The sequence below is a fragment of the Lipophrys pholis genome (genome assembly GCF_963383615.2).
Source record: "Lipophrys pholis genome assembly, chromosome: 1".
Classification (NCBI taxonomy): Eukaryota; Metazoa; Chordata; class Actinopteri; order Blenniiformes; family Blenniidae; genus Lipophrys; species Lipophrys pholis.
The window spans coordinates 12,125,319-12,197,407 of NC_137635.1; the positions used below are offsets into that span (position 1 = coordinate 12,125,319).

Below are 72,089 nucleotides of genomic sequence, written 5' to 3' on the forward strand. Positions count from 1 at the left end.
ACGTCTGTTTAGAATATGGCAATAATAACTCCACTCTTATCAATGTGATTTCAGCCGAACTGCACACCATCTTTACTTTTTCACAGCCAAGGACTCTCCCAACCCGACACAAACAGACAGTGCAGGTAGATACGATGCAAGTACTTCAACATTTTTTTTCAGGACAGCATAAAGACAACAACTTATGTTACATTATGTGAACGTAATAGAGAAATATTGCATAACTGGGCTGCCGCCGAAGGCCTTTTCGATCCCTCCTGCATAATGCGACGCGACAGGAACACTGTTAGGGGTAAAACAAATTAATCAAAGTTGGAAAATTCATGAGGCTAATGTTGAAAGTTTGAGTAAAAAGTCTCAATGTTATGAAAATAAAGTACTCTATTCATAGAATACTCTTCCTTCCGAAGAAGAAAAGTAAGAAAATTGCAATATTGGCAAAAAAAAAAAAGGAATTTCACTTTTACAACACCTCAAGTGTAATATTATCAACTCCATAATATATAGTATATGTATAAAAGTATACCTTTATTTAACTAATTTGAGATAAAATTCCTTTATGTAAAATTCAACAAAAAATATACAACAAAATAAATAAGGTCATTAATTTACAATAATTACTTTGAATGTAAAATAAGTATTTTTTTCATTATAACACAAAGATAAAAATCCTAAAATATGACATTACATAGATTAGATGAGGTATATATTTTCAAACTATTCCTGACTAAATTTTACCTGCAGGTTTGAGGGTTATTCATGAAGATTAAACTTCTGTGCCAAAATATTCAAAAACCAATTGAACGGTATGACTTATTTCCAATCATATTCTCTTTTGACCAGGGATGACAAATGTACGACCCGCGGGCCAGAACCGGAGAGTCCAATCTGCCAGAAAGATTAAATTTATGAGAAATTATGACATTAACAGAAATGTATTTACTTGACCACCAGGGGCACACTTCAGTCTGCATTGTGTTGCGAGTCAGTTCAGGTGATCAGGATTACTACACAGATGTAGAAATGTGTCGACATTAAAGATAATTTTGAGAATTTTAAGTGATTCTGACCACAATATGAACTGGCCGACTATATTTTTGAGTTCCAGCTGCGTGTGGCCAAACGTTTCACGCCTTCAAAGATGTAGAAATTCTAATTTCAGGTTTGTCATGTGTTGTAAAAGGATAGTTCAATAAATATGAACTTTAATAATATATTAATACTTTGACAAACTAAAACAAAGACATAAGAGTTCAAGCTATTTTCAGATTGTTATTATTTATCGATCCGGCCCACTAAAATGAGTTTGACACCCCTGGTCTTATAACAATAACTCTATTTTCATAACAGTGCAACTTTATTCCCAAATTCTGAGGTTTTCGTTCAATCGAGTTTAACTCTAAGAGTGTGCTGCAGTGCAACGGCGCGTCGTCTCTATCCAAGACAGAGACACATTCAATCATCCCAGCCAAAGAAGCGTCCAGTCATCTGGTAGAACTTCATGTTGAACGGCCGGTAGAAGTCCCGTAGCCTCTGCACCACTTCAGGGTCGATGTTTGGATGGGTTCGTCCTTTGGTTTTCCCCAAGCAGTGGGGCTTGCTGCTTCCTTCCGCTTTCTTGAGGCACGGGAATCCCTTGGTCTGGTTGAAGTAGAAATGTTTGTCCGTGATGATCCTCTTGAGCCCCAGGAAGTCCTGCACGCGGCCCAGCTCTCCGGCCGGGTCGCTGATCAGACGCTCGCCGCTCACAAACAGGATCTGGTCCATGGGGAAGTACTGCAGCCAGTTGTCCAGGTGCTTGGCGTAGATGCCGATCTGGATGGCGCTCCACGAGGTGTCGATGAGCCCCGTAGTCCTGTTTTTGAAGGTGAGGCTCTCAAAGGAGGGAATGTCGGGCTTCTTGGACAGCGTCTGTGTGTAGTCCGAGATGGCTCTGGTGACCGGGTCCCTCACCACCACGATCAGCTTGGTGTCCCGAGACATGGCCGAGATCCTGGCCGGAGCCTCCCGGGTCACGAAGTAGCTGGGGGTTTTCTCCATCGTGATCTGGCCCTCCAGGGTCTTCGGCATCAGCTCCCTGAGTGAAGGAAAAGAAGGGAGACGGGGGGAAAAAAAGGAAGTAAGATATTTATTTGACCTCCGCTCATGACGGGAACACACTGAGCAACTGTCACGGTTACACAACCGCTCTTTGTACAATAAACATGACGAATGGATGAACTCTGGCTGTGTCATCAAATATGTTGAATCCAATCAGTCAAGAATAACCCCAGAAACTATTTGTTTACAAAAGTTTATTTGATTTCTGTCACGTGGAAACAAATGTTGATTGGCAGTTTTGGTCCAGTGCCACGTCTCGGGCAAAGAAATCAAGGAGGGCTTTTCCCTGCGGGGCATTTGAAAGGAGGAGGGGTGGGGGGCATTAGTCACTCTGATACGGTGAAAGTCCGTCTTAATGTGTGCAACGGTGGAGCCCGTCTTAAAATATTGATAGTTGAGGGTTTCTCAGCAGGCTGACCTTCTAGGCTTTCTGTTCTTGTAACTGATGATGGAAAAATGTAGAAAAATATTATTTCTTTTCAGCATATTGTGAGAAATAACCATTTTTTGTGAAAGGTACAAATTTGACTTGTGGTTTTAAATATACAAGTTGGTGAATTACTTAAAGAGCAATCTGAACACACATTGTACCTACAGTTGTACACTGAAGTGACCAATGTTCAACCCCGAGATGATAACATTTGTTTGTGGATTGAAAAGAGCAATGTTTGCTTCTTTTTTTTCCCCAAACATCCTCGACTCCCACTGTCTCCGCTTCCCTTCTGCCCGGCCGCCTCTAGGACAGTGACCTTAAGCAAAGCAAGTAAAAGCAACCCATGAATGATTAACACGGCCTCCCTCTACCATTTAGAGTCTCTACAGAATACAGCTTTAAAATTCACTAAAGTACAGAATGCAAGTGTCAATTATTCATCTGCTTGGCTGGAGCTGCTTGAGGACTGGCAGGGACTAAGTGGCCTTGGCTGCTCCCAGGACGGACCCAATCTGCCACCTGTGATGGAACTTCTGAGACCCTGAAGGAGGGAGGGGGGGGGTCACCTGAAAAAACCACAAGACAGCTTTTCGATCTGTTATCTAACGGCGAGGACGAGCACAGAGTTCGAAGTGTCTTCCAGGGTCTTTGTCTGCCTCGCTCCGGACTGGTAAACAATCATGCTCCGTTTAACCGACACAGAATGAAATGAGGCTGAAGGCACTGAGATGTTTGCTCAGGATCCGGCTTCACACAAACAAGAGTGCATTTCTTCAAGATGCGAGCCGTCGTGGCAGTTTCTGCTTCCCACCGACCGCCAAGAATGACGTCTTCCTGATTAGGCGCCCTCATTGGCAGCGAGACACTGAATGAGTCAGACACTATGTTTAATCTCAGTTACACTAACACACACAAAATAATGATTTTAAGTTTGAGAATGATCACGGTTTGATGCTACAATTGGCACAAACAGTAGTCTCCTGTGCCGAAGTCCAATATTTTCTTGATCCTTCTAAGCGCTCAGCCTTCGTCTACAGAGTTTGTGGCCTCGAAAACGTCTCTCTTTTTCTCATTTTCTGCTCCCGACGGACAAAATTACTCCAGTCATCAAAGCGCTGTGTCACTTTAATGTAAGCGTGTTGTTCTTGGTCGTTGCTGAATCAATTGATGCTGTTGTGTTGCTATTGTTAATGTTATTTTTCTGACTCCTACAAGAATAGATACATTAGGTTGAGACTATTTTTAGGGTTGGTTGAAGTTTCCCAACCAGCTTTAGAGGCATGAATATTACAGTGAAAGCACATCTCTGTCTGTCACTTTTGCTTACGGTTTGTTTCAGGCTTCAAAACGACTCCTAGGTCGAGATCAGCGCATGAAGTGAAACCGAGCTAAAAGCTCGAAGTCGATACCTCCAGGCCAATGTCAAAACACATCCCGTCTACGTGGTTTCCTGAGTGGCTCTTCGCTTTGAGGAGCAGAATCGCGAGGTCAGCACGAGCGGTGACCGGCAGGAAGCGGTCGATAAACAGCGTCAACACAGGTGCAGTGATGTCTCCACATTTGCTCGCGACGCTGACCGTCACCTGACCCCCAGAGTCCTCTCGGTATCTGCGACCTCTCTCGCAGCTGTGTAAAGAGGAGCACGGACAAGCTTCCTTTCCTCTCACATTAGCTCTGCCCCGTCGCACCGGGAGTCCAGAGCGAGGCGGGATAATAGCGCCTTCAAACAAAATCAATGACATCTGGCTCATGTCGATGGCTACTAAGCTGACGAGTCAGTGGTGAAAAAAAAAAAAACAGAGACTAAATATTGATAAACGGGGAATCCCAGACGCTGGTGTGCAGGTAGTCTTCCTGCCGACACCGGGAACACGCTGATTTGGGAACCGCCAGACCTCCCAAAAAGTCTGTACAGTAGCAGTGCAACTTTGGGACGCAAAAGAGAACATTATTGTGTTATGAAAAAGAAATGAGGCTGTACTAAAGGAAGCATCCATATTTGATGGCATGTGTGTCAAGGTCTTCCCGTGGTCGATGCACTCTCCGCCATGGTGTGGCGGTGCAAAGACACTGTGGGGGTTCAGGGTCAGCGAGGTGTGTGGTGTGGCGTGATGAAGACAGAAGTCTTGACGCACTCGTGTATTCAGGTTGATGTACATTTTACTGGGAAGATGGTTGCAGGTGTGTATGTGGACGGCAGTCAGATGAAATGCCACATTAATTTTTTTACTCAAATAATTCAAATGTGCACATGGTGAATTGGGAAAGTTGGTTTAAACACTATTGGACCTTCATGCAGTGGTGGGTGTCCCTGAAGTGTGTAGACGCTCGATTTTTGCCTTCTTTTAAAGCCCAGAAAAGCCTTATTTTTGAGTCTTTGCTCATTGTCACACAATTTCCTAATAATTCATCGGTGAGCTATATTTGCCTCGACATGACCCGCCCTACTCTGCCTCTGATTGGCTCGTCAACCATCATGATGCGGTACCAGCCAATTAGAGGCACAGTATCACCCAACGGGGAAAAAAAAATAGGCGATCTAGCTCGTAAATACTGCTGAGTGGTGCATCATGGGGGATTTAGAAGTGGGGGTATGCAAAGCTGCCTAAAAAAAAAAGTGGGTCTATGCCATATACCTGCGTATACCCTAAACTAGTGATTCCCAACCAGGAGGGCACCAAAGGTTCATAGAGGGGGTTGTGAAGCCCTCTTGATTTTAAGTGGTGTAACATTTTCTTATGTCTTAAAAATTGGTCAGTCTGCATTTAATTCATAATCACAAAACTATTTAGTCTCAGTGTTTTCATTAAAAGTATATCATGCATCTGTTTATAGTGTGTTATGCGGTTCCTTCAACAGGGTGTGGTGGGGGGATCTCCAAGGTTTACAAGGGTAAAAAATTGTTAGGAAACCACTGGTCTAGACTACACCACTGCATTGACTGATATAATTTGATGTTAAATATGATTATTATTCCAATAGTTTTCCACTGATTTATCTTGAATTTGGACAAAATTTGACCCCTAATGAAAAACCTCAAAGTTTAAATGTTAGTAAAGTCCGCAGTATACTTTCTCTTGAAGCCGAGCGCAATAAACATTCATATTTTACCGTAAGTGACCTATTCTGGGGCATTTCCTCCATTCTACTGCAGAAGCATTCGGCGGTCGCTAATGAAACTTTACTGGCAGTGGTGGGTGATGTAACAGACGACAAACTGCCAGAGCGCTCGAGATTTACCGCAGTTCCAGATTCCTCTTTGATGTCTTCATCGTGCTGGTAAAACACGAGTCCCTGAGCACACTGATGCATGAAACACAGGCATCGGGATCCACTCATGAAACGAGACACAGGCCCAGAACGAAATAAGAAACACAAACGTATGAACCCCGGCCTCCTTTTCCAATGCGATGCGCTGCTCTGGCAAACGTTTCAGTACTTAAGACAAACAAGAATGAAAAATTAAGGACGACTAAAACGTTTTTGGAATAAAACAAACAAACTGTTTGTGCACATGACAGAACAGAACACATGTTGTAACTGTACGTCATTCCTCTCATATGGAACTAACTAGGAAGAAAAGGATGCCAGGAGTTTTTCAGGCTGCTCTATTAAAAAAAAAAAAAGAAAAAAAAAAGAAAAGCCAAATCCAATGTACACAGAAAGAGGCAGTACATCACTCAATGAGCCTTTTGTAGGGTTGTCTATAAACTAACCACTCTGAAATACCGATACATCACTGCTTTCCTTTCCCGACTGGACAAGTTTTACTTGCGAGCCAATTCAACCATACAAGCTGTGACTCATGTCTGAACATTATATAAAACTCTCGAAGAAAGCCTGAATGTGGCCCGAGGTCCTATTTACTGTAAATCAGGTGTGCACATAACATGGCAGCATGACATATGAATGGGAGTGAACAAAGCTAACAAGTGATCAGCTTCAAATGGGCCGTTTCCTGATGTTATCCTTGACCTTTTAGAAAAGGAGTCTGGATCAGAGCCAGGGTCTCTCAATTGACGTAAGTTGTTAAGGCGTAGAGGCAAGTGGGCATGAGTGCTGTCCACTTCTCCCCCGGAGCCTTTGATTCATTTTTCCTCCTGCAGCAGGGAGCCCTGGCAGGCATAAATCCACTCCCACAGCGTTCCCCTGCCACTACCAGCAGATAATAATCTTGTAATTGGCTCAATAATTTCTGCTGTTTGCAGGCGGAGCGAGGGCCAGCGCCGCTCTCGGTGCGCTCGGACCTTGCCAGATATTTTCCAGGTCAGTGGACGCCAGCGGAGGTCATGGGGAAAAGAAGAAGGAGGAGGAGGAGGAGGAGGAAGGGAGGGGGGGGGTGATTTAATGTAATGGCTGCTGCGTGGTGAAGGGAAAGCCCAAAGCTTTACTGCTCTGTCAACCTGGTGCAACAACACAGGCCTTTACCTGCCCTGCGGGTTGTTCTGCTGTGCATGCAAGCCTGCAAACGAGGAAACGCGTGAGGTGGGATGGCGGCGTCTTAAAATACGGTGCAAGCGTGATATTGCGCTTTAACCAGCAAAAGAACTAAATTACATTTTTGAGATAATCTCTAATTCACCTGACGTTGGCTAAATAGTGAAAACTACCTACGATTCAAATATTACGAGTGTCAGGTTCACAGTGAGGCGTGATCAGGACAAATAAGACTGTTTACTCAACGTTTCAATTAAAAAATGCATAGTTTTCCTTTAAAAAAAAAAAAAAACATTTTGCGTTTTCGTGGCAATGTTTCGAAAAAGATGTTCGCTTACATGGAAATGGCAAAAATGCTGAAAATATTATAGTTAACATGTTGGACCACTCGTGGGTGTTGTTGTTTGTTTTTGTAATGCAACTACACATGCATGCAGAGAATAACTGAATTCTTCATTGAAAAATTAAAGGCTGATGTTTGGCACTGTGTGCCTCCTTTGTTACTGAAGAACATTGCCGTCTGTTAAATAAAAGGGACAGAGAGAAAACAGCTGACTGGGCTCAATGTAAAAGATATAACAGGAACATGAGTTTGTTAAAATAAGAAAAGACATTGAATTACTAAGAACCTGCATAAAGCGCATTTAACATAACCGTTGTTTCAAGAGAAAATGCAAGTTTTTGTGTTTTAGCGACAGTTTTGCTATGTAGTTTTCATGTTGAGCCACTAGTGGGTGCTGCTGTTGGTTTTTGTGAGGAAACTACACACCCGTGCTAGCAGAGAGCGATACCCTATAAACATTAACAATGGGAGAACACGGACATTCGTATGGACAGATGGCCAAGTTGGATTGTTATTATGGTGACTGTCAACTATTTTAATTTTTTTTTCGAAGTTGCCTTTTCGGTGGCTCCAAGCACCACTGTCATATAAACGGACACCCAAAAAAAGGCTACGAGAGTTTTGCGTTTTCTCCCTGAGACATTGTTGAAAAGAGGGACTTGCTGACCAGACAGCGTCAGGCCTGAAGGATGAGCATACCTGATCTTTCGTCTTCCCTTCAGCGGATTTATAGTTCTCACACACTGTGTCACCTCTGACTGTACACCTGCACTTTACAGCCTCGAATCCTTCTCCCTCCTGGAGAGTAAATACTCCTCCATCACGTCTGCTCGGGATTACAACAGTGAAATGGGGGGGGCTTCCATAATACAACCATGCTTTTTGTTTGTTTCATATTAAATGAATTGTAGATAAAAAAAATTTAAAAAAAGAATCCCTTTTTTGCAAGGTTTTGTGACTTTAAACTGGCTGTATTTGTGAATGTGTGTGTGTGTGTCGAACCGTGCTTGTGTGTTTGATTGGTGATCTGTCCAGGATGTCTGCCTTTCCCCCGGTGTTGGCTGGGAAAGGCTCCAGCTCCCAGCAGCCCCAGCCTGGACCACGTGGGTTTAGAAGATGGATGTATTGCAAATAAAATACAAGGAATTATTGCTAAATTACTATAACAGGTTTCTTTAAGGAAAGAATAAATCACTTTAAAAGACCGAGGTGAATCTGTAGGGGAGTGCATCTCAATGTAAAACGAAGGGATTATTTGAAACGGGACTAGACGAAAACTTTGTCCACAGATCGGTCTTCTAGCCACACTCTTTCCAATTTAAGGCCGCATGGGATGAGGCCAATGTCTGCAAACATCGTGCACAGGGTAGAGAAAGTCCTCGACGGGTCACCAGTGTAGTCCAGGACTAACTCAGAGAGTTGAAACTGAGGTCTTCCAGTTCAATTCTACACCAGTCCTGGCATAGAATTGAACCATTGTATTCTAGCTGGCAGACACTAACCACAACTGTACCGTGTCCTGTGTATAAAACCCTGATGATTTCAAACTTGCACCTAAAAGTCAACATTACCTCTGCAGCTTTAGTCTAGACGAGAAGCTGAAGCCACATGTAGTTGGTGAGTGAGGAGCAGTTTGATCTGGACTTTTAAGATGAGCCTCCTCACAAACTGCACGGTGGAATAATGGCCAGTACTAGAAGATTGAGTGTTTGAGTCTGACATTTCACTGTGGAGTAATTGGCAACCATAAATATGCTCTAGGTATAGAGGATGAACTGGAACAAAGGCCCCATAAACAAGACATTTTCAAGTAAAAACACATTTCCGTGGTGTTTGTCCGACTCCGTGGAAACAGGGGTAAATGCCACTTTTTGAAAACACTGATTTTGTTTCCAAGGAAACGGGGGGGAAGCTACTTTTTGAAAATGCTTCAACTTTGTTATCGTGCAAAAAGAAGGAAAATGCAACTTTTTGAAAACACAACCTTTGGAAATGCTTCACCTCCATTGTCGTCGAAACGGGGAAAACACAACTTTTTAAAAATGCTCCACCTCTGTTGCTGTGTAAATGGGCCAAAACACAACTTTTTAAAGACTCTCTTTGTCTCCATGGAAACAGTGTCAAATCCAACTTTTTGGAAATGCAACATTTTGAAAACGCTTCTACTCGATTGCCGCGGAAATCGGGTGAAACACAACAGACCAGCTATGGCTCACTGACGTTATGTTTGACACCTCTGCTTTAGAGCAAATAACTTCACAAGTACTTTTTGTTGATATAATGGCCTCAGTTACAATTAAAGTATTTTGAGTTCTATAGAAAATGTCCCGGTGGGTTCAGCTGGAAATCCAGAATAGAAATCTAAGTGGTGCATGGGAACTTTAGGGGGTAGGAAGCAGTTCAGAGATAAATGCAATTTCCCGATAAGAGGGTCATCTATTCTTGGAAAACAAAATGGGAGGACGTGCATTCTCCAGGGAAATGACGGGGCTTTGATAAAGAGCAACTGGCAGGGGAAAGGAACCCTGCATGACACCAAAGACATAAGATAACAGCTCTTAATGTATATGAAGAAACGTTTGAATAACAGGAAGTTCACCATGGCACTGACGATTGTTTGAACAGAATATGAATGAGTTTCATGTGGAAACTCAGTTTGGGCAGGAAATTAAGTTAAAGACGGAAAAGACTGTTCAGTATAACACTTGAGAATCACATTTCAAATTAATGCTTACCATTAAAAACATATTAAATGACGAATATTGGCCCAAAACTGGAGAATAAAACTTCCTATTTGTCTGAGATTAACGGAAAAACTTGTGGAGTAATGTGGTCTTGTTACATTTGCCTGAAGATCACAAAGAAAACACTTAAAACTCGTGTTTTTTAAACACGACTTGTGAAAAATGCATGCCGACCTGTTTCTAATGCAACTGATGTCAGTTCTGTCTGGGCACTTTTGGAAAATCTTTTTTAAATTTATTTCGTGTTGGTTTTTTTTACAGACGTGCTTGAACATTATGCAGCTCATAAATAATGTCTGGAAAGAAGAAGAAAAAAACCCTGAACTTTACATTTTGTTGCTGATTATAAATAGGAGGATAAGAATAATATTATATATTGAACTCCAGTAAAAACATTCTTTCTGTAAAAATCTTGTAAATAAATCTTCCTGCTGGACTCTTGCCTGACCACTGAGCTTTAAAGGTTTCCTCCTCCGTCAATTTTATTTTTTTTTTTCCATTTCCATACAACCGCTATGCGATTTAGTAAAACATTTATGGAGTTAGCTTTGCAGTATGTTCTTATAAATTTGTCAGCAGTATTTTTAACAGAGCCTTTTCTTTCCTTAGTGCTGAGTGTTTATTGCATAAGGGGGGAAAAAAAAAAATCGGCTTGCAACTTGAATTATTTACCCTCCCTAACTGTGTTGGATGGTTGGCTGAAGGAGGCAGGAAGGCTGCGCGGTGCGTCCCAACTATCCGAAAGGCTTTTAGACGAGGGGATGCTCTCTGGCGGCTCTATCAGCATCGGATAGGAAGGTGAGCGTGACAGAGGACAGAGAGGAAGAGGAATAAAGAGGGAGGCAAAGCCATCCGTCCATTTGTCCTCTATACTGGCTTTATCTTATATTGATTCAAGATTAGTCTATCAAGCCATTATTATTGTTGTTGTTGTTATTATTACTATCAAGCACAATAACATTCAGTGCAATAATATTTCAGTGGAAGCTCCAGCTTCAGTATTGTGATGCATCTGGGCACTTTTTTAATGTTTGAATGTGTGTTTTTTATACCTTTTACTGTGTTTTTGCACTTTTTATTGTTAACTTTTAACACCTAAGTGTGTGACTTCTGCGAAGAGGATTTCATTCATGTTCGTGTCCATGAGGTATACGTCTCAATGACAATAAAGATATATTTTCTGCCACATAATTCTTTTTCAGCAAATCTCAAGTCAACTTATGTCTCGACCCTTGACAGCAGTGCCAGTATTTCAAGTTTCAACCTTCATCTGTGAGGAGTAGCAGCAGTTCTGAAAAGACGTGTTTTCCCCCGTTTTCACAGAGGAGTCGAAGTGTTTTCAAAAAAAAGCACCATCGCGGTGTGAACAGACACCCAAAGCGCAGCAAAAGTTTTCAGTTTTTACCTGAAAATGTCATGTAAACAGGAGCTCAAGTTGATTTTTTATTTTTTTTTATTTACTTTTTAAAGGCAGATCTTAACTGAGGTCACCTCGAAAAAAATAAACTTTGTCTACATATCGACGGAATTAGTATTCTGTGGTTGAATGTTTCTCTAAACTAGCAAAGTCACCAAAGACTGTGTCGAATGCAAAATATCGGTCATGCTGTGATAGTGCATCTAGAAGAATCAGGCCGCTGTGACTATTACCAAGACTGAGGTGGTTCATTTAGTAAAGGGTCAATCTGTGTATTCAAGTCCATTTAAAAAGTTCTCCTGTTAATCTAAACAAATCTAAAGGATGAACATGTAGGCTGGAACAGTCTAAAGCCTAACTTGTTACCAGGTTACAAATGTAAGGCAAAATATATAAGATGCCAAATTCATGTCAGAATAATTTCCTCCTTTGTAATAATTGCCTCACATGGATAAAATGTGTAAAAACATTGATCACTAGAGATGCATTTTCAATTGTCATTTTTACTAAAAGAATTGAGAAACTCACACAAGACTGTAAGCAAGTAGAAGGCGCGATGCCATAATTGTACATTCAGCAATCCACATCCACACATTAGTAAAAGCCCGAACTGCTAAATATAACTCCTGCGTTGTATAATGTGTCATCGCGTCGGGTGTCCGTAGCCTCGCACGATTCTCAGGCAGTGCTAACATTACTTTTTCATATTTCCCTGACCCACTTGTTCAGAGCAACACGGAGTTCGAGACGGAGCATGTGGAGATGACGCTTGAGCCTGATCGGCTTTGGCGAAAGCTCAGCGCTATTTTTTTTTTTATTCTGCCAAGTCAGTTTTTTATGGACTCAGTGGCTTGTAAGAGATAAGACACCTAAACTTGGGTTTAATACCAAAGCTCATTTTCAAGGTATTGTGTTTTGGAATGTTCCTCATTAGGAAATTTGAAGCGGTCTCTTTAAAGCTCGTCTTATCTCCTCCTCTCTGGTTCCTACTGTTGAAATAATCTGTTGAAAGTAAAACCAAATGGAAGTCACTTCAATGAATATTTAAATCATATATTTACGCCTGATCCGAAAACAAAAAAACAAAAACAAAAAGAAAAACCCCAAACCCTCTGTGTCAAAAGCATGAGAGCAAAATTAAATGTGGATTTCTTCCGAGCCAAATGGAAGGCTTTAAGGGGCCTACTCTGTGATAATTACCCATGACAAAAGGCGAGGGCTTTTGTCTTTGGGACCATTGCCATGGTGATTTTCAAGCTGCTGAAACATTCAATAAAAACATTTCAGGCTGTTGAATATGCCACATAGGCTGTCGCTAAAAAGATATCAGTTATGGGACATTTCTGCTGGCTGGGGTCCTTCATACACGCTGCTGCTGTTGCTCGGTCTCGGAAGAAGAAGGAACTCAAGTATTAACACACAGAAAAAGTCATGAGAGCTTGTGATATAAAAATAATACAAAAGAAAAAAAGCTGAACTGTGATAACAAAAAGCCTACAGCTGCAAATATGATGGGATGGCAAAAAAAAAGACAATCCTCACCCGCTCCTCCTCCTATTAGTAGGACTTGATACCCTGGCACAAGCACTTTGAAAATTTAGCTCAGAGCAGTGACTTTTATTCATTTATTTATTTATTTATTTACAGGTATAAAGCTCTCCAGGACATGCCTATTGTGTATTCCAGTGCACTATGGTTTTCATTTTGAATACATTTTTGCACAGGATTTTTGATGGAAATCGATTTTACAGCAGACAAAATACAAATCTGAAACTAGTTGAGAAAAGGAAAATGCTCAGAAGACAGTCACTTTAGCATTGTTGTGTATTCAGGCTCAACATATACCATTAACCTTGAAAGGAGATCTTGGACTCTGATTGAGCAGGATCACAGCGTCTCTGGGTAAATGATGTCAAATGGTTTGGCTTGCAACACCGTCAGCAAAAGCACTCGTTCTGTACAGTTTAATATCCATCGTCATCCATAGAAAATTTTAAATTTTCCAATTTCACTCTCTTCGAGCACTGCTGTCTGATGGCTCTGTAGCTCCGACTAGTGGTGAGCAACTGCATAACAGTGAGATAGGTTGACAAATCATTAAATATTCAATGGTTTAGCCCCCATTTTGACAAAAACTTTTCCAAAAAGTTTTGCATTTACATGGCAGTCTTTTGAATAATGATGTAGTTAATATGTTGGCCTACTAGCGGGTGCTGTTGTTTGATTTTGTAATGAAACCGTACAGTTGCGCAAAGACAACAGTACATTATAAATATTAACAATCGAAGTACACGGATATTACAGACGACCGAGTTGTATTGTTATTACGGTGACTGTTGACGATAAAACTACCAAGTCCCAGGAGTATATGGACTGGGAGTCATGACACTCTGGAGGAAACATTGCTGTTATTGTCCATCTATTGTAAAATAACCATTCACTATGGTCGTGGTGCCCATGTGCAGTAGCAGCACTTCCGAAAAGTTGCGATTGTTCCCGTTTACACGGAGACAGAGTCGGAGCATTTAAAAAAGAAAAAAATTTCAGTAGCTTCAAGCAGCATTGTTGTGTAAACTGACACCCAGAATACAAGGAAAGTTTAGCATTTTTTCTTGAAAAACATCATGTAAATTTGGCCTTGGCTGCCGTTTATTTTCTGGAGTCAACGGCCGAGGAGGTTGGACATTTAATCGTTAACCAACTAATAGTGCGCATCTCTAATGAAGACATTCACTCTTTCACTCTTTGATTTCCCAGCCCTGCCGTGGTCCTTGGGCCATCTTTTATCATTTAATAACTATTTCTAAATGCAGCCTTGTGATATCAGAGTTGATGGTTTCATTATAGTTATCAGCGTGAGGAAACGTGATCAGACTTGACAAGATCTTCTTCATCTGGCACCAAGACCTGGAAATGAGACTCTCTGAATGGGCTTGTTGTTCAACCAAGGGAAAGCAGCCTTTGTAATAATGGCCCCATAGATTTAGGTACTTCATGTAAAAAGGCATCTAAATAAAAAGGATTCTTCCAGATTTGATTGACATGTTTAGGAGCCAATCAAGCGGTATGTGTAGGACACAGCTTGACGATTGCCCCGAAGCTGCACAGGCATCACAAGGCTACATCCTTATCAAAGGTTGCTCCATAAACACAATGTGCATCTCCGGAGATGGTTGTGATACTAAAAATTGCAGCTTATTTCAAAGCCTTCCTAAGTGTTCTGAGTGGCTTTTAATCCTGAACGGCTTTAGTCTGCATCTGTTTTCTATTATCGAGTAAGAGACATGGTAGCAGGAGGTTCTACTCTTGAGTCATATTCCACGAGAACATTTGACCGTCATCCAACAGGCGGCTCAAACAAGAAGCATTTTAGCACATAAAAGAGATGAGAATTTTGTGTCGGGTACCTTTTTGCGTTGAAGGGTACATCTTTCTTAGGGAATATCAGCTTTTGTTCTTCGGTTTCTGTTCTCTATATACCTCTTTATACAGTATATACCACTTTGAGATACTGATTTATTTGGTGGTCTAGCTGTTGGATTCATATCTCACAGTGGGAATATCCTCAGGCTGTAGGCAGGTCCCTTCTTACATGTTCTCCCTGGGCATGGTCGGGTATCTCAGGGTACTCCGGTTTCTTCCTGCTGTCTCAATACATGCATTTATGGATGGCAAGATGACGTGTGATGTACTGGCAATCTGTCCCGGATGTATCCTATACCTTCATTCAAAGTCCAGCTCTCTGTCACGCCAACTTCCAGTGGCGGATTTTGCTATGGGCAAATTGGGCAACTGCCCCTGTATTTTTTATTTATTTATTTTTAAAAATTTTTGGTTTCTTAGTGTCAACGTGATCAAAACTAGTGCGAATAACACATATCCTGTGAACAATTTTCAGACATGCTCATTACCCAAATAGTTCTCTCGCCTTTGTAGCAGTGAGGTATCGCAAAAGAGTGTTTGAGCAAATTAAATGAGGTTGCATGTCTTCATCATGAGGAAACTCATCACACAGTTTTGAGAGAACTGCAGTCGGACACAAAAGCCCCGTTTCCACAGTGCCCCTTGGTACCGGTGCCGGTCAGGTGGGGGTTGACTATCCGTAACCAGACCCGTATCAGTGCCGCGTTTCCATTACACGGGGAACGGTTTGAAATGTAGGCGGGGTTATGAACGGTTGCGTAATCATGCAGGATGTGACGCCATAACGGGAGGACATTTTCAAAAAAGTTTCCTGAGTGCTGCAGAAGAACTGATTGGAAATGGCTGCTTGCTGGGAGAACAGCGGTTGTCACGGACCAATGAGCAGACGGCAGTGTTGAAGCTCCTCCCCCTCATATCCGGCACATTGTGCCTGGTACCCCAAGTGGAGGGGTAGCGAGAAATGGTTACCAATGGTACCGGATGGTAACGGTTCTGAGTCAGTGGAAACGCACAACAACCGGTTCCGACCTGACCCGTACCGGCACTGTGGAAACGGGGCTAAAGAGACCTGATTATGGCCACACTTCCGGGGCTCAACGACTATTTATGTGGAGTTTCCATGTTTCCACTGTGAATGTATAGGTTTTCTATGAGTAATCCGGCTCATTTCCATGATGGTTATTACATCCGCCAAGGACATAACAAAACCATCGGCGTATATTTATCTGTCTGTGTGTCTGTTAGCAAGATTACGTCAAAATTACTGCACGGATTTTGTCGAAATTTTTTTCCACAGATGGATCCGGATTTAATTTTAAAGGCTTTTAAGGATTACGTCAAAACTACGCATTACCTGAATAGAGGCAGGTAATAGATTGAAGGATGGTCAACTACACAAGCAATACTTCTTAGTATGAACACTTCATTACTTGCTTTGTCTTGTCATGATGTACACTGGCAGGAAGGTACATATCCATGTCTTAAACCTCATTCTTTCAGCAGCTGTAAAGACAGACTTTGTGACTGTCTTTGTGGTTGCTGCGACATGAAAGCGCTCGTCCCTTCACTCCGACCACACAGCACAAGATAAAAAAGCTCGCAGAGATGATGTCACGCGCATCCTTAAAAACCTCCATCTTGAGAACGTCTGCTTTAATCTCCAACTGCATTTTCATCTCGGCGCACCTGAGCATATCAATGAATTATAATAAAACGGTGATATCTGCACTCTAAATCATACTGTACAGTACACACGCGCACAATTAAAGTAAAAACTTGACAGGTTGAAAACCCAACTTTGAGTCTTTTTGGCGGACTTCTGAGAGCTCTGACTGTAAACCGCCTGGGATTTTCTAAAATAGAACAACTTCTGAAAAGGAGTCATTGTTCTGTTCAAATGCAAGCATATAAGAGAAGCCAAAATTAGTCAGGTAGTGTCTCAGCCAACGGAGCTGGCGCAGACTGGCTGGCGGATGGTTTCGCTGTGAACTCAAGACCGTCGTCGTATTTTTTGCTCAAAAACATTGCGGACTGCCTCGCAGTAGAGCGCCGGTGTCAGTTTCAGTCGCCATCGCCCCGAACGGTTTTCACTTTCTTACAGTACTTTGTCTCAGGACCTCTAACTAGGAGGAGGGCACAAGGCAGTAAAACATTATTTCCATATGAAATCTGATAGCTGTAAAATAATGAAACCCAAATATTTGACAGTTAACTTTAAACAGTTTTTGGAGCACATGGCGTCAGGAGTCTAAGCTTACCGAGCTGAAGAGAGAGAGAGAGAGAGAGAGAGAGAGAGAGAGAGAGAGAGAGAGAGAGAGAGAGAGAGAAAAAAAACAAAAAAAACTTAACAAGATAGCAAAACAGCCTTGTACAGAGGCGATACCTCCCCCCTCCAAAAAAAATGCATGCTCGAGTTTCTATTTAGACTGAGCAGGACGGAGGGGGGAAAAAAAGGCGATAGACGCTGTGAGATATTGGAGAGGAGAGTCCAGAGAGAAGGCTCGGGATAAGAGTCAAGTGTCCGTCGGACAGCGCAATCGCAGAGCGTAAAAATGATTACACTGTCTCTGTGCTCTCGTCCTCTCTGTCTCCTTTCCCCTATTCTCCTCTCTCCCTCCTCCCTCCTTCTTCCTGCCTCCATCCTTCTTCTCCCAGGCTGCGAACACAAAAGCGCCTGGCACATCGCATCGCTTTCCCTCGCCTTCGTGCCAAGCCGCAGCCGGAGCGCACCAGTCCTGCCACCGCAGAAGAAGCCGAGCGGGGCAGAGATTAGCGTGTATGAATGCTCCCCCTTATCGCCTCTTTTGACATAAACTCATTACAAACATGCCCGCGCAATCTCTGCAGGTTTTTTTTTTTGGGGGGGGGGGGGGGGGGGGGTTTCTCGATGGCGGTGCCAGGGAGACACAGATGGAAGCAGATGAAGATTATGCTCCCTTGCTGACATCTAAGAGCTTTAAACATTATATAGGATTTTTTTTCCCCCCCTAACATTCCTGGAGAATAAATAATGAGCTCAGTAATCACAAGTTACCAAAATGATTTATGCTCACCGGGGGTGAGAGCGGACGCAGTTGGGGAAGGCATGCGAGGAGGAGCCGGGGTTAAAGACACGGTCGAACGCGTGATTTCCATTTCGCGTTCCTTGCATTATCCATTAAATAAATAGCCCGGGGAAAATGGAACTTCACGCGGCTCGTTTCTGTCGAGGCAGCAGTGTCATGCATAACGAACAGGTGATGCCGAGGTGCCGGCCCATCAGCAACAGTTGGGCGGGGTGGGAGAACGCGATGGAGAACAGGTTGCCGTTGGAAGAAAAGGTGAAAAATTACCCACTGTGGAATGTCACAGGAGCTAAAACGACACGGCATGGCTAAAGCGGAGCCAGCGGTTGCCTGGGGCCGGGCTGTGACCCAGAATTCAACAGACCCCCAGTGAGCGACCAGGAGGCCCCATCGCGGCTGAGCTGAACTGGCTGTACGACAGGAAAACACCTCCTCTCTCTCTCTCTCTCTCTCTCTCTCCCCGGTCTGCGGAGAGGTAACCCCATCTGGCAAGCCGAGTTGAGGGTGCAAGATAATATGAAGTGTAACAGAGAACGGCGGCGTGTGAGGAGGCGCTGACAACGTGCTAATGTTTTAGCCTGTCAGCTCTCCGCCGGCAAAGACGGATGGTTTTAGAAATAGAAGGTAATTACAGGGCAGAACCTCATTGTCGGGGTTAGGACAATGCGTATAGTGTAGTGGGGGTTTCTTTTTTTCTTTGCTCCCTGCTATAATGAGCGCTCTGCTGAAAATCAAATGTGATTCTGTGAGCAGAGAGGAAACTGACACGAAACCACCAAGACGAATAATATCCCCCTTTTTTTTTTAAAACGCAAAGCGATCACTTTTCAGCTTCTTCGTTATTCCCTCGTTTGTTGAGACCAACTCAACAAATCACCTTTCACTTACAACTAGTGAGCCGACCGGGGAAACCTGATGAAAGAGTCCATCTTGTGTCCCTGCATACGCCGACCGGCCGATAACCACGGTGCATAAATACACACGAGCGCAATGACGAATAATGAACTCGATTATAATGTCCCTGTAAGCACAATGTAGCTGAAGGAGCCATTAGGAGCCGGACATTTATCCTCAGAATGTCTGCAGTTGGAGCTTCTGGGTATTTATGTCTAAGTGTTGTTGCAGAAAGTGAAACCGGAGAGGCTTTCAGTGGCTGGTAAACAAGACAACTCTAACCATATGTGTAGGTAAGGTTATGAATAAGATCGGGAAATGATTTCTCCATGGGGATTAATTGAATGTGTTGACTCGTCATTTTTGGCCATTATGATATCAGGCCACATCTGTTTTTGAGCGTTCTTATTGGAATTGGGTTTTAAAAATGGCGGGGTTAACTCTTGCTGAACGAGTCGCTCTCGGTACTCATCTAGTGATGTCACACCCTGGCCAATCAGTGGCCTGCTGTCTGCCGATGTCACATTGTTGGCTTGCTTGGAACCGCAGTCGAGGAGGGACTAGAAAACTACCTGCTATCTGGTACTGACATGTAATGGAAAAGCCTAAGAATCAAGGCGAGAAATGGTCACGTGTCCCGCCCATGTCTGCACCTCAGGGCCAATGCATGTGTTTGTCTAAATTCTGTCAAAAATGAATGTAAAAAATTTTTTTGCCCCAAATATCCAGCTGATTACAAACCCATAACCAAAGCTCATGTGAGCAAGTGATTGCGTGGCGGCTGTTCCTCCATGTTTCCAAGGAGATGGTAAATGATGTGTTCAAGGGGGAGGGGACACTTGCTTGATGATTCATGTTATCAATCAGGAGGATATTTTTCAATACTTCACGTTGATGTAATCGTCCTAAAAACACATTAACATTGAGAGAGTGCTCCGCAGAGAGATAATGGCTAGATATTTGCGCCGTTATTGAGTCAAACTCTCCCAGCCTTGAATGACGGATGTGCCTCACATACAGATGGGGGCCGTTACGTGAATAAATACAGTCTGTCCGAATCACAATTAGAAAATAAATAAATTGTAAAGACAATAATGAGGAGGGGCTGGATGTGCATGATCATTCAAAAGCACATATTCACACGGAGAGGGAGCAAACCAAAACTAAAGGCATATTAATCCCATTTATATTGATGACAGCTGAATGGAGGTTATTATAAGCTCTATTCAATCACATTTGCATACACATTACAGGCCTGTAGTGCCATTATGAACCTGTGAAATAAATTGTGTGCTTCAAGCCTGACAGTGAGAAAAACCCTGGTTTGAATCTAATGACGCACAGTTGGGTTTTCTTCAGGTGGTCTAGCCGAACCGCACTATCGATGGACTGACAACCTGTCCAGAAAACTGTCGCATAATGACGTAGAGGTAATAATACAATCCGAACTCAAGCGGTTGCCCAGAAACGCACGACACGGACACCTGTAAACAGTCTGCCTCGGGGCTCGCCACATGTGCCACACCAGGTCTGAACTTACAGTCACCAATTCAGCTCACGTGCACGTTTTCAGGCTGTGGGAGGAAACACACACCGAAATAAATGTTTCATGTCTTTTAAAGCGTGTGAAGCACTTTGTGCTACAAAACTGTATGAAAAGTGCTCCACAGAAAGGTATTTGAACCCAGACCTCGTCGCTGAGAGGCGAGAGCGCTAAGCACTGCGCCACCAAATCTGCAGTAGAGCTGCAGTTTGAGAAATACTCAAACCAACAACCATGAAGGTTCAGACTCACTGAAATCACCTCTCTCCATCATGCTCATGCTCACTTTGAACTTCAGCAGCTCGTCCCCATCGTGATCGGCTGATTGAGTATTGGAGCGTGTGTCGTGAGTGCAAGCATATGTTGGCGATGTTATGTCTTCATGTTTCCGTATAGACACACAGAAAGAAATCTCTTTAAGTGTTCATTCGGAGTTCAGAATCGTACACATCGGTTTTTGGCTGCCAGGACTAAAAGCTTTGTGGGTGAGGGGGAAATCCCTCCTGCTGGATTTACACCTTGCCAGAACCGAGCGTGTTTTAAAGCTCGCTGGATACAAGAAAGAAAAGAAAAAAAAAGGAAAAGAAAAAAAAAGGTTGGTGAAAAAGAATATTCACTGCTGCTGGGCTGAGTGGAAAATAATATGTAATAAATGGCATGTCAGACACCGGCCTGCCCACGTCGGCAGACATGCACTTTGTGTGTGCGGCCCAGCGCTCCTGTGTGTTCAAGCCTCTCCATTAGTGCTCGCACTTCATTCGTCGGAGCAGAGGAACTCGAAGACTCATCAATGAGGACCGATAGCAGGGTAAAGCCTTGACGATATAAGCCTAATTACACTGCTGTCTCAGAAGGGCCATAAATCGATGCTCGTTGTTGGATCCCCAACAACAAAATCAATACAGTTGCATCTCAATAGCCATAACGAGAATGTGGAAGATTTTAAATCACACATGGGCTCGATCATCTGTTCTGAACCCTCAACAAGGTGTAAAACGCACGTTAAATTATAGTACGGTGATTAAAACAACATTTTTTTTTTTGGTTGTTGTGATTAATAGAGTGGTAATTAAAATGATTTTGCTACTGTTTATTATGATAAGAAGTGGTTATTAATGACAGCGGTAAAGGGCTGTGCCACAGTGGAGGCAAAGTGGGAGTAGAGCAACATGTGAACCGGGGAGGGCCCCTGAACTCTCATTTGTGTTAATCAAACTTCTCTGAATTGTTTGTATAATGAAATTATGGCTGTCAGGGCAGCCTGGGAGGCATCAATTACGCAGATAAGCGAATGAAAATGAATCACTTTCATCAAATGTGCGCCTGCCTGCTTGTGTGTCCGGTAAACACGGCGAGGAAAACAGGAAGTGGTTTTTGTTTGGTAATCTGTGGGCCCATAAATCGCCGTGACAAGACATCAGCGGTGCTGTGGGAATCAGGGCAGTGGCGATGGAAACAAAGTAATGTGGTGTTTTCATGACTGTCGGTTTCTTGTTCATACTTTTTCCTGCTTTTCTGAAACTATGTCACACCCATGAATAATCTCACTCTTTTACAGCTGCCATTGCTCAAAACTGTGGATGTTCCATCCTAAAACGTGATCCTCTTATGTTAATGTCGCTGTGATTTGTGTAAAACCATCGTAGAGAACCTTTACTTTCTCACCTTTTAGAGCCCGGGGTGTCAAACAGAAGGCCAAGATGGGAAACTGAGCATCACTGCGTATGACGGAGGCAGGGCTTTGTGGTCAAATATGTCCTCTGTGTTTGGGAATTGTGGGCTGTGTCAAGCGTCACATGGGAGAGCCACAATGAGAAAAGACAGTGCCGTTAATGGACGTGATCGCAGCTTCCTGGTGAATAATGCAGCCATGCTAATTGGCTGCGTTAATAATTGATGGGGGCCCGTGTCAGGAGCGGGTGGCGGCGAGATCTGCAGTGGATAAAGGACAAGGAGAAGACGCCGAACGGTATCTCTGCTACATCTGTCTGGGCTGGTCTCCCGGCTCGAAATAACCGGTTTCCCTCCACCTATCGATAGTATGGCTGCCGGGGGAGGATGTGTCCACGTGAGACAAAGATGTCAGAATAAACAATCACCCTGACAACATAATGATATAATGACCCCCCGGCCCCGCCGCATGTTTGACGGTTAAAATGAGTCGGGGCTCAAGTCGAGTCCCACAGGGTTCACAATGTTGTTACACCCTCAGTCCAAACTGACCGTGACTGACCCGGAGCTAACCAGCTGCGTAAATAAAAAGCGCTGCAATAATGTCGGAATTAAACACAAGTTATTGATATAACGGGGTCAGATTTTAAAGAATGCTTGTCGACTATCCAGTTGGTAACGGCGACTCATATCGGATGGACATGAGAAGAAGGTGTGGGAAAGCACTAAGACAAGACAAGGGTAAGAAAAATAGATTTCCCTGTAAATGTGATTTATCTGCTGCTCTGAAGACATCCAGTTTCCAGAGGATGCATAAAACCAGCCCATAAAGAAGTGTTGTCTTCCTGTCTCTGTGGGTGGACACCCTCAGACCACTCCTGGGCTCCTCCAGGAAACAATAGGATCAATATCTCCGGGCGTGTTCACGGGATTTCTGACAATCCGAGAGCAATTACTGAAGAGTTTAATCTGAGCCAGACACAAATGAATACTACAACAGAGCACAAAGGGCACAAAATCAAGTGGAGAATTTAAAAATCTAGCTTTCAGCATGTACTTTTCAAGTTTATTTATACTTTATATGTGTCGATTTTTTTTCCCACATAATGGTGAATTCTCCACACATCAGAGAGAGTGAATGGATCAACCAATCAAGTTGGAAAACACAAGACATCTTTAATGAACGCTGGAAGTCCTGGTGCAGATTGAAGACAGAGTCTGGTTGACTGTATCAAAACTAAGATCACTTGTCTCTGGTTTTAGTTTCCTGTTTAACAGAAATGAGAACCGCAATCGTACTTTTATCTTGAGTGGAACGTGGGTAAGTATGTTTCAACCAAAGTGGGCTTATTCGTTGAGAAAATACACTTTCCTCAAAAGACAATTCAATGGAACTTTATTAGAAGAATCAGCAACAAGCAGCAGCAGCCATGAGCCGCTTCTCTCCCAGTTTTCCTGCCATGGCTGATCTCTCACTGGTCCTCAACTGAGGAAATCTGTTTCATGCTCCTCTCATTAACATGCAAATCCTCATCTTTTGAAAAAGGGATGATGATGGAAAAAGAAAGAAGCTCTTTTGTGCGGCTCGGGAGCACCGGGGACGCTCCTTCCCTCCGTCTATTAGCCGGACGCGTTCCTCTTGACAGCGATCTCCCTCCTGTCTAATGTACAGTCAGACCTAGTTACAGGAGCAATTACTAGTGTTCAGGTTAAGATTAATTGAATTACTGTGTGGCTTCTCTGCTCTCCTCCGGTGGGCACATCCATCAGGGGCTCTCCGCTGCACAGGCCCTTTATCACCCTCCTCCGTCTTTATGGAAAAAGACGCAGGTTGTGCTGTTGCACTCCATCTATCAATAAACAGGTCTGGGCTGGCACACTCATTTTCTAATACGTTCCTCTCTTTAATCAAGCTGCCAGACATTTGGGGGGCAGTTAGTGAAAGCCTTGTGCCATCCTTTCCCCAAATGGATGAAATGCAAAAGAAATCAACCACTTGTGACACCTCATATTTAATAATTTGTAAAGACAACCGACATTTTATAACACAGCGAATACTTCCATTGTGCCATGTTGCCCTCCATGTTTGAAATACAATAGACTTCAGCGTTTGTTTGAACAGCTGGACTCCCGACTTCCACGACCAGTTCGCTTTTCAAAACCACACATGGATGTGTGGCGCTTCTGTTTGAATAAAATATCTCTCAAGGCAGATAAAATGCCACTCTGTCATTCTCTATCCATTCACCACCTCCATTATTAGCATTTTTTTTTTTTTTTTTTTTTTGTTTAATTGCACAGGATTTCTGTTCCAGCCTACATAGCATTGCCAAACCCTAATCTTCAGCATGTTTTATTTCACTCGTCACGACTATGCAACTCTTTGTTCCTGGTAAAGAAAGAATATACAGAATACCCTGGAAGTGCTGAAAGCTTGAAAATAACATCTGAGGGAAGTCCTGTGTGCTGGCCTTGTTGCCGGCCATGCCAAAAGCATGCCAATTCAAGGTGAAGTCCAATACACACACACACGCACGCACGCACGCACGCACGCACGCACGCACGCACGCACGCACGCACGCACGCACGCACGCACGCACGCACGCACGCACGCACGCACGCACGCACGCACACACACACACACACACACACACACACACACACACACACCCAAACAACTGACTTCTTAAATATAACCTCAACCTAATTATAACCTTATCCCTAAAAATCACATCTTAACCGTCGAATGTGTGTAAATTAGTGCGAGGCGCTGCAATTTAGGTCCCAACAAGGTAGGCTGGACCCCACAGGTGTAGTGTGCTCCCAGACCACACACACACACACACACACACACACACACACACACACACACACACACACACACACACACACACACACACACACATGCAGCTGTGTTTTTGTTATTTTAAAGGGTTTCCATCTACCAACTTTCATTTTCTATTTTCTACAGATTTAAGAGTTCAAGAAATCAGATATGGATTCACCCACATTTTTAAAGGACGAGTATACGTAAGTACTAACTTTGCCAATACGGAGTACCGATACCAGCTTAAGTCAAACACCATTAAACCTAATTTATACTCCACACGCGAATTCGCGCCATCTTGTTAACTATGCTGGTCCAAATGATTAAGTTGCTTATGTTGCAGGAACTATCTTTCTCCTCCTTTTAATATTTGGGCCGAACATAATTTACAGTCTGTCATTCTTATCAATATTAAAGAATTTCCAAACTGTGGACATTGCTCGTCGCGTAATACTCACCAGATTGTATCAGGGAGCATTTATGAGTACAAGTACCCAATAGTAGATCGACTTCCATACTTCTATGTCTGCAATATGACATTCACGTTGGTTTTTATCCTTGCACACCATCAGTACGAGGACGTCAAACATCAGGCCTGTGGGCTAAAACTGGCCCACAACAGGTTCCAATGCAAAAACAACCAAGGAATTTTTTGACATTTTTAGTAAAACATCGATTTTTTTTCAAACAAAATTCTTACGCGTAACAGACACAACCCAACACAGATTTTTGGGGGGGAAATTTCACTCTTTTGCACCAGAAAATTGTATTTATGTTAAGATTGTAGTAGGTTTTGGTCACAATAGTTTGGTTTTTGTGAAACTATAGACATTTTCATCACGTATCGTCTGCGCCACAACAAAGAAAAACTTTAAAGTAGAAATTTAAAGGTTATTATGCCACTATCTTCCTGGTCCAGCCCATTCAAGATGAGATTGATCTGTACGTGGCCCCTGAACTAAAATATGTTTGACATTCCTGCATTTCCATTGTTTTCTGCAGATTTCCTGTCACTTCAACCTCACTCTCTTTACACAATCTTCACCCACGTCCAACCTAGAACATGTAAGGATCTACGAGTTCAATCAAGTTAACGTCCTAAACAGTACAGACCCCCCCCCCCCCCCCCCCCCCCAACACACACACACATACACACACACACACACACACGATCTCAAAGCTTGGATGTGGTAGTTTTCAGTTTTTTTTTTATGGAGATGGAGGTTGGGTAGTGCTGGCAGAGCCGCTGCCCATGCCTGCAGGCCGCGCTCTGCCAAGGCGACTGGCAGCAGCCTTGCCCCCGATGGAACAAGAGGAAAGAGGTTGTTTGGTGCCACGCTATCGCCACACAGGCAGCTGCAGATAGCACACATGGCAAGTGTGACAGCGCCCATGCCTTTAAGCACAGAAACAGAAAGGGAAGGCTTAACAGGAAAAAAAAAAAAAAAAACCATCTCTTGAAAACACAGGAAAAAGGCTCCTCTGTTGAGTGAACATGAGTGAACAGATATAAACGGCTGGGAGGACGAACTTCCTCGAGTAGTAAACACTTCACTGTTTTTAACAATTTTTTTTTTACACAGACTTGAAACACTGAAAAAGTGTGCCGGACCCAAAAAAAACAACGAAAATGTGGCAAAAGTATTTTAAAGAAAACACTCCGGTTGGAACGGAAAGAGGAGGACCCAGGAGGGGAGAGCTTTTCCTTCTTTTTATTGGTTCCCAGGCTTTCCACAGCGAAACTATGGACGTCTCCCCGTGCTGTGATAAAGCTGTAGCCTGTGCGATGGGAAAGGGAGATCCATCACACCGAGGCGTTGGTCTTACCCTGCCAATCCGCACCACTGAGGGCCGTAACGTACATGCTCCATCCATGCATCATTTACCGAGCCCGTCTGTGCCCAAATAACATGGTTTTGGCTGCAGGTTTGCGAAATCCTAAAGCATTCTGGCAAACGCTCTGAAAGTCTTAATATGCATGAATTCTGGGGGTTGTTTTGTGGTTTGTGAGTTCAAACAGTCTAGTCTAAAGCCCCTTTGACTCTCTGGTGCCAAATGATAGGGTTACAGTCTCTCTTTTGTTTGAAGAAGGGCAACACTTAACTTCCACCAACCTTGGACTGCCAATGAGAAAAAAACAAAAACAAAACCTAAATTACGCACAGGAAGAAAATTGCAAACATGGTGGGGGGGGGGGGGGGGGGGGGGTTGCCGGGAGGCAGATCTGCTGTGATGTTTGAAAACCTTACCTGGCAGGTTTCCAAGGAGATCAGGGAAAAAATAAACGTCACTGACATTCATGGGCATGGCTCGAAAAGCATTAAACTGTTCGAGGGCTTCGGCTTTATTGCGTGAAAACGTAACACACACCAAGTTTCAGACGGGAGGCGAATGTTTTGTTGAAAGGTCAAACGTCCCATCTTCAGAGACGGTCACAAACAACGTGAAGCGCATCGTGGCTTCCGTGGAGCATTTCGATCAAGTCCGACAACCAAAAAAACGAAGTGACCTCACGTGCTCCGTTTGAAATATGAATGGACGAATAAATGTCTCATAACGTTAAGTCTAATGCCTCGTAAAAGGCCAACAGCTGCTGAGCTGAACGGGGCCGAGACGCAGTGGGGTCAAGCAGGTTGCCGGCCAGTGTACACATAAACCCAGAAGTGAATAAACAACAGAATCCTAGAAACAATGTAACGCGACCCCAATGTTACAGTCCCATCTGTTGGCACGGTGAACTCTGAGAGTGGCACATTTCGGCGACGACCCTCCTGACTGCGATCAATCACACTCCCTTTCTGCACATGTTCATCAAAGCTGCGGGAGGCCCTGATCCCTGACACCTGAAATATTTGGACCTCCCCCCTCCTCGACGCGCCGGCGTTCAAGAGGACAACAAGCAGGTCTTATTTTAGCTACGTCAGGTGAATGCTTCAGGTGTGAGCGTCTGGTGGAGCTCCAGGTGGTGTCCGCAGAGCGCCCCCACACCTGCTGCCTGTCCTCACCCGCCCATCGGAGGGCAGATTCCCAGGATGCCGCAGGGCAGCTGCTGACAGGCACTGCTTTGGATATTTCCCCGGCTTCCACCTACCTCCCTCGCACGGGGCCTCCCGGGGTCAGCTGCCGAGGGCACGCAGAGCTGTCGGAGGTCAAGGAGTTGTTGGCGACGGCAGGGGGTGGGGGGGGTTGGACTGTCGTCTTGTGCCGCATGCCTTCAGCAGGAGGTGGACGTCCCGGTTTTACAATTATACCCTCACGATAATCACTTTCACAATCCGCAGGCAGCTCAGAGCTCCGGAGGTCTCCGGCGATCACGTTACATCCGCCGAGTGTGTGCCCTCCTCAAGCCGGGCGTGAACCCTGCGCCTCCACCTTTGCCCTCCGCTACACCTGCTTCTCGCACACCCGCCGCCACCTGACGCGCTATTTATGGAAAGAGATTGTTTAAAAATTGTTTTAAAGAAGAACTGATATTTCCACAATGAACAAAAGAAATCAGGAATCAAGCTCAAGCTGCAGATTCCAGCAATTTCCTCCCGGTAGAGAAAACTTCTGCACATGCACACATGTCAAATGTTTTTTATATCTTATCTACCAAGAAAGGCTACAAATCACTCCTTTAGGAGCTTCGATAAAGAGTCTATTTCTGAACTTGGGCATGTTTCTGGTGTTTTACAGATGACACGATTATATAAAATGTTTGTGGTGTGCAAAGCCGGCGTGTAGAGCGGACTGAATGGTTCTCAACTAAGCCGCCCTCTTTGAGGTCGACACGGCAACGTTTCAGGGGTTTTTTTGCGTTTTCGTTTCAGAAAAGTTTTGCGTTTACGAGGCAATATTTTGAAAACGATGTCTGTTTCCACGACAACGGCAGAAACACTGAAAACGATGTACAGTAGTTCTTCCTGCTGGCCCACTAGTTGGTGCTGTTGGTTGTTTTTTAATAAAGAAAACACACATTCATATAAGAACATTAACAATGAGAGTACAGGGACATTCTAGTGGACAGACGACCAAGTTGGATTGTTATTACAGTGACTATCAACTATAAAACTACCACGTCCCAAGAGAATACTCGGAGTCATGACACTCTGGAGGCAAACATTGTAATAACAATGTTATTACATTTAACTAATAATAATAATAATAATAATAATAATAATAATAATAATAATAATAATAATAATAATAATAATAACAGTGTTTCCTAGTCAGAGCATTTTCAGAAAGTTGCGTTTCCCCCATTTAGAAATGGGAGTCAGAGCGTTGTCAAATAGATGGAAACCTTGGAAGCCATTTTCGACTCTGAGCGTCATTGTTATTGAAACAATATTGACTCATAGGTTCATTAAATCATGTTGTGGAGGTGGCGCACACGTCCAAAGGTCTTTGTAAATTGGTGCAATGTCGGACGTAGGACTGCCTCCGTCAGTGTGACTGAAGTAGCGACTTTGCAGTTTCACAAAAACGACACGCAACAAACAAGAGGTCTTCTGTTAACATCTAACCTCTCCCATCTGGAGCCGAGTCACCGTTTCCATTCGTGTCTCTCTCCACTCGGGTGAAATATCGCAAAACACGACCAAACCTTCAAAACTATGTCACCCAGTTAATCGACACCCTCAGAAGACACTTTACACATTTGGGAGTAATTCAAACGTTGGTAAGTTGTCATGTTTTCAACAACAAATGTAGTTTCTCAATAAAACCCCGTCGGGTGAAGTAACTTGACGAAGGAAGAAAAGGAAAAAAAATGTGTTCACAGACAGAAGTTTTCATTCATGGAATTTCGACAGACGCGCAAACGAACTTTTTATAACTTCTCCGTTCATCCACATCTGAAGGCGTCTTGCCACACTGACCGCCGCGCGGCAGAGAAATACAAGTTGGGTTACAAACTTGTGGGCGGTTTTCTAACACAAATCCCCACTGGGTCAACTCTTTTATGATTAAAGTCTCTTTTTTTATTGCCATTACCGAACTTCCTTTAAAAAAAAAAAAAAAGAAAGAAAGAGGCCAGTTTTATGAAGGGAAACCCCAGATTTTATGGGTCTTCTTCTTTTTTGTCTTTAGCTTTTCTAGCTGAGTGTGTTGTTTTCCTGTATGAGTGTTTTCTGCACCGAGTGCACTTCATTTGTCTTGTAAGTTCATGTGTGTGTGTGTGTGTGTGTGTGTGGCGGAGGTTTCAAGCCCTAATGTTTAACGGGTCACGCGTGTTTTTTATGAACGGTAATTAACCCATTAAGGGATCAGGTGAAGACTAATCCAACCGGTCTTGGACTTCAAAACAGTGAACCGCAGCAGCGGAGTCTAGACAGGTGAGCGCTGGCTGTTCAGTAACCTGAGGAGGCCAGAACAACATAATCGCGAGTCCTCTGCGGCGCGGACCTCCGCCGTGCTTCGCGGTGCTCGTGCTTGACCTCCTTGTTCCCTCCCGAGTGTCCATTTCCTCAACAAAAGCCTAACAGGTTGTAGAGAAATGTAACACTGAGTGACCCGGCGTTACTGTGTGACAGAGGGGTTGAATTCATCCACGGTACGCTGATAAAAAAATAAAAAATTCTACCAGATCTACTTAAAGAAAAGAATATGGTAACGTTTGGCATGATCTATTTACGTTGATCAAGCAAGGTTGTTTTGTTTTTATTTTTACGTGGAAAATATAAATCCAAGTAAAGTGAACATTATCTGCATTCTGTCCGTCTGTGCTTGGGAACGCTGGCTGTTCATGGATATTGTAGCAATTTGAAATCCCAAATGAAAGTCAGTCAAGATAACAAGAGAGTTTTATGTTGTGTGAATGAATTTTAAAAAATTTGCTGACATTACTTAAATTATTTATGTCGTGGAAAAAAAAAAATCTTTCTCTTTTTGACTTCAATACTGGATATATATGTAAAGATACTAACTTTTTTATTGTTGATTTAACAGATTCAATTAAGTTCATTTCACTTCTGAGTGCACCGGAGCAAACGTTTGAAATCTTGGTCCAAGAGAACTGGAGGAGCGTCGGGAGCTCGAATCGTCAGCCAGTCCCGGACCTAAAATGAACCAGATATCCTCTGAAATGTCTTTGAAAGTCTAAACCTCATGCACGCCGACTGGAAAATACAGGAGCCAGTTCTATTTGCTGGCGTGAATCAACCTCAAGCGCCACAATCTGAGTTTTTTATCTGAATTCTCAGACTTTCTCTCCAACTTGCAATCAGAGTCATTATTGTGAGTGACTTATAATGACTTGATCATTCATGTAGATGTGGAGTGAAACCTCAACATTGGATTTAGTTCATTATTGGACACAGAAAGTGAATAAACCTGCTCGTTAGTTCAATCACACCAGTGATCTTGTTCTCATTTATAGTATAATCTTATTATGTAAATATCAATGCCCACTATTTGTATTTGTTGTTATTTTTAGCTGGGTCTCTGTTCTACCATGTCTATGTATACGTATGTATTTATCTAATTATCTACTTATAGTCTATTTTCTTGTGTGCCACTATCCTAACAATCTTTTAACTATTTGTGGGATTAATAAAGTCTGGTCACTAATCTAATCTACAGACATTGGTCAGTTAACAGTTTTCCTTTACGACTTCTGCTGTCTGACCACCTCCTGATGTCTTTTGAATTTGCCGTAAACTGGCTTTACTGGGACTAAATTAAAATCACGGCGATGTCTGTCGGACAAAGTTTAAGCAATAGTTATCATAATCCTCGAGAAACTAGGAGGACGATCATTCAAACACACTGAACACATTTTTAAAACTTAAAATTATAATTATTTTTAGCTGCAGTAAACTAAATTTCCCAGATGTGAATGTTTAAGACCGTGAATAATTTCAATTTAATGCAATTATTTAATTTTTTAGGCGAGTCAACGGAAATGTTTTACACTATTACGAAGCTTTACAAACTCCATTTTTGGAGCACTGGGTTTCAATTACAGTCCAGACAAGTGTAATTCTGTGAAAGCTGGAAAATGAGAGGTGGAGATGTTGTCACATTAGGAGCTTCGAGATGTTTTCGTAATGGTGCAATTTGGAAGCGAAAACAGGAGGGGGAAAAAAGGTGGAAACTTTTCAGTTTTCACTTGTTGCTCATGAAAGAAATTGCATAATAACAAAAAAAAAAAACCCCACACTGGCTTGTGATTGGTAAGGAAATGTCTCATTTCTTTTGTATGATTACCAACTTTTCTTCCCATGTAATGGAAATGATTAAAGGTTCCTCTATCTACTTTCCATTTTAATCCTCGTTCATCAGCCCCGATGCACTTGATTCCCACGTCTTTGAAATCAGACCGAATGACTCCGCGTCGCACACACAGACTGTCGACTTCCAAGAGGGGTCTCTTGACTCTTTGCGATGCAATCGGGCCGACTGGCAAGCACAAAAACAACTTCAGACGAACACGACTCAATCAAAACCCCTCTCTCCGACGTGGCGGAGGAGAGCTGACGAGATGAACTCCTGCTGTTGTAACAGTTATTTATCCCTCTTTTCATTTCGAGGGCACTTGTGTTTTTAAATGGGCGGCATTAAAGGCGAACCGGCACTGAAGGTCTGTCCTTGGAGGCACGGTCCAAATTCCACAGAATCTTGGCAACTCCCCGCGATAGATGGGACCCTCATGGATATAAAACCCCACAATGGATGAATAGGTAAACAGAAGGGTGTGAAAGAGTGATGGCAAAAAGAGAATGTTCACTCTCAGGGAGGCACAAAGAGGGAGGAGAGCGAGTGGGAGATGGGAGAAAGCCAGAGCGTTCGGGGGAGGAAGACGGGGGCCTGGAGGGAGTTTGTTGGTGAAGGAGAGGGAAAGTTTTGTCTCCGGGCTTTTAGAGGGTGCTGTACGCAGCGTTAACTCAATCAAAAGGTGAATTATGCCTCCTGAGACACTCAGGTAACCTTTCATTATGGCCCTAATCCTTCTTAATAACAGAGCTGTGCAATGTCGGCATTGCCCCATTAGACAGAGAGCCACTGAGAGGAAGAGCCATTATTCCCCACAGGCCCGTGGAAAACACTCACACACTCACACACTCACACACTCCAAGTGACGGATGAAATCAATCACAAATTCGACTCGAGTGAGAGAAGAATTGGAGAAACTGAAGAGAGGGGTGCATTCAGTTTCTTTTTTCTCAGGAAAAACTGTAACGACACGTTAATAAACTCGGACATTCGACAGTTAAATTGAGTTAAATTAAAAGTTTTTCACATCAGAATAAAAAATTATTACCATTTTGATGCCACGCAGTGTGAAAACCGCCCGCAGTAATGTAGCTCGGTACATTTTTCCTAATCCAACTCTCATTGATAAAAGTTTCTCCTCTTTACATTTTATATCTTCACATTATGGAGGAAAGCTCATTTGTCTGTTTAGATTTACAATCACAACGTGTTTGCCTTCATCAATCATCAGTTTGAATATGTGATTGAAGTTATTATTGCCCAAAAAAAAATGCCAACATGACAGAAGAATTACTGGTTAATTTTAACATTTCATTCCTCGCAGACTCTTGAGAAAGTTATTTGTTCCTCCAACACTTATGACAGACATAAACACTTCTGAACTATAAGTTTGCAGCCTGAAGTCAAGTTCACATTTACTTAATTCACACACATTCTGCATACCACAACAACTCCAACCATCTATTGTGAAACGACTGTCAACCTATTGCCATTTTGCACTATTTTTGGTTGTTACACATTTTGCACTGTGAGAGGAGCAGCTCTCTAATGTCTATGGTAATAAAGTCTATTCTACTACTGAAACTTGTAAGATGTAAACCACGAGCTAAATCCAAATGTTTCCTTGTTTTATTTCCCAGCATAATCATGGTGCGATTCCAAACAAGGCAAAATAAAGTCGGTCAACCCTAAAATGTAAAACAAAATGAGCATGCAGATAAGATCTAATGAAAACGGTCCTTAAGGAGAGTCGATAAATCACCAAACTGTCCAAAGTGCTTATTTCTGCAGTAATTAGACGAGCTTTATCAAAGTCCAGATGTGAAATGAAGATTTCTGGGATTATGTTGACTAATCTTTATCGGTGATGAAAGAAAAAAACAAAAAGTTGGAAAAACACAATCTATCATCCTGACATTTTAATGACTGAACTCAGGCAGCGCTTTGATTTTACGCACGACTTGTATTTATTTATTTGTTTATTTATTTAAAGTGTTTTTAACTTTAAAAATCTGAACGGGATGATTAATCAATAACGTGTGGGGTGTTTTTTTATTTTTTATTTTTACCTGTACCACTCCAGGCCGTTGTCGTAGTTGCGGTCGAAGAAGTGCGGCTCCGCGCCCACGGCCCTGATGTCCGGATGCACCCGGAGGAACTCCAGCAGAGCCCGGGTGCCTCCTTTCTTCACCCCGATGATCAGAGCCTGCGGAAGCTTCTTGCTCCCCTCCCCGAGCGGGCTGACTTTACCTGCGAACCTGGGCGACACTTTCCGGGACACCTCCGCCCCCGGAGGGAACAACGACAATGACTCTCCGGGAGTGTCCATATTAACGCGCCGTGCGCGCTCGTCCGCCAGGACCCGCGACGCTCGTCTACCGGCGCCGTAGCTCCCCGGCTCCGATCCGCCGGGCCCCTCGTACACCAGCCGCCGTGTCCTCAGCGGACCCCCGGAGGTGCAGCGGCCGGTGAGGAGGTGCAGGAGGAGGAGGGAGGTGAGGAGGGAGCCCAGCATGACCGCCGCCGTCCTGAAGATGTCCACTTTACGCACGCGGCTAAAAGCCATAGCGCTCCATGGGGGGTCGGTGCGGGAGCCGCAGCCATCCTAGGCGCACATCTGCGGGTCTTCTGGCCATGAAGGATCTGAAGCAGCACGGAGGGGTGGATGCACAGCTTTGATATCCTCCAAGGATGGACAACCTGCTGCGCACTGGAGGACAAGCCACAAAGAAAAACTGAAACGCATGAAACACAGTTCCAAAAACAAAAAGACAGCTTCAAAAGCAGAAAGAAAGCTCCAAAAACACGGCACCCATAATCAGCCCTGCAGAGGAGAGTGAAGATGTTCCTCCTCCTCTGGTGATGGAGTCTCTCTTCACCTCCAGCCGCAGCACGTGGATTCAGTTGTAAACTTGTCCCGCACGTCAAGTTTGCTGACTGGCAGCTGCCCTGGCCAATAGAAAGAGGGGAGTAGAGGACGACAGCCAATCACAATCCAGGTGTGTGGGGAGAGCGTGAGCTGAGACGTTTCATTTCAGGGGATCTTTAAATAAATCAAAAACACATTTTAAATATTGGAAATGTAAAACCCTAGAGTGATTCATCAATACACATGGCGTAACTATACCTTCAAATTATGTATATATGGATAATATATTTACTTATACGTTACTTATATATTTCTTTCTGTCATAATGTCAAACTTTGGCATAAACAACTATATTTTAACAAAGACAAACATAAATTACTGTTGTCCAGATGTAAATAGTTACACTTACAGTTTAGTCCAAAGGCTTCCTGAAGCTTTTTCAAAATCTTAATGTTGATCATTTTTCCTTTCATTTGTACCCCAGACTACCTTTCAATTACATATATGGCTTAGTAGTTTTTCATGTTTCACATCCTGCCTCAGCTAATCTGGAATTAAGTCCAGAAAAATAAAAGTCTCAGACGAAAATAGAAAGTTGTGATAGACTCACTTCGGAAGCTCAACTATGTTTGATATGTGGAGATAAGCAACTAACAAGTTGTAGATTTTAGCTACATAAAAGCTTTCAACACAAGAGAGGCTGAAAATATATATATTTTTTAAAGGAAAATATAGGTAAAATTACTATAAACAGCTGAAAATGGCAGATTAAAGTGATAAAATAGTACTCAAGAAACTTTGTATGTGTAGTAAAAGACACAATGTAACATATCAAAACTATATTGGCAATTTTATTGTCTGTTTATCCTCGTTTTAAAAAGTTAGATATGTTTTGAGTGGGAGGTGGCTGAGACAGCAAAGCTTGTGGTAAGATGAAGATATTTTCTTTCAAATTATAGCTATTAAAAAGACGCAAAAGTGCACAAAATTCTTTAATCTCCCCACAATCTGCTTCCACCAACGGACTTTGTTTAAACAATCTCGTTGCCCTCTGTCTCTGTCCTCTCTTCTTCACTCTCTATTCTTTAACCTTTCTTTATACTAGTACCTTGAAATGACTGCTTTGTTTGACACAATAGAAGTAAAACTGTTATTGAAGTACATTGAATCTCAGCCTCTGACGCGATGATATTGATTGTGTGTGTGTGTGTGTGTGTGTGTGTGTGTGTGTGTGTGTGTGTGTGTGTGTGTGTGTGTGTGTGTGTGTGTGTGTGTGTGTGTGTGTGTGTGTGTGTGTGTGTGTGTGTGTGTGTGTGTGATGTATTCGATTCTCTGATCAGAAATGCTTATCAGTAGGTAGTAACACGTAAATAAAGTAATAATTTTTAAGATTGATGAAAAAAACAACATTTATCGAACAATAAATAGTGATTTCAATGAAAATATTGATATTTTAACATGGGTAGGGACACTATATTGGTAATATTGGCATCTTCTCATTAGTCAGCAGATATCTTGTGACAGTTTTTTTTTTTTGCAAAAAACCTCTGCATAAACTCGTTTTATAGAAATGTGCTCAGTGAGTGCAGCTGCTTATTTTGTTACATCTAAATCATCCTTCATATCGCCCCAACACTCACATTGTCTCCCTTTTTCCTTGTGGGCCACTTGCAGCTTAATCGAGGCCACCAAAGAAGATGGCCTCTGCCACGAACTCCTCTTTATGACACGCAGAGGAACAAAAACACTGAGATGATGATAACGGGCCACATTATTTCTTTACAAGCGAACAAGAAGGAAACCAAATGTTTCACATCTGCTGCAGCCCTTTTTTGCCGGTATTAGCATGAGAAAGACCGGGTAGTGCTTCAATGCTGCACAGCTCACTGCTCCAGAAAGAGGATGGAGACCTCGACACCGCCGCTGCCAGATGTCCCCCCATGTTGTCCACACAATACAAGGGGGGGGGGGGGGTTGTCCCACATTTAACAAATCACACCCCGTGTCCTTTCTCTGTCCGCCCCACACTGCCGGGATGCTCGGCCCCCTTAAACCAACCGTGATGACACCCGGCATTCCCTCACAGGAGCCGAATGGCTTCACTCTGATCACAGACTCTCTTATAGATTTTTTTATTTTTTTTTTTTAATTCAAAGCTCGTTTAGTTTTTCCAAACTTTTTATTTAAGGAGAAAGTTTCCAGGGTTGCTGTTTGTACACCAGATGATTAATAGTACAGACACTCCCGAGAGGTCACAGGATAAACCGGAGGGGTCAGATGTGATTAAGGTCAAATCTGAAGAAATGTGTTTCCACACAGAATAGCTTTTAATGTTTTGGGCCATCAGTTTTTAAAGTCAAAAAAAAGAGGATAATTCCACCTGCTGGAGGAAGCAGTTCTTAAACCACGGTTGTCAAACATAAGGCTCGTGGGCCAAAATTGGCTCCAATCTGGCAAAAGCAGCAAGAAAATTGTGAGAGTGGTGGACACAACACAACACTGAGACCCGAGCTGAGATATTGATGAAAGCTAGTTGCCTTGCTGCTATCCTCAAAGTCTTGCTGTCAGGGTGACTTTGTAAAAACACACATAACGCAGCAGTGCTTTGGACATTTCACTGTGCTTTACAGCGGAAGGTTTCATTAAAATTGGTTTTAAGTTGAGATTTTAGTCATTTCCAGGAGCAATTGTTTTGGTTTTGGTTTTTTAAAAATATTGACATTTTCATCACGAATACTATCCACCAAGACAAATAAAAACTTTTTAAAGTTTAAAGGAAATTATTGTACTATTTCAGTGATCCAGCCTACTCAACAGCTGAATGTGGAACCTGAACTAAAATGACTTTGACACCCCTGTCATAGACTTTTAAAAGAAAATCTGTTTGATATTTTAAAGGGAACGCTTTTACTTATGGGGGTTAAACTGCAGTAAAACTGCTCCTCTGGTTTTTTTAAAATGTCCCTGAAGTACTAAAAAAACTTTAAAAGGAATCTTCATTCATATTTTAGTGGCAAAGTTGTTAAATTGACTCATGGGTATGTGTGTGTGTGTGTGTGTGTGTGTGTGTGTGTGTGTGTGTGTGTGTGTGTGTGTGTGTGTGTGTGTGTGTGTGTGTGTGTGTGTGTGTGTGTGTGTGTGTGTGTGTGTGTGTGTGTGTGTGTGTGTGTGTGTGTGTGTGTGTGTGTGAAATTAATTGACATTTTTAGTATAACTGGAAGAAATTCCGAAAAACAAACTCGAAACAAAGTAAGTTACTTTGTAATAGTATACATATTTAATCTTATTCATTCACTTAAACTGATTAAAATGACACTTTGTGTCGGTTTTTAAAGTATATTTGTATTACTTATTTAATGTACCTTTTTGCACAATACCACATCATCCTGTGAAAACGAAGCACTCAAAAGTGTACGGGTGAACAAATTCGATGAAAACCTTCATGCCTAAATTAATTTTAGTCCATTGCACACTTGATTTCATCAATGCAATATAATAACTTTTATCAAAACTGATGTAAACAATCAGAGCTTCATTTTCATGTATTGCAATGAGTAGAAAACCGCAACCATGGTTCATATATTTTAGTCCGTATTTAATGTATTGAAGTTGTGCTCTTTCTGTAATGTGGGAAAGTACAAACTTCGGAACGTTTCCTCAGAGCAGCATTCAAGGGAAATGTTGCTTTCAAAGGGAAACACGTTGACTCAATTTATAACCCATCAAATCTGCGTCTCGAGATCAGAAAAGTTAAGACCGGCCGGATAAAGACCATTGATTAGTCCGTCGCCAAAGTCTGGCGCGTTGCCTCGTGCAATGTGGCCATTTTCAGACTGGTTCAATGTTTGTGCAGATACACATGCTTCCTAAAAGAAGTATTAAAAAAAAAAAAAAAAAAAAAAGAACACAGCATTTAGTGTGTAATTACACACCCAGACATTGGTGCCTTTAGAAAAATATGCAAGCAGTCTAGCAGGCATGTAAAAACGTAATTCTTCTTTCATCTTTCAAATTGCGGCACTACGGTTTCACTGACGCAGCCGTTTTGGAATCCGCCGTGCCGAGTCGAGGTTTTGTGTTTAAAGAAAATCCAAACACAAACTGTTTGTTATCCTTTGGTAATGTATCGAGTGGATTCTCACGGGGGCCGTCGCGTCCGATCGCCCTCTCGGTGGAAATGTGGAAACCATACCTACACTTGTGCATTGGCTCTCTCTGGCGCACCATCAACACTGAGAATAGAGTCATGAGACGAACCGTTTCCAAACTGCGGGCTGGCCAAGTAGTTAGACTGTGTGTCTCAGCCGTGCACATAATCTCCAGACAGGTTTATGAACTGAGGTTTGGGAGCTGTCAGTTAAGAGGAGACGTCTTTACTGCCAATATTATGGCTTTACGTTTCTCAGTGATAAAAAAAAAAAAAAAAAAAGACTCACTTTTTTTTTTCTGTTTTTCAGGACAATATTCAATTTGAAAATTCGAACGGGCGGCCTCGCTTTAATGGCGAACACACTGAAGCGGCTGCCAGAAATATATGCTGAGCACTCAAATATTAAAAAGCAGTGTAATGCTCTGCGGGGCAAGCGTGCATAGAAGCAGATGCAGTAAGTAAAAATTGCACGGGTATAATTTATTACGTGTTCCCTGCCTGAGCTACGAATTTCCACACGGGCAGAAATGCTTTTGGCTCGGGGTGTTTTGTCTCTTAAAAACATCTCATTCCGAGTGAAATTGAAGTGGCATAACCCACTTAGGAGCTAATTTAGTCCCAGCGGTCGAGGCTTAAAGAAACTAAAAACTACGCAGTGGAATAAGTGTCTCGCACGTTATTAATTGTGCAGAAGATTTGGTAAAAATGGCGACAGGTGTAAAGAAACGGCCTCTTTTTAAGCACCCGTGCCAAATTAATGCAAATAGCGAAAGCCGCATTTGGCGAGAGGACACGGTGTGTGAGCACCGACGATGTTTAACCGAAACAGTGTTTTCGCTTCTCAGAGGAAATGTACCCGTTGTATATACACAGCTGCCGGCCGTTCATGGAGGCTGTGTTTCCTCCGCTCCTTCGGCAGGGCCCTGCGCCGAGCCGGGAGGGCTTGCTGTTGAGCAAAGGAAAGCCAAATAAATCGTGGCCCTAATCAGATTAATGCTTGTCTGGAGCGCGGCGTTTCTCCGAATGTCAACATGCTTTCAGTCTGAATGGAGTGGAGTCGATTCTTCTGAGCGTCATCTGGGGACTTTTCTTTGTTTTGGGGTTTTTGGAGCTCAGTGACACTTTGTTATCTGTCTTTCTTTAACATAGGATGGCAGTAGGTTGGTTTAAGAGGTTTTACATACAAAATCAGGTTTTAAATATATATATAATGACTATAATTGTTGTTTTGTTGTATATCAATGATGATAAAAGAAAGATGTATATTCCTACAAGAACTTATTTTACTGTACCTTAAATTGAATCTGTGAATTGAATCTCCATAGAAGTAGTGGACCAGTCACATCAGAGATCTTCCCAAAAAAAACAAAAAACAGTGTAGGCATATTTTGATTCTATTAAATTAAATATGTACCAAAAAAGAAAACTACTCTAAAGTGTGTTTTCTAAATAATAAAATGTTCTTTAACACAAGTGTCAGTACTTTTGCTACCTATCTCTAATGGATTTTGATATTCTAACCAATATTGTCATTAATATTATTCGATGAATCAAATGAAAAAAAAGAAGCTAAATAGTATTCATTGCATGGTGATGTTTGTCCATGTTGTTTCTGAAATGAGCCACTTGCAGTTTGTGCAAGTTCATTTCGAGTCGCATTCCTTCCTCCGAGAGGCAGCAGGATGCAGCCGATAACCACACAGGCTGCCGGGAGAGAGGGAGAGAGGGAGAGAGAGAGAGAGAGAGTGTGCATGTCCATCTCTGCTGGCCAATAATCAGCTCTAAAGACAAGCTGCTGTGAGCACAAAAAGGTTAATTGCACATATGGCTCGTTGTGCTGCGCCGCGGACATTCGTCCAGATTAATGCCCATATGCACTTGTCAACAGGAAAATAAAAAATCAGGGTGACTTTGAGCTTCGGAGTCAGAGGAGAAGTGTGAAACACAACCTCCGAATGCTTCTCACGGGGAGTGTTTCTGACCCGGGGGTTTACAGTCGGAGCTGTTTTGACACGAGACGACATCGGGAGGTGAATGAGGCGGTGCGTACACGACAAACTGAACAACTCCGGCTGGAAAATACTCATCAAAGTAAAGAGGCCCGTCTGTTTCAATGAAGCACACTTCAGTTCACAAGCATTGTGTATACAAGTGTTGAAGTACCAATGCCACAAGTACTTTATACTCGCTTCACGTTCACGGCGAAGTGGAAATGCAACACGTTGGTTGTGTTTTGGGTGTCCCATTACACGGCAACGGCGCTCAGAGCCACTGAAAACACAACTACTCAAAAACGCTCCGACTTCGTCGTCGTGTAAACGAGAGAAAACGCAACTCCCTGGTTCCGTCTCCGCGCTGAATCCACTTTCTAATGGTTTTCGAACAGTAAAGTGTGTCCCGTGCATGAGCCCCCCCCCCAGAAGTGAAGAAAGTCTGTCATCTCTCTTACTTGCTTGCTCCGCCTCATACGCGTTGACCTTCTCACCCAGCTTCGTCGCTGGGACGAGCCTGAAAATGTGGCGATAGCGCGGGACGATAAGAGATGGACAGCGGCGTCCAAAAGACAACGTGAGCCCGTTAGAGGCGCCTCTGGACGACTCCGCGCCGTGTTCATTAAAAGGCAATGTGTGGGAGGCCGATCTGCCATTTCCTGCTGATAAGTATCTGCTCGTACATCCAAAGGAGACAGCTCGGCTCGGGGGTCGTTCTCGGTAATCACGGCCCAGAGATCCAGGAACTCACCGTGCTGCTAACCGAGCCTGAAACTGTGTGGGATTGTCAGCCGGGGTTCACAATCTGGCCAGAATATCTTCAAGCTGTTTGCTGTCGTAATGCCGTGACGGAGCTCGAGCGGAGTCCATTAGAGCAATCATTTGTTGAATCAGGTGCTTTTCTGCCTGGCTGCAATAATGGTATGACTTTCTAGTGATGCTTGTGTTCTGCTTAATATCCTGGGTTTTGATGTATTACAGCACATGCAGGGTAGCTACAGTCTTTATTTTGGCAAAATGATCATGTTTCATGTCAAATAACCGACGGGACCGAGCATCGCGGCCCATGTGGGAATGATATTAGCTCGCGCTGAATATCTGATGTTGTGGTTTCATGGCGTGTTGCACAGCCACAACTGGGACTTCATTCACTTCTCTGATGATATCACAGCAATCAGATCCATTTAGAGCATGAGTCTGACGTTGAGCATGCATCTGGATCCTGCTCACCTGTTGTCCTTGAAAGTGATATAAATCCCAGTCTTGACACCTCGGAGCCCTGCCTATAAATTACCCGGGCTTTGTGTGGTCCTGAGCTCATACTTGAAGTGTGAGTCCGATCCTCTGATGGACGTGTGAGAGTCTGAACGGCGGCCAAGACAAACAGGAGCTTCAGGTTGTGCGATTATTGAGCAGAGTTGCACTAATTCTCAGCGAAAGCGAAGCGGAGGCTGACGGGCTGCAGTCGGAGTCAGGGAACCTGAAGGTGTGCAGCCTGATGTGTGGGCACGGACTGTTATTACAGTGTCTAACCTCCCACACATTCATTAACTGTCTCATGGTGTTCAGAGCTTGGAACGAGTCTCCTGTGGGAACAACAAAGAGCTTCAGGGGGCAGAAAATACTTTTTTAAAAATCTTATTCATGAAGGAATGACGATAAGTGAATAGGAAAATTATTAAATATCCCATTAAAGACACATTTTGGGGAGTGAATTTATTATTAATGTAATGAAGGTAAACTGGGGGACCGTTTATATGATGTTTTCAATTCAAAATGCAAAACTTTTGCTTCATTCTTGGTTACACGACAACAATTTTTTTTTGAAAATGACTCCCCAAATTTTTTTTAGAAAACTTTCTGACTCTGTCTCTGTGGAAACGGGGGAAAACGCAACTTTTTGAAAATACTCCGACTCCGTCTTCATGGAAACGGGGGGGGGGGGGTAACTTTCTGAAGGACACTCCCTCTCCGTGGAAACAGGGAAAACTTTCCGGAAAAGCTGCTACTGTGCATGGGCACCATGGCCATAGTAGGCAACAGCACCCACTAGTGGTCCAACATGAAAACAACACTGTGGTCAGCATTTCTGCCATTTCGGTGTAAAAAGGCATCTTTTCCAAAACGTTGCCATTCAAAAGCAAAACTTTTCTGAAATGAAAACTCGAAAACATTTTCACAGGAAACATTGTGTAAAATTGTGAAACAGACTTTGGTCCCGTCTATTGCAGACCTTCTCGAGTGTATCTAATGCCTGTGGATCCCAACGGTTGTAGAAAATAATGTTATAATCCGGAAAAAGGAACAGGAAGTGCAGCGTTTGTCAAGACGAAGCATGTGCAGCATGAAAGATGGTTTAGCTGAATGTGGTCAGGTCACTTCTTCTTCAGGAGATCTACGAGTAAACATTCAGCGGCAGACCCCATCGTGGTTTTTGGATTTGGCAGATCTTGTTTTACCTCTGGAGAGAGATCCATTGCTAATGGCTGGAAAGTGATTGTTCTCTCTACATTTTACCCCGCAGCCCGTCCATCTTTCCCTGATATTAATTCAAACCTCTCCTTGCTGTCATATTGAAGACGTTTTTAGTCTTCAGGTGCAACCGAAGTGGGAAGCGCACACACTTTGAAACCACCTGAGACCGGTCCTCCTTGTCAAGGAGGTCGTGGGAAGCGGGCTGACTGGCAGCGAGAGCGTTCCTGAAGAGATCGGCTTACTCCTGATGTCACCAGCAGATGTCCTGAGGGGCTGCGCGAATACTTTTTTACACCGAGCAATTTGTTCACGGCACTGATAACCAGCGGGACACAAAGTCACTCCCCTCCAACTAAAGTCTATCAACAAGTTTTATGACCGCGATAACTCCAAGGCAACTACTTCATCTTTTTTTTTTTTTTGTTTGTTTTATTTCCATACAACTCATTTTAAATCACATCACTCAACAAGGACCGACCTGAGTGAACATTTAAAGGTGATTTTTCTTCGTGAGCCAATAAAGTCGTCGCCGATAAGAGAACCTGATCCGACCTCTGACCCCACACCGGCGAAATTTACAGCCTGGTCGTATGGAGAATTTGTAATGAACACTATTTGTAAATGTCAGTGGGCGAGTGGTGGAATTATCTGAGCCATTTAGTGTGTGTGTGTGTGTGTGTGTGTGTGTGTGTGTGTGTGTGTGTGTGTGTGTGTGTGTGTGTGTGTGTGTGTGTGTGTGTGTGTGTGTGTGTGTGTGTGTGTGTGTGTGTGTGTGTGTGTGTGTGTCTGTCTGTCTGTCTGTAATTAAAATTCTTTTTCAGGTGACTTGCTGATACAAACTGAAATACGGCTATTGATCTATGCTGTGCCACTGTTCTAGAGATAAAGTTGCATCATCATGGCTGAGTCACTCAAATCAAGACTTGGTCCTTTGGTGGAAAACTTCATAAAAACAACGGTGTCTTAGTCTCAAAAATGTACATTTGGATTATGATATCCAGGTTGTCTTGCAGGGAGATGATTTTTTTTTATAAAATATCGGTTCACCATATCAGCCAAGTTTTCATATTGGTGCATTCCTAGTATTATATTAAGATCACTTATTGAGCTTTATGCGATGTAATGCAAAAAAGTGTCTGCGTCCAAACATATTTAGTCTAAATTACCCCCCCCCCCCCCCCACCACCTTCATCCCTCCTCTTTTTTAATCTGTGAGTCTTAAATCTCTATCTTTACAGCAAAGTCACTTAAAGTTAATCACTGCAGAGTAAGTGAAGCCATCGAAGCAGTAAACCTTGCTCAACTGTTGTGACTAAACTGGGCTCCGGCGACGGTCTGGACTCCTAACTGGCTGAAACCGCTCAGGCTATTAAGCCGTGAGAGTCCCTGTGCTGCAGAACATTAACCGAGATCCATCAGCGGCGGCGGCGAGGATGCAGACAAATAATGTACTCGCTCACTGCCAGACGTGTACACACATGCAGGGGATTTACACACACACACACACACACACACATAAGACACACACACGCATAAATCAGAGCATAGACAGATGTGACTGCTCTGACAATCGAAACAGAAACACATCTGGGTTAATAGTTAGTGGATGTTTCCCAGGAGTGCTCACCTCACTCGCCCAAACCTCCACAAACTCTCCACCCACACCCGTGTGTGCGTGTGTGTGTGTGTGTGTGTGTGTGTGTGTGTGTGTGTGTGTGTGTGTGTGTGTGTGTGTGTGTGTGTGTGTGTGTGTGTGTGTGTGTGTGTGTGTCAACCTGGTCAAAGAGTTACATTCCAGACACACACCTTACCTCAAAGCTTTTAAAAGAAAAGAAAAAGAGGAGGTTCCTCGTCTCTCTGATAAGCTGCCAGAAGAGGAGGAATAAAACTAAATCTTGATGTCGTAACCTGGTCTTTTATTTTGTTCTTACAGCTCGCAGAATGACTCAGATAAGAAAATAAAGTCCAAAAAAAAAAAAAAGAAAGCAAGTCTGGCCAAGGTCGCTTTAACTCCCTGTTATACGTAATGAGTAAGAGGAATGCTGAAGCACAAGTTGGAGGATTGTTTTGTTGATTAAAGGGATGACTTCATGATTTTCAAGTCATTTTTGCGTTTTCATTTCAGAAAAGTTTTGCATTTACACAGTTTCGTTTTGAAAACAATATGTGCAATAACTATTCTTTCTCTGTTTGAACTTATTTATTCACTGTTTTCATTTATTTATTCTCATACATGCACTTCCGCACCAGTATTTTAAAACTTATTTCATCTCAGGTGCTTTTTAATTGTTGTTATAAGTGTTTAAGTGTTATTATCAATGTCCCGGCATCATAATTTTTGTCCTGCAAGTGTATTTCTGACGTAATTTCCCTGAATGGCAATAAAATAATCAGAATGTGAAACGATGTAGCTTCCACGTAGGGCCACTAGTTGGTGCTGTTTGTTTTTTTAATGAGACCACACACATGAAGAGAATACTATTAATTTCAAGTGAAAACGCAAAACATTTGCAGAGTTTTGCAGAGTTTACACAAAAACTCCCATGGTGGGACTTTTTGAAATAGGCAAAAACGCAACTTTCACACAGTCCCCGGGCTCCATCGAGAGTAGACGTCAGAAACCAACTCTACATCTGCACCACACCCGTAGTAAATAGTAGTTATGCACATGGACAGTAGATAAAAATGTTTTCCTCCAGAGTGTCATGACTCCCAGTCCAGATTCTCCTGGACCTGGTAGTTTTATAGTTGACAGTCACTGTAATAACAATCCACCTTGGTCGTCTGTCCACTAGAATGTCCGTGTCCTCCCATTGTTAATGTTTATAGCGTATTGTTCTCTTTGTGCCTCTGTGTGTTTTTTAATTATCAAAAAAAAAACACAAAAAAAAAAACCAACAGCACCCACTAGTGGACCTACATGCGACCTACATCACTTTCAGCGTTTCTACTGTTTCTGTGTTAACCAACATCGTTTTCAAAAGGTTGTTGTGTCAACATGACATTTTCCTTGAAGAAAAACACAAAAATGATGCGTTTTCACTTGTAAACGGGGAATAGAACTGCTTAAGCAACTTTGTCTCTCAGAGGGAGTGTTTCCACGCTCTTTTTAATTGATGCCGCAGAACTGCAAGGGGCAAACGTCTCTTTGAAAAAGCTATCATTTCTAGAAAGAAACCCAAGGTTGCTTAGTCTCCTCCTGCACTGAGCGTCTACCTCTGCCCCCCCCCCCCCCCCCACCGCAATGTCAGCACAACCTCATTTCCAAGTACAGATCGGAGCGATACGGCCAACACCTCTGCCGCCACAATTTGACACAACTAATTTAGAACTGGCCTTTTATGGCGGCCTGGAATACATTACCTTGGCAGAACATAATAATAATGGAGAAGCATCAATCAAACAGGCCCTGTGCATACATTGTGTAATAAAGCTTATCTCTGGGTGACACAGTCTGTCTGACTCAGCCTGCCTGCCACAACCAAACTCTATGCGAGCCCTGCCATCAGGCGCTGGTTAACACTGCATAAATATGCAGTTTAAGAGTCAATGACATTTTAATAAGGTAAAGCTGACAGCTTATGGCTCGCACACAAACACCCGGTTGTTTCCAGAGTCCCAGAATCAAAAAGTAGACGAGCGAGGGGTCCGTGTCTACACACTGTCCCGTTGTGAGAAAGAATGCTGTTTCTTTGAAAATGTCGCCCCCCCCCCTCAGCTGTCAGCGCGCACACACACACACACACACACACACACCTCCCCTCCAAATAGTCAGACATCGGTGTGTGTCCCCTCCACCCCTGCTCCCCCTTCCTCCACTAGTCAAATGTTTCTATAATTTTTTCCAGGCGTTAACTGGATTCAGCTGCTTGCAAACTGCTTTGGCTCTCATCTCCACTTTCCATATTATTTAGAAGGGGGCCTTTTTTGTTGATGTATGGCTCCGCGGCTTGTTTTGCCGACTGTTCTCACCGACCGCACACTCAAAGTCTTCATTGTGTCCACGCAAAAAGGCAACATGATGTCATGCCTCCCAGACACCTGGGAAATCCTTGAGTTTATGTCGGGCCGTGTTTGGACGAGGCTTTTCGTGGGCGTCTTGCGCGTCCGGTGCATTTGGGACAGCTTAGTGTTTTGCGAGCCGTGATGAATGGCGATGATGGGTGGGCATGTGGACGGCAGACGAAGACCGGGGTCGTCCGATTCGTCAGCCGCAGCCATTAAACAAACAGAGGCTGAACAAATGGGATTTCAGCATTGACATGCACCGATTGTACTTTTAAAAACTGGAAATGTCCCGAAATGCCTCGGACGTCTGTCATTGATTGACTCCCAACAAGTTACTGAATTACTTGTGAAATTAGCCCGTCAAGACCCAGATAATGCCATCCAAAGCTTTTGACCTTGTTATTTCATTCCGCAGCCTTCACTCCACCTCGTCAGTCAAAAGTGATGCCCGCTGTCATTGCATCAACGTCGCATACAGTCGCTCGCCTATTGAGAAAGGTCAACCAGCGGGACTGTAACGGCTCCAGTTGGGCTGGAAAAACATCAGCTTGACAAACACATGCATGCTTTTTCTCCTCTTTTTAAGCGACGTCGATTAAGTCTTCTCACTCTTTAGGCCCGTTTGCCTCAACTGGGATCTGTGTGCAGTTGGCATCATCCCTCTTTTGGTCCCCTTGTCACTGGAAAGAATGCCCTTCCACGTCATGTTGTAATCCGCTGACTCCAGCACACATGCTTTGGCCTTCATTCTTTACTTGGAACCCTGTTAAATCCTCTTGTAGTGGGCAGTAATGACATTTTGGGTCGCCTCTGTTTACCTTGTAGCACCTCATACATTACATTTAGCCTTGACACGCAGCCCGCAGAGGAATGTGGAGATGGACGCAGGGAGAAGGAAGTCTAATGGGGATAATCCTATGAATGTGGACCGTCGCTCATTGTCACTGTGGTTCGGGACTGTTCACTATTAGGAAGATCAGTGTCAGGGCATGGCTCATTGGATTCCAGACGTTTTGAGTCCCGATTCCGCCGCCATAACAACTAAACTCGGGGCGAGCTTAAAGTGATGTTGACACAATAGATCTCGGCCATGTTTTGATTAAAAATAGAATAGATTAAAAAGATAGTGGACAGTATTGATATAGGATGAATTCCTGAGAAAGATTTTTGCGCAAGAGCTGATAGAAACCCTGAGAACACAACTGCCAAACCGCATTGGGAGGTTTTTGAAAAACCAAAAACGCACCAACTTGTTGCAGTTTCACAAGAAATCCACAAGGATAATAGATAACATAGAAACCCTGCAAATTTGTTAAAATTCAAGGTTAAAAGCACATTAAGAACTGAAACTCAAGGAAATATTTGTTGTATGTTAACAAGAGATGTGATTAGTTAAATAAATGATTAAGGTCCCGTTTACACGGCAACGTTTTCAAATGAAAATAGAAAGCTTTTGTAGCGTTTTGGGTGTTTGTCATTTCCAAGTGAACTTATTGTTTTCAAAACACGGTCGTGTGATCGTGAAACTTTTCTGAAACGAAAATTCTAAAACAATCTGACCCTTCTTACTTATCGTGACCAAAAACATAAAAGCAATAAGCACAGTCGTGCTTGAGTAGCCTGCAGTGTTGAAAATGGCAGAAAGTTGGAGCGAGTTGGAGCGTAATCCCATAGCAGTCAGATAGCGTGGAGGCTCTGACAGAAAACTTTCACTCAAGCAATGCAAAACCACATTCAGTTCGTTTATTAACCTGCACGATAGCCACACTCGGGGTCATTTCATATAATTTACGTAGAGACGCAGTAATCCAGTCTAAGATGGTATTGCCGCTCAACAAACTCATTAATTAAAGTGATGATAAAATGCTAAATGTCAGTAGCATTTATAACGTACTTTGATTTGAGAAGCTTTTGATCATTGAAACCTTCTCACGGTGAATCTTTGTACTCGTCTCCACCAGCCGTCGGTTTGTTTGGCGTCGGATTGCCGTGCACGCTCGTGCTCTCTGTCCTGCAGAATGCATTTTAAACACGGGGTTTGCTGCTATCACATGAGGTGACAGCCAGTCCGGCGATAAGCTGCAGTCAGACAGAATGAATCCCCGTCTGGTCTGAAGGCCTCAGACGCCCCGCCCCATCCAAAGACACCAAACCTGCCTGTATACAGCACATAAACACACACTCACACACACACACACATCCTCAGCTGTCACAGTCTTCACAGCTGATTTGCCATCTTGCCTTTGATAATGTGGACTGCCGTATACTTACCGAGCGTGGCGAAGGAAGGGTACCGCTCTTTTTTAGGATGCCCGTGTGTCACTTCAGACTGTAAAAATAACGCCTCACTGAGCCGCTGATGCACTGTAACGTCTAATTACTTGATGTCATATTCTCCTGTGAGGCCGTGATATTTGTTCTGTTTACTACGCTGCAGTTAGAGACGGTGAGGCACGTATTAATCTGAAATATGAAGCCGCTCTTGCTATATTTTGCAGTTTGGAATGGCACCACTTAAGTGATGCTTTTAGCTTTGATTATAACTGTGACAACTGATTCACTGCACACAAAACAGAGGAGACGCTTTTCGTTCCGCAGCCCCCTTACTGGGACGGCGACCATATTTGGTCATTTTTGCAGCTCTTCCTGTTTCTTTAAACTCGACAGTCTGTCGCAGGTAGTTTTTACATCCGATGAACTTCTGGATACAACCTGGATTCAGTCCCTCACACTGAGCGCACCATTGTGAGCGTCTCATTTCTTTCAAACTAAGGCTTGTAGAATATATGTGAGTGAATGATTGTAGTAAATATTGATCAAATTGCTTCTTTTGTGGTATTTCTGGAATTAGGGAAATTTTGACTGTTCATAAGAAATGCCATACTGTATGGTTTGCCTTTAAGCTTCATCAGGTTTTCTATTCTTATGGAAAATCAGAAAGAAATGTCTACGTAAATTTTATCCAAATAAAGCTTTTCCACATATTTTATCATATGAAAAAACACATCTCAGGGTGGGAAATGTACATTTACAAATTTTGTTAACAGTATTTTTTTTTTTTTACTTTATTCCATCTGTGAGATGTCTGGTCCACAATTTCTACATAAATCGGGATATTTTGATTTCATTTAGCCACAATCTAAATCATACACACATGTGTAATAAAAGACTGTCGATACAGACTCAACTCTTTTACTTGAGTGAAAGTCAAGAAATCCAGCTCTTATGCACATACATTATAACTGTTGTTACTGTCATGCAAAGGTTCACAGATCATCATTCAGCTTGCATCATAGTTTTGTGTCATAAACTATAATAAACATGTGATAAACTTGGCTGGATTTTATATAAAACATAACGAGCACAGAAGTTTGCCTTGGAAATAACCCTAAACTAACACGCACCACATGTTTAGTGCGTTTGGTTTATTAATGAATGTCTGCTGTGTAATGTAGTCCCAACAAATCATGATGATCTCCAAGAACATGAGCATAGGAGGAGAGATTATCTCTCTCCTATAACATCATTAAGCTGGAGAACCGATAGAAAAACCTGAGCACGGTTCTGTTTGACTGCACGCTCTCCTATGTTATGATTTACATGCTTTGTGTACACCTCGGATGTGTTTTCTTTCTGCCTCGGGTTTATATTGTGCCCGGGCCGCATAACAGTTTATATTACCCTCAAATCAATCTTTATTACCCAGACGAGTGCGCGGCAGTGCAGACAGACGGAACGTCTCCAAACGCCGCGATGTGGCGACTTCCCGAGAGGTCGGCTCTCCCTAAACAAACCCGAAGGCCTCTCATCGGAGCCGCCTCGTGTCACACGCAGCTCCAGCTCATCAACTTGGAAACGCCTTGCGCCCGCTCCTCCTTTCTCCTGCGGAGAATCTGAATACATGCGTGGCATTAGGACGTAACTTTGATCTGGACGCTCGCCGTGCTGATGCGGCGTACCGAGCCTGCTAATCCCCGACTACCTGCTTTGGTAACCTTTGATCTGTCTGCGCTGGGACACACAGCGGTCCAATTACACTCGAGATTTCACAAGAGGACAACGGCATGTAATGTCTAAACCACCTTGTTTTTATTTCTATTAAAGCTTGTTTCTCAGAAAGCATCAGGGATTAAACATTAGGGTGGAAATTGAGTCTGCTCTTTTTTTCTTATATGAACCTACAGCCACATTCTGGCTTGTTACATGGTTTAATTCAAACCCACCGGCCCTTGTGGACACTTAGAGCTCACCGCAGCCACCGCTTCGATTTCAGCCGTGATCTTTGAGGTTAATGACTTCTTGGAAAAAGAGAACGGTTCAGACTGTGAAATAGAGTTGTGAGATACAGCGTGGATAATGGAATTACGCTTTGTGTCGGACAATTACTGACTGTGGCGTTGGTCAGCTCAAAAATCATATTGCGGTTTGAGGTTTTGGCACAAATAATCCAGGAGAATATTTATTTATTGCAGACATACAGAAGGATGCCAAAATACCGCCCCCCCCAAAAATTGTATAAATGTAAGAAATGTTTTTTTTTGTTTTTAATGGTTCAAATTGACCAGTTGAACTTTACTTCACTTGCACAAAATGTGCACACACAAACACACACCTCCATATAATTTATATTGTCATTTTCAAATATATTCCTGTTTCATTAAAATGTGCCATTATAAGAGAACTCATGAACATTCAGATAATATTAAGTCTTTGGCAGGACGTGAGTATTCAGTAACAACATAAGCCAAACAGATTGTGGTAACGTTTTTCAGGCCATCCAGTAAGACGTTCATCCCATGTAGACATAATTAAAACAAGTTCAGAAATACAATCAGTCATTTTCATTGCATTTTTCCAAATATTTTATGATCTATAAGTGTCATTGACTGTTTTTATGTTGATAGGATTTTAGTGTATAGATGATAGCGTTGCCCTATAAATGGGTCAGACATTGCCAATGACAGGCTCAAATGATCCACAAGAAAAAGCTCAAATTTTCTTGTTGGATTCAGTAAAGTTTCATGATCAAACTTGCAAAGGATCACTATACAAACAAAGATATCTGAAACGTTTTTTTTTTTTCACTTAACTAAACCCTAGTTTAGTCTACCGAACAGGACTTAAAGCGCCGTCTACACATTTCAAGTGAAAACGCTGCTGTTTGTAATGAATCGGAGCGCTCCAAAAGGTTCCACCTTTTCCGTCAAAGACAGTATATCGTTTTCAGTGGCTCCGAGCATCGTCGTCTCGCAAACAGGCCCCCGTGACTCCACAAAGGTTTTCCAATTTCATTTGGAAATGTTTTTTAACTGTCATTCTCACTGTGACTCTGAACCGTCTCCGTTGATTTTTAAACATTTATCGCCACATGTACCGAGCACAAACACTGAGGGAGCGTACACTTCTCCCTATGTGCTGCTGCACGTCACTATTTCAGTCAAGTATGTCTGTTGCGTGCACACACCTCCTTGCGTGTGTGTGTGTGTGTGTGTGTGTGTGTGTGTGTGTGTGTGTGTGTGTGTGTGTGTGTGTGTGTGTGTGTGTGTGTGTGTGTGTGTGTGTGTTTTTCTGCATAAGCGAGCAGCAAAAGGCTTCAGACCTCTGGTTAGGAGCCTCGTGGGAGCATTGAGCTGTAATGGACAGAAAACTGATGAAACCTCCATTTACTGACAGCCCAGTGTGTGTGTGTGTGTGTGTGTGTGTGTGTGTGTGTATAACTGCTCACAAGGGTCTTATAGTCAAACTAGGAAGGACTGATTCTAATAAGAAACCTCTCCATCTGCTCTGTTCACCATTTCAAGCCACCCCTGCTTAACTGGTCACATTGGTGGAGATTAAAGAAAGAAAAAAAAAAAAAGAAGAAAGCTGCTGAGAAGATCCAAAGGACCAATTTCATTTCAAAACTCAATCCGTCAGTGCTTGGGATTTGCATAGCTAATTAGACGCTGTCTTTTTTTTTTTTCTTTCCCTCCCCTCTCCGTCTCCTTCTCTTCCACTGCAGAGCTCGGCTTTGTACTGACAGCAAAGGGAGGCTGAACTCCGCGCAAAGACCTCTGAACTGGGCTTATCTGGCTAAATGAAACACCATGTTTCTAATGTAAACTGTTTTGCAGCTCATCATCAAACACGGGCGTCGGCTCAGGCTGCCGCTCCGAGTTTGGAGACCTTGTTGCTGGCCTACTTTCACAGCGGAGGGACGTCGCGGGCCTTTATTTGCCTCGTGTTCCATATTCTCCCATAGCATGTTGAATGGTGCAGGGATTAATGGTGTACAGTAGATTAGACTGTTTTACCCTCCATCTCGCAACAAAGGGTGATTGGGACATATCAGAAATGGGCTTCACACACTCTCAGATGGATAGTTTTTCCCCCTCTGAGAATACATGCAGGCTTTCTCAAACATGCACTGGCCATTTTTCATCAGTCTCTCGAGCCCAGCCCCCCCCCCCCCCCCCCCCCCCCCACTACTTTTTTTCCAGCCCGTCTTTGTCTTTCTGTTTCAATCCCTCATCCTGTTTCCCTGCTCCTCCTCCTCTCGCATATCTCAAAGCCCGTAAGCACGGAGCACAGTTGCTGCTGGTGGGTTCAGGCCCCGTTTACACAAGGAAAAATGCATCATTTTTTGGATCAGAAAAGTTTTGCACAAACACTGAAATTTATTTCTTTAGCATGGTGGGCCACCAGTTGGCTCCGTTGGTTGTCTTTGTATTGAAACTACACACATATACAAGCAGACAACAAGAAGCAATGAATATTAACAATGGCATTCTTTTGGACAGACGACCAAGTTGGATTGTTGTTAGTTAGTTGTTAGTCATGACACTCCGGAGACACACATTGTTCTTACTGTCCATCCGCTGAGCATGTTCAGAAGAAGTATTGACTACCTCCGTGAAGTGCATGCGCAGAGGCAGCACTTCAGAAATGTTGTGTTTTTCCCAGTTTCCACAGAGACGGAGTCGGAGCAACTTCAAAAAGTTGCATTTTCAGTAGCTTCAGGCTTCAGGCTCATAAGAACAAGAAGAAACTGGCATTTTGGGATCCTGCCCAACAAAATGACGTGATGTGGTTCTGCTGTGCCAACCGTCCTGCACATGCTGTTCCAGCTCGCTAATGACTCTATCAGTCAAATTTTAATATTTTAGCATGTAGCCGCTCTACTGTATGAGCTCCACAGCTCGTTAATATGTCGGTAGTCTGGGTTACGTGATGCCCCTGAACGCATCACTCAAAGCTGTCAGCTCCGCCAGTTAAAAGCTGGGGTTAGAACGGGGGCTGCAACCCAACCCGGACACAAACTTTTCCCTTTTATTACTGAAACACTTCAGCGAAATGTATTTCTGAAAACATTTGAAGTGAGAAATAAGCTGTGCAGTTGAAAGGTTAAAACACCGCTTGACAGAAGTGTACCTGCTGTGAGGGGGCGTGGCCTGCGAGTTCGACAGCTTCTTCTCGAACAAGCTTTTTTATTTCGACAGCTGGCTGACGTCACAGCCAAACTTTTTCTTCTTGCTCTTATGGGTTCTTATGGTAGTATGCAGGGGGCCTCTATGGTAGAATGCAGGGGGGGCCTTTAGTATGACGTAAAAAAAAAACATGACGCCATCTGTATAGAGACGGAAAAAGTTGGTTTTTGCCCTGTTTCTACGAAGGTGGATTTAGAACGTTTTGAAGAAGCTGCATTTTCAGTGGCTCCGAGCACCGTTGTCATGGAAACGGACACCCAAAATGCAAAGAAAGCTTTTGACTTGAAATCGTTTTCGTGTAAACGGGCCCGAAATCGCCACACTTGATTAATGCGCATAATTGTTTTCCAGTGAGTGGCAAATAACACGAGAAGGGTGAGAAGCGGCAGAGAAATAGCAGCGGGGAGCGTTTGCGGAGAAACCCGGAGCAGCACGCAGCCATGTGTAACAGAGAGAAGTCAAATGACATATGTGGCATTTATATCTGCGAAAGCTTTACACCTAATTACCCCTAAGTGCTCTTTGAAACGGATGTGAGGCAAGGGTCTCATCATCATAATAGAAATAATAACAGTCTGATGCATATGTAAATGATCGAGATACTTTGGATTGAGTGAAAATGGATAATGAGGGTTCAGGAGTTCAGTCGGAGCGTTTAGAAAATCCACCATGAACAATGGCTATCAATTTGTAATAATGAATTCTTGCCTGATGTCGTTTTAATGAATCCAGGATAAATATTTGCTTCAATCTGTTTGAAATGTTAACAGAACTGTGAGGCCTCCATCATCGAGATCACCTACAAATAACAGAAATAAATGGCGCTACATTTAGACCTTATTCACACGGTAAGGTTTCCAGTGAAAACGATGTCCATTTACATGGAAACAGCAGAAACAGACCCTCAAAACGCAACGAGAATTTTGTTTTATCACTTGTAACGGGGCCATAGAGCAGCTTTAACGTCTCCATGAGTGTGTTTTATTCTCCCTCCTCGCACTCGCTGTCAGCGTTCGACCTCTCCCGTGTTTGGATTCCCCTCCGAAGCCCTCGTGTCGCTGAGAGACTTTACACTGTGTGTTTTCTTAATCGTCTGCAAATTAGCTCCTCAGATCCTCTTGACTCCCACGGCGGGGTCCGGCGGAGTCGTGTGGAGGCTCGAGCGACGCCGCTGGAAAACTCTGCCTCACCGTCGTCATTTGTTTTCACTGCGTCAGAGGAAAACATGCACTGTTTGTGTCTGTGGACGTGTTAAAGGTCCACAACGTTTGGGTTGTAAACCCTCCACTCCGGCTGTTAATTCCAAGTTCAACATCGGCGCTTGAAGCCGACTGCACGTCTGTTTGGCTAACTGCGAGCGTATCCTGCACGCTGGCTTATCCTTTTCTCTCCCCTCTCCCCAACGGAACAGCAGAAAGCCACCACCTCGGAGCCCGGTTCTGTAAAGGTTTCTTCCTACTCGAGGGAGTTTCTCCTTTCCACAGTTGCTTGTGCTTGCTCATGTGGATTCTTTGGGTTTCGCTCTGTAAAAACCACCAAGAAACTCGGTAGAGCGTAAACCTTCGCCAACACCACCTTGCAATGTTGAGGTTAAATGATGACGTTCTGTTGGTTCCCATTATTTTGTCTTACTTGAACAAGTTGGCATGTCATTGGCTGAAAGGAATGAGCAGAGTGCTCGCAAACGGCTAATGGCAGCTGCAGCCCTCCAATACATTTCCTTGGCAACAGACGCTGATCTCTTGATCTCCTCCATGAGGTGCCCCTCATAGGACATTGTATGGGACATTTTTTCACAATTTTGGGGGATTTATTTAGAAACGGTCAGCCGTTAACATCCCAAAACGCAATTTGGGTTAATAGTCTTTGTGAAAAGTTGGTTACATACATACATACATACATACATACATACATACATACATACATACATACATACATACATACATACATACATACATACATACATACATACATACATACAGTGCTTTAAGCGGGCCAGTATGCACTGGTACGCAGTACCGTCACTTTTAAATTTTACTCCTCAGCGTACCGGAACTTTTCGTAATGTCCGGACTGTCAGCCGCTACTTTTTTCACACACTTTGAACCCAGCGGCTTAAACAATGAGGCTAAATTCATGGATTTTTACTGGTAAACGAGATTCATGCCAACGATACATGGGTGATGCGTTCGGGTGCATCACGTAACTCTAATTTCCGAAAAATTCAATTCACATACTGTAGTATTCAGCAAACTGCACCTGTCCATTCCTACATGACCCCAGGTTCCTCTGTGTCCGTTTTCAAATGGATTCACTGCAGCCTTTTTTTTTTTTTTTTTTTACAATTCCACGCTTAAATTACACTCAATACATATAATGCTGTACAGACTGATTAAATAAAAATCCCCACAGGGACAATAAAAGTATATCTGAACTTATTCGGGATGGTGTGCAGTGACCTCCACTCATCTCTCTCTTTCTCTCTCTCATTCTTTCCTTAGATTTTTTTTTTCGGGGTAATTATTAAAAGTCTGTCAATATTTAAATAAATATGCAATTACTTACAACATGTGCTTGTGGGTTTTTTGTTTTTTGTAATATCACACTATTATAATAAAGCAGCCGGTGGATCCACACGCTGCACAAGGTGCCTTTATTTTACACTGACCTCCTGCCGCACAAAATGTCTGCGCCCGCCCACTGAATATTATGTTTTTGTCCCATATTTGCATGAGAGACTGACAGTAGGTCACCAAGAGGAGTACCGGCACTTGTTTATTTCCACTTAAAGCACTGCACACATACAAACCAATCACTAAATACATGCAGACCAAAACATAACCTTCACCCTCCCCCCATTTGTGTTGGCGAAGGTAATGACTGTTGTGTTTGGTGCTATATAAATAAAGTAGAATTGAATTGAATGAGCTGCACGCTGTCCGTCCCCTGGTTCAAACCCGCCGCTTCTCTCACGCCGAGGGAGATCAGTGGAAATAAATCACAGGTGCTTTTAATCAGAGAGAAGCCGCACAGGCCAAGCCGATAAATAATGGCCGAAACTTTGCTGGGTCGCCCCCTCTCCTCCCTGCTCTCCTCCATCAGTCTCTATTCTTTTGCCTGCTCGCTCTCTTTTAACAAGCCCTTTATCTTCCCCGCTTTCCCACTATCACTTTGTCTCGTCCTCCTCCCCTCCTCGCTATCTGACTTTCTCTCACTCACTATCTCTCAGTGTCCTTGACTGCCGGGCTCCCCCTGTAAACAAGCCGGGAATCACATTTTGGCATTCCTGAAACAACTCTGGATTTGATTTTACAACCCAATTAAACTTAAGTTGTAAATCAACAGGCCCGAAGAACGTGTTCTTTACTCTTTTCTTTTCCCTGCCCGTCAGGTTTTTTTTTTTTTTCTTTTCTTTTTCTCAGTGGGCACCGCTGACAGAATTTAGGACTCCCTTGAGCCACGAGCATATATAAGAAGAGGTCGGCTTTAAGAGGAATACAGCAGAGAAGAGGAGACTGGAGTGTTTACAGAGCAGACGCCACTGTGGGTGTCCTATCTTTGTGTGGAATGTCAGCCGCTCGCCGGACGCTGCGAGTTCTCTCTCTTTCCTTATTTAAATGTGTATTTCTGGCCTGGTGGTGATGTCGTCCGAAGCGCCTCATCCTCAGTGTGAGTTTGGTTGGATGTCCTTGGAAGGCAATGTTTTCGAATGAAATCAGAAAGATTTTCGTGCTTGGACGCTTCCCTGAGTCACTTGAGATGCAACTTTTTGAAAATGACTCCCAAGGTGGAACTTTTAGAAAATGGGGCAAACACTGCCACTGTGCACCACGGCTGTAGTAAACAGTTCTTCTGCACATGCTCAGTAGATGAGAGGGTCATCCAGTTCATATTCTCCTGGGACATTGTAGTTTTCTAGGTGACGGTCGTCGTAATAACGATCCTACTTGGTCGTCTGTCCATACCAATGTCTGTGTACTCCATTGCGGATGTTTATAACATATTGTTCTCTGCTACATGTGTATCAGCAACTCGTGACTCAACATGAAAACTACATCGGTTTCGGCATTTGGGACGTTTGCATAATGTTGCTGGGGAAACGTGAAACTTTTCTGAAATGAAAATGCTAAAACAGTGGTTTTACACTTGTGAATACAACCCAACGACGTGAGCAAGATTCTCATTCCAACCGTACTGACAAGATGTTAGATACTACAACAGACACACACACACACACACACACACACACACACACACACACACACACACACACACACACACACACACACACACACACACACACACACACACACACACAGATAGATAGACACCACTGCTGTCACTAAAACTGAGGCATTTGATTCATCAGGAAAAAATCAATGGAGGAATATTCTCCACTCCACTCGTGTCCCATTAATCTGCCGGTAGATTAAAATGTCACACCGAGTAGCGAATGGGAGTCGCCACAGAGCTGTTTTTCATGCAGCGCCGTGGCCCAGACAGTAATTGCGTGTGCTAATCAATCAAAAAGGATGTGCCCGCTTGTCATTTTTCATTACAGAGACAACAGGCTACGACAGCCTGTCAGCCGAACAGGAGGAATGTCTGGTAATGACTTATCAATAACTGGTCGGAGCCGTGATGATGTGTTGCCGTTCCGATTGAAGATGACGTACAAAAATTACCCCTGAATTACATTTCTAAGCACATTTACCTGCTCAAATACAGATACAGTGAAGAAGCAAGACTTTCTTGATTAACTTATCTTCAGGCTCATTGAGAAACACTGTCATATCTGTAAATAATTTAGTAAAATGGTTGTTGTGACAGGTTTTTTTTCAGGGGATTGCAAGATTGGCTAAATAAGCTAATATCCCATTACTCAATATATCAGGGGAAATATTTCTGAAGGAGAAAGATGGACAAATAGAGCAGTGTCGACATGAAGGAACACAATCGGCTGATTTTCATTAAATATTTCTTTAGTACCTCCGACATGAATCATCAGGTAAGAACTTGATGAGAGAAAAAACAATCTGGTTTGAACCGCACAGCAGAGGTCGCTCTCCAAAGATGTAACTTTTCCCCAGTAATTCCCTTTAATTTCATGATTAAGACTTTGAGATCGTGTTCGTAGCACAAATGATTCCAAACATTAAGGGTCTAATTTACTTTCTCTCTTCTGCGTCAGACACGAGGCACTCCTACGTGGGCACAAAACAATGCGTTTTCATTCTCAGGGCCTCAGTCCCAGATTTTAGTTTTGCTTTCACCCCACCACAGCCGCACCGCCCTCGGTAGCAAAAAACTCCACTGTGTCAATCGAACTCCAGCGGGCCTGAAAGCACTCCGTGTTCTTGTCGCTCTAAAACAGCAATCAGACGACGGCTTCACGTTCACCCAAACAGGAACACAGCGCAGACAAACAGCTGATTCTCCAAACACTCGTATGCAAACAACATTCTTCAGTGTGTATTTGATCCCCGCTAAGTGATAAATGCGGCGAGCCCCTCCCTCCAACTTGGACGTCAAAGTTAATTTGACGCCAGCAGACGCGTCAGACTGGTGAAGTTCCAGATTACTGCTACCGCCTCACAAAGGCGCCATTGTATCGCAGAGGTGTTGTTCTGCTGGACGGGTCTCGGCTCCATTATGAACTCGGTGGAGCTCCTGCTGTAAAGTTGGAGGCATTACAGCTGAGCCAAATCGGATGCCGAGTGCCAAACAACTGCCGCAGCCGTTTGACAAATTTAGTGCGCAGCCTTGAAAAGTCCACACGAGGAATTTCTGCTTAGCTTGTGCAGGATAGAAGAGAGGAAAAATTGGAAATGCTGATATAATGAACACAATGCATCATGGGTTGTTTTTTTTTGCTAGAAATGACATTACACACTAGATGACGTGTCTCATTTCAAAGTGGAGGTGTTGCATGTTAGGAAAGGAATCCCCAGCCAAGGTCAGTCTTACGACCGTTACGGCGTTATGCTCAGTTCGCTGCGGCGTCTCCGCCATCGGGGCGGCCTGACGGTGCTTCTCAGGCCACACTCTTCGTAAGAGGGAGTGGAGTGGATAATACAGCCCGGGTCAAAAGGCAAGAGGCGCCAGAGACTCTCGTGATTACACAGGTATCTCAACAATGTGCCGCTTTGTCTCCAGTGAAGGAGACTGATATGAACGTAAAGTCAAAAGGGGGTCACTTTCTTTTTTTTTTTTTCTTTCTTTTTTTTTTGATGAATGTCTGTCAAAGCGTAGTGATTCTCCACCCCCCCCCCTCCCAATATTTGTGATAAACCAGTCAACGCGTATTTTGTATGCTTTGCAAATCCGCCGTTGTCAAACATCTATAAGGCACTCCATCTATCAAGAGTTTGATGTGTTTTTTCAGCTGCGGCTGCAGAATATTCCCACAAAGTAAACTTTGGGTGGTGAGGAATCCCACCTGTGAGAGTGAGAGTGTGAACCCGAACAGCTCGAACACACGATTACCTCCCCTGCAGCTGTGCAACGACCCCGGCCAAGATCTTCAGCTCTCCTATTTATCGTGAACATTTCTAAAGATGGCGTCATTGTTGTGGACCGCCGTCGCGATTGCGGCTCTAAATGTTGCATTGAGCTGATTTCCACCGGCACATTTGCCTCTGTTTCTGCCTTTGATGAATAACTTACTGAATCCACAGAAGGGGGGGCCGTCAGATGTGGAGGGAGTGAAGACAAGAAGCAGACTGTGGACGCCAAATTAGCCTGTTTTTATGATCACATCATTCATTTATCCATCTTCTTTCGTGGTTTATGATGTTCAGCCCATCCCGGCTGACGACGGGAGAGAGCAGGTTACAGTCTGACAAGTCGTCAGTCCATCGCAGAACAAACCCACTCGCATTTACACCTGCGGGCAATTCAGAGTTAAACATTAACCTCGCACACATGTTTGCAGACTGACAGTGGGAGAAAAAAAAACAAACAAAACACACACACTCATCGGAGAAACATGCAAACTCCACATAGAGAGAACGTCAATGGAAACAAGTCTTCTCTAAAAAAAAATCTCTTTCTTGATAAAAATGTTTTAATGCAAAAATGTTCACATCTTCGGTAGTGACTTATGGCTAAAGCCCCGATAACATGACAATGTAGGTGAAAAAGCGTCGTGTTTGTTTGAGAAAAGCTCCATTTACATGGAAGAAGCCCAAAATGATGTAGTTCGCATGTTGGACCACCAGTTAGTGCTGTTGTTTGTTTTTTGTAATGAAACCACACACACAAAGAACAATACACTCTAAACATTAACCTTTTGGAAAAGTTGCGTTTTCATTGGCTTTGAGCGCCGTTGTCTTGGAAACAAAACAGAACAGAAAACAGAGGCTACAGTAACGTATACTTCATGACTTCCGGAGAATGTACTGTTTACATGTGTGAAACCGCACAAATAACAAGTCAAATATCAGACGAGATAAGAAGTTTGTTTTCATTCTCAGCTCTATTACGCTGTTTTTTTTAATTAATTTGGTGACGTCTTTCACCACCGTGTGGAATTTATCGTCTGAACTTTTCAGGCAATATAAATGGTCAGATATTAAATTTGGCGCAGACACACAAATTCCCCTCAGGATGAATCGCAATAACCTTCAGTCATCTAAATTAATCGCGTGTCATCAACAGATACATTTTTTTTAATTTGTGCAAAGCTTTGGTTTGCAGCCAAATCAAATTAGATTCCAATCACTCTCCCGTTCCCCAGTCAGTCTGAAAATTATGGACGGATGTCAAATCGGGATGTTAGATTTTAAAGGGCCGATTGCAAAAATAGCAATGTTTGGAAAGATGGAGCAGACGGTTGATCAGAATGTCGACATGAATAAAATAAATACCTCAGTTAGTCAGAGCAGGATGGGTCATTTGGAAAGAAAAAAAAACCTTAAAATCTGAAGTGTACATGAGAAGGAGAATGAAAAGCAATAAATAAAGTGGAAACATTTGGTGACTTCACTGCAGCTGTACCTGCCTGCTGGTGGTGTAACCTCCACGCTGCGGCTCATTAATGGGTGGGCCCGTGATCATTATGGGCAGTGAGTCAGAGCTCTGAGCCAATGGTGGCACTAAAACCTCCCAGTGATAGCCATGAGAAATGAATTCACCGGGGAGGGCGTGTTTCAGCAGCCCGGTCGGGGGTGGCTGTAAAAAACAAGAAGAAAGAGAAAGGAGAAGGGAACCGTTGACTCCGAGGGGCTGGATGGTGAAAAGGCGGACGTAAAGGGGCGTCCCAGAGCTCATCAAACACACGCTGCTTTCACTGCTTCATGTTCCTTCAAAACGACTCGCAGATGAACATTTTGACCATACGTGCAATAAATCAACACACAGACAGGAAGCAGAGGCTGAACTGCAGGAAAATCCCCCAAAACCCTGTTCAAAGAGGAGATTCTAGAAGATTCATCAACTAGTCACTCCCTGATAAACTACGACGACGACTCCACTGTTTTCTTTTGGTTTTAAAATCTTAAAACGTAAACAGTCGGAAAAAAAACGGTTACCATGGAAACCAGCAGACCTGAAACACCCTGACCAAGCTGCTTCACTGTTCACACAAGATGCCATTGTTTTCTCCAGAGCGAGTTTTCGAGTAATCCTCAAGCGAAACAAAGAAATCAGTTATTTATTTGTTTAATTTCTAAGGGTGTGGGATCTACCTGAGATACTGTTTCTGTTTACAAACAGATCGGGGATAAAAAAAAAAAAAAAAAAAAGTGGGAGAAAGACAAGCTGAGCCTTGAGTCTGTCGGGTTAAAGAAACGTTTCAGAAGATCAACAGTCATTTGAAAAGCAGCGTGCCGGTCGGTACACTGAGTTTCAGGGGTAACACAAACTAGAAAATCCTCAGCCGTGTATTAACAGTGTTTAAATCCACTCTCTGTCTCCGCCTTAATCCTTGTTTGGTTTACGCCTCTGGAGATTTACTTGAACAAGTCCTCTGTTAGTATAACTTGGGATTAAAGTGAGTGTGAAGCTGGTAAACCCAGGGATTACAAAGTTTACCTCCTTACAGACGTCATGAATAAACTTTTCTCTTTTCTGTTGCAAATTCATATTTGATTTTTGGTTTCGGAGGAGTTGTCTCTGATATATGTGACGATGTTTCACGAACTATGTGGCCATAGACAGGATTTTAAAAAAAACTGAAACTGTCAAACATGCAGACGCGTCACTTTTGGCTTTGTGTCCCTGAATAACTTTTAACATCCTGTAAACTTATTAGAATTAGAATATAAATTTGTAGATTGTAACTCATAGGTAAGTAACATAATAATTAGCATTGTAACAGTTAAGAAATTTACAGAAGACATACCCGTTATTGTGGAATTAGCATATATTTATTTTTTGTCTCCAGAGTTTATCAGTAGGTGTTCCTGTAGTGTCAAATACTCAGAAAATACCTGGTTCAAGTCCAGGCCTGGTTTGCATTTCCTCTCCCTGGGTTTTCTTCCACCTTTCAATCAAGTTCATCGTCATGAACTGAATCCCACAAGAACCACAAACTGATTCTTTTTTTGTTGTTGTTGTTGTTTGTTTACTTTAGGACTCACCGGAGTTCTAGATTTTGCCAATTTTATGAAAATAACTTAACGTCCTCGCAAATTTCTACTAAACTCTCCACTGATCATCCCGGAGATCAGATGGCTTCGTGCTTTTTGCTTTTTCAGCCGCAATTCCACGGAGAACGAGTGTTATTGCAGGAGTTATTGTGTCACTAAGAGACTGTTTTCTTTTAACTGTCACTGACTGCGCTGGCTAGCAGATGTTTGGGAGACGGTATTAGAGCCATTAAGAGCATTCAATACTCCTTCAATGGTTGTCCCACGCAGCAAACCAACAGGGAGGTGTAATTGCAGCGCGGTTGCAGGGACGTGAAAAACTGGCAACGTGCCCACTCCCTTTGGGCGTGACGCTCCTTGACCACAAAACCCATATTTACCCACCTCGGGCCGGTGAGCACAGGCTCAACACGCCCTCATTGAAGAGAAGGAGGACCTCTTCTCTTGCACTTTACTTGTATCTTTTTCATCATTGCTCTGTCGCTCCCTCCTTCTCCTCTCCGCTCAGGAACTCCAACGAAATGATGATTAATGTCGTTCCTCTAATTAATATACAGCTGATGATTGGAAAAGAACTGACTCGTCCTTCCGAAGGGATTTGGAAACTCGTGTGTGTGTGTGTGTGTGTGTGTGTGTGTGTGTGTGTGTGTGTGTGTGTGTGTGTGTGTGTGTGTGTGTGTGTGTGTGTGTGTGTGTGTGTGCGCTGAGCTGAGATTTTTGGTTTTTAGCTGTGTGAGACAGACAGGTGGTGCTGATGGGGCTACGTGATTCACTTTGCTCCTCATTTGCATACATATGACAACCATCTGCGTTAATAGGCTTGTGCGATGTCTCTATTAGGCTGAGTGCCACGGTGTTTTGCCTGAGGACCTCAGCGTTGCACCAACACCGTGCCCGCCCGTGTCCGTCGGCTTTGTGCAAGTCGCCAGCTGATGCCGGGCATGGAGGCCAGGACGCTCCGACTTGGTGGGAATAAAACTGCACAGGAAAGAAGATGGGTCTGCTCCTCTTTGAGGTATATTTTTAGTGTTCGTTTACAGCGACTTGTAGTTCAGGCTAAGCGGCGTCTTCCGGGGAAACGTTCATGCAGTCAAGTACGGAAGTCTGCATGCATGTGTACAGCATCACTTTGCATTGCTGCCTCACAAACAACTTGAATTTAGCAGACAGCGCCATACTCTGAGTCCAGCCCGCAAGAAGCTCTAATCCATCAAGATAAAGAGAAAAATGTTAAACAAAACAGATTTTTTTTTTTAAAGCTGATTTCCTAATAGTGGCAATAACGTGGTGAGTTTGTTATAAAAACAACAAAAAAAAAAACATGCATGATGTAACAGCTATAGGAAATGGTTGTTTTTTTTTGGACATTTAGTTGTATTTTGAACTGAAAGGCTTCGTCAAAATTCACTTTATGTTGAGATTGTAGTCATTTTTGGGAGTGGTCGTTTAGTTTTGTGGAAAATATAGGCATTTTCATCATTTGCACCTCAACAAAGAAAAACGTTACCATTTTAATTTAAAGGGCACCATTTTACCAGGGTGGTTCCAGAGTGGAGAAATGTCGGCAAGATTTGCCGAAAACAATGACGTCATCGCCCCACCTCTGGAGGACTACATGCTCCAGGTCGAGCTGCAGAAGCTACTGATGCTTTTTGGTTTATCAAGGTGAGATATTAGATTTGTCGATTTCTCAGTTTTTGCATGTTGTGTATCTTCTCTGTTTTCATTGTGGTAGTGTAATGTTATAGTGCCACCTTTAGGCCTGGCATATGTACTACATACTTTTGAGTCGTTTTCATGATGTCGCCTGGACAGGAAACTTATTAAGTACGACGCAGAGAAAAAAGATAATTTTGGCCAAAACTGTGAGAACTATAGGAAAAATTCCCGGAAACCAGCATTGAATGTGGCAAATGAAGTTTTTCATGTTCAGAAATATATCCATAATGTTCTGAAGAAATCCCTCAAGGCGCAATATTTTTAAAATCCGCCAACAAGGCGAGGAAATGAATGTTAGGATTCACCCCAGATCGTGCGGTCATACCAGAGGAACAACGGCCCAATTTAATCTGTGAGACAGCGAACATATTACCCACTGAACAAGATTAGTAGAGAAAAGGAAACGGCCGACAGGTCGAGAGAGAAAGAGAAACGAAGAAGAAGTGCCCCATAAAGGGGAGGCTGCCAACATCAGCACTCTATGAGCTATTTCTCTAACATTTTCCTTCCAGCTTGTGTTGAGGAAACAACTCCGAACTGTATGTCTTGGAAATACATAAAAGTGGCAGCACTTGTTGAGTTGCTGTGGCGCCTGCACATATCCGGCCTCCGTCTTGTTAATAAATGCCCAAACGAGGGAAGAACAAAAGTGAAATGGAATTCTAGCTGTTGGGAATGAATACCTCGCAGATACGTAAATGTAATGTACTGTAATGTACCCGACAGTAAGGAGTGGTTAATTCAAGCTAAAGGTCACGTGAATCACATAATTGCTCAGCTTTTTTTTTTAATCTTAATTGCTTCTTCTTTGTGCTTCTCATCTTTGTGCAGTCCAAACCAGCGGCATTATGACAGCTTGACATTTTCGTTATTACACAGGCAACAGAGCAAAACAATTTTGGGTGTACGTTTCAAGTGAAATCGCATCGTTTCTGCGTTTTTTCCTTCAGAAAAGTTTTGCGTTTAGGCAGCAATGTTTCGAAAATGATGTCAGTTTACACAGAAACGACAGAAACACCGAAAACAATGACGTTTTAATGTTGCGCCACCAGTGGGTGCTGTTTGTGATAAAAACCACACGCACGCCCATAGAGAACAACACACTACAAACATCAACAACGGGAGAACACGGACAATCGCATGGACGGACCATCAAGTTGTATTGTTATTACAGCGACTGTCAACTATAAAACTATCAAGTCCCAGGAGAACAATGCACTGGGAGTCTGTGGCTGTGGCGCACATGCACAATAGCAGCGTTTCCGCCGTTTACACAGAAACGAAACACCAGGCTTTTCAAAAAGTTACATTTATTTTCCCGTTTACACGACGATCGAGTTGGAGAGTGGTCGAAAAGTCCCACGTTGGGAGCCATATTCAAATGGCGATTTCAGTGGCTCCGAGCACCATTGTCGTGTAAACTGACACAGGAAAGTTTTGTGTTGTCATTTGAAAATGTCGTGTAGACGGGGCCTTAACTTGGCCGGACATTTCTATCCCATCCTGGAGGAGGAGGAGGATGATTTAACTGCTTTACAGTTTACTCCTTTTTTTTTAACATGCAGCCCTGCTGTCATCAGAGGCACAGCGATCGAGATCCTGTAAGAGCAACAAACAACAATTTGCCCTCCTCAGCCTCTTTTCTCCTCCTCTCATTTTATCTCATCTCCTCTTCCTCCTCCACTCCCAACATTTAGCTCTTCCTCTTGTTGATTGAAAGCTTGCGTAGGTGTGACGAGTTCAAACACAATGGAGCCGTCCCCTTCCTCACACTTCCTCCTGCGTTTTCTCCTTCCGCCAGCATTCACTCTTTAATTTCTCCACCCTACCGTCCTCCTCCTCCTCCTCCTTCTCCACCTCGTTGCGTTCCTGCTGAAAGCTTACGTAGGTGTGATTGCCTGAAACCTCACAAACTTGTCTTCTTGAGAGCGCTCTTGTTTTACGCCTCGCCTGTGTTTTTCTCCTCCTTCCTGCTGCACCCTGACATGTCCTTCCTCTTCCTCCTCCTCCTCCTCTTCGTCCTCCGGTTGATAAGTGACAGCTTGCAGAGGTGGGATGAGCTCTGTCTGCAGCTGCTCCATTGGCCCCCCTCAATCAGCGGTGTGGCCCAGACAGCAGACTCCCCAGGCGGTAATGACCAGCGAACAGATGATGATAATAGCAGCCAGGCTAAAGACGTTTCATAGCTCATCCTCTTCTACCTTTAGCTTCTCCCACAACGTCCCAGGAAGCAAACACCTCTCGGTCCCCTGAACAAGCTCACAGCAGGCAGCGGAGTCAACCCACGTATCTAACCATACTTTATTTACCCCCTTGGGGAAATCCTTTTTTCCCACATTGACCCATCGGGAGGCCGAAGTAGCAGCGTCTCCTTCGTCGGAGCCCGAGTGTTTTCGAAAAGTCCCGCCTTGGCAGCCATTTCCCAAATATATATTCAGTGGCTTGCTCAGGGGTCAGCCAAAGCGGTGACCTGTTCCCTGTGGGAATCAAACCTGCAAGCTTCCTTTCCGAGAAGTAATGGTCTTGTTTTCATGTATTGGTTCATTGTCTGTGCAGAAGGGATACTTTTATGGGATGTATATTTTAACCTCCAGGTCAAAAACACAATAATTTACTATTCTTAAAGTCTGAAAAAATATATATATTTTTAAGATTACTCTTCCTCAAGTAAATCATAATCATTGAACTTCACTATTCTTCAAGTCAAAAACATAAAAAGAATGGACTGTTTCTAAAGTCAGCAATGTTAAAAGTCTAAAAAAAATTCTGATTTAACATTCTTAAGGTAAAAATCATAAAGATTCACAGTTCCCAAAGTCAAATAATTAAAATTCACTATTCTAACCGTAGAAAACATTCAAATTCACTCCACCAGTGAGCCCTAAAACCTACCAACATGGCTACCACATGGAGGGTGCATTGTCTGTCCAATGGGAGCAGTTTGGGCATAAGGGACTTGCTCATGGACACTTTAACATCTGGGCAGGTGGTGGTGGGGATTCGAACCTGCAACTGCTCAACCAACTGAGCTACAGCCGCCACATATCCTCACACACTTTCCCTCCAAACCTCCTCTGGCATGCGCCTGTAATGCCAGTGAATCCAAAAAGTTATGAACCGGACTCCAGTCTGTGAGGAGAGATTTAATTGGAGGTCTTTCCACCTACGACCACGAGCGCCCCGGGCCTCCAGTTGGCCCTAATCCTGTTGCGTAATGTTTTCTCGACGTTGTGCCTGGCTGAAAAATCAATTAGCAGGGGCTGCAATCGCAGAGTGCAGGAGGAGTCCTGGACCACGTCCAAGCCTCCTCATGTGTTCCTGAACGGACAAGAATTATACTCTGCGTCTCGTCTGCCACATTGTAGTTTGGCTTTTCTGAAGAGACACAGGCTTCAAGGTATACAACCACTTTTCAGGCTCTCCCGCCCCAATGAACTCGCCACGGCTCATTTTCCCCATCCAGCTATTTTCTCCTTGACACTTTCAATCCCTCAAATGCCTCATGCCATATTCCCTACATCCTCCCTCTGATTCAATCGTCTCCTTTTTCTTTTTTTCTTTTTTCCCCCCATGTTTTGTGTCACCCTGGAGAGTCGATATTGAACCCAGGGAAAAAAGAAAGAAGGGCGTTTGAAGAGGAAGACAGCTTAAATCCTTCCCACAGTTCAATCTGCTGTTGACTTACTGTAGAGTGAAGGGCAGACAGGATATAAATCATATCACCCAATGGATTAATATGGATCGATCTCGATGAGAGCAACAGACCAGGACGTGCTCATCGACGCAGATTTACTCATCGCCGCCCTTCTGCTGGGAAAAGCTCGCATTTTCTTTTAATGGAAATATGATAAATGAGCACATGTTGTATGCAAATAAGGAATCGAATAAGCAGAGCCTGGTAATGCACCGCAGTACAGAACGTCATAACACTTAGCCGGATAGAAACACAAACACCGTCGCACAGTGTCGGTGATGAGCCGAGTGACCTCACCGACACCGCGATGCTTATCTTGGAATTGTCACATTTATGAGCGCGAGAGCGAATGCAGCCATTAATAAAGACAAGTGCCAGCGTCTCATTAGAGCCACAGTGCCGCTGCCAACCCGGCAGAGTGGCGGCAGCCATGGACAAGAACTAACAGTCTCGTCAAACAGCAGGCGACCGCACAAAGCAACGTCTGCAGAATCCAGCCGCTGAACTTTCGCTGCTTCTTTCAGGCCCCATTCATACGGTAACATTTTTTTGAAAATCATATCCGTTTACACGGAAATGGCAGAAACGCTGAGAGCAATGTAGTTAGCATGCAAGGCCGCAAGTTGGCGTTGTTGGTTGATTTTGACGGGGAGTTACAGTATATGTAGTTTTGTAATTGACGGACTTCATTTTCAAGACGTTGCTGTGTAAAAGTTAAACTTTCGTGCAAAAAAGAAAAAAACTAAATGCAAAAATGATGCGTTTTCACAGAAAACGTTGGCATGTGACAGAGCAAACGTCTTCCCAAATAAAAATCTCCACAGTAGAGTTTGAAGTAAAAACAGAAAGAGAGCGGCAGAAAGAGTTCAGAATGAAAAGCAGAGAAACTGTTAGAGTGATTAAGAAAACCAAGAACTAATTCACAGAAATTTCTGAAAACCAAAAGCTGCTGGACCGGGATTAATAACAGTTGCATCTGGACATGGTCAATAAATCGGTCTTATAGACCAGAGAAAGTCAAAGATGTTTATTACTCTTCGTGATGCATTTTGTGACTCATACTCTAGAGAATACAACATTTGATCCCAGGTATCAGATTATTATGTTAACAGGCTCAGGGTAATAAATCTTTATCATTTTGATCATCACTATATACTCATAAAAGACATTTCTGTTATCCTGAAGTGTGTAAATAAAGTAAGATCGTGATCTGAAAACTTTTTTTTTCCCTCAGTGTTTGTATTGCCCATTAGTTCTCTTGCAGTGTGCTGTATTCTGCAGTGGTGTGCGCCACATGGAAATCCCCCGCTTACCTAATGTTTAGATTAATTAGTGGCTCATCCTCTGACGTGCTTTTCCGACGACACACTCTATAACTCCAGCCTGTGTCTGTTTACCCAAGGAGACTGAAACAAAATGACCTCTTCTTTTTTCCCCTCCTTCCTTTAGTTTTTTTTCTTTACACGGTAATCGAGCAATTAAGCGTGATTGATCGACTCGGGAGAGTGAGAGGAGGGAAATGTGCCCGGGGACGTTGAGGGAATCCATACAGTAGCTTTAAATTAGCCAGAGAAATGGCAGAAGAGAGTGAAGCAGCCAGACATCTGACTGCAGTGTGGCCGGGGAGGTGCAGTCAGATAAGAAAAATAAGTGTTTAACGCCGTGTGTGTGTGTGTGTGTGTGTGTGTGTGCGTTAAACTGACAGATGGAAGAGAGAAAGCTGCGAGAAGAAAGAGGAGCAGTGGTGGAAAGGGAATCCGGTGTAATTAGTCTCTGAGCGATAACACGGCGGCGTCCGGCTCCCGTCGTCTTTTCCCAGGGAAAAATTGCGAACCCGGCGCGCATTTTTGGGAAAAGATATCGCCGTTGCATGTTCACGTGATATCAAGATCGAACGACAACAGAGACAATTGTATTTCGTTCTTGCATGGAAAAGCACGAAAAAAAAGATTAACCGTGCTATTTGCTTTATTTATTTATTTCCGTTTCCGTCATATCTGTACCTGGATCAGGTCGACTCCTGTCAGATAGCA

At 43.3% G+C, this 72,089-nt stretch overlaps 1 protein-coding gene across 1 annotated transcript; it reads right to left on the reverse strand.

Moving 5' to 3' along the window:
- Positions 1-1,301: 1,301 nt before the first annotated feature.
- LOC308117707 (heparan sulfate glucosamine 3-O-sulfotransferase 3A1-like) lies at positions 1,302-34,753 on the reverse strand. Its single transcript, XM_080476763.1, has 2 exons — positions 34,164-34,753; positions 1,302-2,077 (listed from the first exon to the last, which is right to left on the reverse strand). The coding sequence occupies exons 1-2, from the start codon at positions 34,658-34,660 to the stop codon at positions 1,456-1,458; spliced, it is 1,119 nt and encodes a 372-aa protein (XP_080332889.1). The 5' UTR covers positions 34,661-34,753; the 3' UTR covers positions 1,302-1,455.
- Positions 34,754-72,089: the final 37,336 nt, after the last annotated feature.

What these genes read in the sequence shown, in the direction of transcription:
- LOC308117707 (XM_080476763.1), bottom strand. Translation starts at nt 34,660, where the DNA reads ATGGCTTTTAGCCGCGTGCGTAAAGTGGACATCTTCAGGACGGCGGCG. An exon ending in AACGGCCTGGAGTGGTACAG is followed by an intron (nt 2,078 to 34,163) that starts GTAAAAATAAAA and finishes TCCTTCACTCAG; the next exon opens with GGAGCTGATGCCGAAGACCC.